We start from the raw sequence: 72,089 nt of genomic DNA, 5'->3' as shown, positions 1-72,089 counted from the left end.
TAAGGTATTCAAGTCAAGGGCCACATCTTTTATTTCTTCATCTAACATTATAGACACTACCTAAATAATAAATATTAATACTTTTTTTTCACTCTCTCATCTTCTTTCATCTTTAGCTTCCCTTTATTTTCTCCCCCTTACCTCTTCCTTCTCTAGTTTTCTTGGCTAGGTACAGACAGTCAAAAAGCCTGAGGCTGAACCAATTCAGTCTTTGTAGGTTAGTCTAAGATGCACATATCAAATTGAAACAAATGTGTACATATGTTCACCTTTGATTCGGGAAATACAGACACATGCCTTCGATGACTCAGGCCAGAAGCTGGGGAATGCTAGAGCCCAGCTTTTTGGCTGTGTGTTCACTTCCCCTTTCTGCTGCCTCTGAGGTCTCTGGAATTCGTAGGCCAGAATGACAGTAGCAGGACTCTGCAGGGTTGCTGATTACTTCCTCTTCATGCTTCCAAGTTCCTCTGGGATTTGTAGTCCACAGTTGCACCCAGCAGTAAGTTCGAACAGGGGAAGTGGTGTTTAACCTTCCTCCCTGGCCCTAGACCCCAGCTGGGTTTTCCTAGGGGGAGGGGGGCAGCAGTCCTCCCCTCCCACATAGACTGGGCTGCATCTCCAGCTGGGCTTGCCACCTCCCACACACACACAGAGGCAGGCCATCCCTGCTCTGTAGCCCAGGGCTGGAAAGAATGCTGGGGGATTGTAATTTATCTTGAACCAGGAAGGGGTTTGGAACAGAAGTTTCATAAATCAGTTTGACCCAAATCAGTTGAGTCTGATACTATATTCAACCAGGTTTATCTTAAACCAGTTTCAGTCATTTTGAAATGAATGGGGCTACTTACACATTAGAAGTTAGCCATATGCTTAAATATTTTGCTGAGACTAAAGACTATTCAGAACATTGCAAAATCTGTCCTTTTTAAGTATCAATCACTGTGATATATACTAATGAGGGGTTCAGCTTCCAGTAAAGTATCTGCTTTTCTTACCTAGGACAATCTTTTTAATAGACTGACTTGCAAGTGTTCATTTTCAAATTAGCACGTAGAAATTGCATCACCTTTCCAACACAGTTTGTGTGATTCATTTTCCCCTGCGCCCAACAAATAAGGATAATTAACAATGTCTGTTTTAGCCTGCTACTGAAATTCATGTAGAGTCATCTGAGCATTTTTATTTTCCCTGACTGGCTTTAAAGGTGACCTTTAATAAAAGGAGAAAGATGCTCAGTTTACATGATTTACAAAGAAATCTTGAAAGCATTTTTAAAGATGAATTTAGGTCTCATTAGGCAACTATACATGTGCTCCAGGGTGGAGGGGGGTCAGTTTAATTAAAGTGGATCTCAGAGTCGCTCCCATAGCATCACATGTATATAGAATCCCATGCTGCAAAATGGCAGCAGGGGCACTTTAACTAAAACTCATGTAATGAGCTTTAGTTAAAGCACCCTCACCACCATTTTGAAATGTGGGGACACTGAATACATGTGATGCAGAGGCTGCTAGAGTGTGCTTATTAGCATGTTCCAGCAGACTTACAGCAAGTTTGATTAATCGAGTCTGCTCTGACGTCTGCTAATTAGCACACTTCAGAGCAGAGCTCCATCACATGTATAGACACACAGGTATTGAGAATATAAACCAGAACAACTGACTGTAAAAGGAAATTTTAGTCATTGAAGGAACTTTGTTTTTTGTCTACAAATACCACATTTATTAGAATATAAAAGACCCCCTTCTCTAATCATTAGATTCTATGCAAGAGAAAATTTATAAATTAGTTATAATTTTCCAGGTATAACATCAAAGTATTGCAGCTTTGCCTTGAATTTGTCCCCTTCCCACCACTACAATGGGTAAAATAAATATAGAGGGATCAGATAGCTCCCTTGTTCTCTTCCCGGCACCCAACTTTTTTCCCATGCAGTCCTTTTCCACTTGCCCTGCTTACTATCAGACCCTGCTTTCCCTGAGCACACAGAATGGAAAAGAAAATTTGAAAACAATAAATTTGTACTATGGGTGCCCATGAACCATGTTCATCTAGAATTGATGCACTTGACCTTTTCTGAAACTGCTGCAAGTTTTAATACAGGTGCTCCACACACACACTTTCAAACAGCACTTTTGTGCCTACTTATGTGTAGCACAATCTATTTTTACCTTTTTTTGCAAAAAAATCTGTTTCTCTCTATCTATATCCATATCTATATATCTATCTAGGTGTATATATATACCTCCTTTACTGTCCTATTCATGACCAGGGCTCCTGGTTTTCTCTGATTAAAAAAATCCCCAATTTTCATATTAAAAAGTAATCCAAAATCCACATATTTCCATGATTAAAATGAAATACCACTAATATCTAATATTATAAAAGTCTTAATCTGTCTGTCTGTCCATAACACTTAATTCACACTCTGACTGACTGAAACAACCAGAGTGTGAATACAGGGTTGGGACAGGAGGTGGTGGTGCAGTGAAGCACCACCATGATGGCGGGGACACAGGGGACAGAGGTGTGATGAGACCTGCTCGCTGGAGGTGACAGCAACAAAGCGGATGGAATGGGGGAGTGAGGCCAGCAGCACTGGTCTCACCCCCCTGCCCTGCTCCCCGCAGGTGGCAATGATGGAGAGGAGGGGGGTACAAGGCCACTGGCACTGGCCTCGATCTGCCCCTCCCCCCTTCCATCATTGCTGCCTGCAGGACCGACGTGGCGGTGGTAGGGGGAGGAGTGGGCCCAATGTGGGGGGGGGCAGAGCAGGTGCACCTCGGTGGCATGGAAGTGGGGAAGAGTGGGCCTAGGCTGAGGGAGGGGAGGAGTGGACCCAGGCCTGATGCGGGGGGGAGAAGCAGGCCTGAGGGGGGAGAAGCTGGCCTGCCATGGCGGTAGGGGGAGGGAGCAATGGGCCCAAGCCAACACAGCAGCATGCCCGGCCCAACGCGGCAACGGTGGGGGAAGGGGAGGAGTGGGTTTCCTCTCCCCCTCAGGCCCGGGCACACTCCTCCCTCCCCCACATTGGCTCTGAGCCCGCTCCTCCTGTCTCCCAGCTGACACTGTATTGGCCCAGGCCAACTGCTCCCCCCCAGAACTGTGACATATATCTGTAGTTAACCATCATCATTTCTGTTACAATTACTGCAATTGGGAACCCACGTACCCGTCACCATCTCCTTTAAACATTAAAAGCACACAAACTCATCTCTGTGTCCAGAAGCAAAAGACTCATAATTTCCCATATAGGTATTGAGCTGGGCTCCAGAAGAGTCAACAATGTTTAAGCCATGGTGACTCCATAGCTCAAATCTGCTCAGTATGTGTTTATACTCCAGATACTGAGTATACCACCTTGAAGGATCCATGTGCTAATTAGATCCCTACTTATGACAATAACCAAGTATTCTTATCACAAGTCCTGGGATCTTCCAAAAAATTTATACAGAAGAGATGCAGGGCTACCTACTCCAGCTCAACCTCATAAGGGGCAAGGCCACACTAATCATATAAGAAAGGCTGAAAGGTGAGGGCAACAGAGGGATTCTGTGTGAACTGTTTGGGGCCATGTTTGATGATGTTTTCTAGACATTTAAGTCTAGTCAAGGAACAAGAATCACTGGAACTAGAAAAGAAAGGGACAGCTCAACTGTGCAAATGAAGAAGTTGAAATGCAGTCCATGTAGTGGGTCACTATGATGTGAAAAGGAGTCAGCACTGAGGAGGACTGAGCACAATGAGCACTACTATACATCTTATTTAGATGGCTTGCACTAAGCTATCTTTGTGGCATGTTCTCATCAGCATTCAAAACCTGATCTATTCCTTAAAGGCAGAAAAAAGGATTAACAAGGCATCCAGGTGTTAGGAGTAGAGGAGAGAGGCCCAAGGCTCCAAACAATAGCAGTGGTGGCAAGTAAGCATGAAATGGAAAAAGTTGAACAGCAGAAATGAAGATCTGGAGACAGATGGGGAATAGACAAAGTTGGAGAAGAAGGAAGAAAGAAGGTGACAACAGGAGCAACAGTGGAGGCAGCAACAATGAGAGTGATGATGCCAGAAGAAAGGCAGAAGCAGGAGAGCAGGTGACAGAGTAGGAGCAGCAGGAGGAGGAATGTTGAGTAACAAGTGTTACCTAACCAGAACCAATTTTAGTAAAGGTGCTAGCTAACACAGGGTTAAGCACAGACATGCGCAAGACAAGCAAGTGGAAAATCCCCAGAGGGCTAGTAAGCATGCCCTGCACATGCCCCACGCTTGACCCCATGCTTGTCAATCAAAATGTTTCTGAACTAACACCATGCACATGCCCAGTCTTGCCTCAGGCATGATGTAAGTTAGCTAAAATCTTCCACAAGGAACACCATGCGATTGGCCACTCAACTCATATTTAAGGCTAGGGAGTCTCCGCCCTCAGCGGAGACCAGTGACCAGAGGAGACTAGACAGATCTGAGCAGAGATCGCTCCAGCGAAGACTGCCTCAGGCCTAGACTCCTGGTTTGTAAGAGCCATTGGTCTCCCCGCCACCGTCGTATCCCGGCGTACCCCTCCCTTAATAACGCTCGTCTCGTCTCGGCTACTCGTTATTGATTATTGTTCCAGTTTGACTACTCATTTACTACATTCTGATTACTCGTTCATCGTTCCGATTATTCGTTCGACTCGACACGTTCCAGTTACCTACGCTCTCTGTTCTCGACTCGTTCATCTCGTTCCGGTTTACTCGTTCAAGTCCGTCTTTGCCACCGTTACCGACCCGGCCTCGTTCATCGTTTCTCGTTCATCGTACCATTTATCGTACTCGTTTGTAACTAAGTCGACCTACCTACATTACATTACCATCTCGTGGCATAAGTAAGAAAAATAAAAGTTATCTTTTAAAACCACACGCTTGTCTGACTCCTCGCCGCTAATCCCACCTGTTCGATTCGTACTCGGCCCCACCGTGACACTGGGGCGCTCGGCTCCGACAACAAGCAGAGAACAGTGGGAGAAGGACAGCAGGCCAGCCCACCGGGAGTGGCATGGCAGGAAAACATGGAAGAGGCACTGAAAGAAGCTAGAGAGGAGCAGAAGCTGTGGATAAGGGCAACTTTAACTGGTGATGGGAGGTAGATGGGATCGACAATGAACAGATAAGATTTCCTGGAAAAGGTACAGCTTGAGATTTTGGAGATGCAGGCAGGGCATCTCACCAGCCTGACTGCTTTCTTGAACCAAAAGACTTGGGAATTGACTTACTGAGATGGAGAAAGGTATAAGAACTTTTGGAAGAAACAACCGGAGAATCGTGGGAGGGAGAAATTAAGAGGGATAAAGTTCATAGCAGGGGAAAAGTCAAGAGAAACAGTGATTATAGTTTGAATATATACAAATTTACTAGAGGGAGAAGACCTAGAAAGATACCTGGAAAAGTACATCCAAAGGGTCATGTCAATAGAGAAAGTAAGGGACAAATATGGTATCTGAATAGGGTCTTGAAAGCCATGAGTAGTGTTACAAGCAGATGAGTGGAGGCCAGGTGGGGTTCTGGCACTTCCCATCAGTGATCCAGATCTGGGCACATCAGGATTTTATAATGTAGATGGATTTGAGTCAATCGGCCACACCGGGATGGGGCAAGTGGGTGCCATACATTCAATGGGTGTTTTATTCCCCTATTTTCATATTTCACCTGCCATGACTCGGTGTGACTATAAAGGATGTCAGTGTAGCAAAACTACGGGTATTTTTTTTTAATTTAAAAATACACTCCCTCCCCTTCCCCTAACCACTTCTGACTTTCTCTCTGCCCTCTCTATCCCTTATAAGTGATTACAAATAATACTAGGTAAGCTAAGTTCTTATACTCCCACATAGTAACAAGCCTCTTTTATATTGTAAATAGTGTTCTATTATGTTTGTATTGATTTTTACTATTTTATATTGAATAGATATCATTTAGGCCTATGTCTGTAAAGTAATGTCAAATAATGTCAAGCCTCCATTTTGTGGTCTCTACCTGGGTGTAACCTATGTTGTAACTGTGACTCATGTCTCACCAGATTCATGTAAATTGGTTCCTGAATGAATGGGAATGAATGAGGATGCTTGTGGTACAATGGTAGCAGGCCTCTACTGAATGATCAACTCAATGACTGGACCATCAACTCAATGACCGAACCATTGCCTTGCATTGACTCACCCAGGAACCATGGACCTCACCCAGGAACAGAACAGCATTTCAAAGAGAAAGACCCTATAAAAACTAGCAATCCCACCATTGTGTCCTACCAGACAATGAGGACACCTGGATCTGCACATAGGCATCTGAGCAGGACTGTCCTTGCCTAGACGCTTCCCTCCCGTAAGAGACACAGGTAGCCCACCCCTGTGAAAGGGGTGGTAGAGTGTGACCTCCTTGAGACACCCTCTCCATCTGGACCAGCACTACTCTATACCACCTATCCACCCAGAGGCCCTGTTGGCAATCCCCTCTGGACAACACCTTACTGGAGAAGACACCAACTGGCCATCAAGGATCAACTTACAGCCCAGGATAGGTAGCTGTTACCCACCATCCTTCCCCAAACATAGGATCTGGACTCTGTCCCTACACACTTTTATTTCAGTCTTTCCACCAAGCCTTTTTCCTCCCCTGCTACAATTGTATAGGTGGATGTGTGAGTGCTTGTGTGTATGTGTGTAGGAACCCAAAACTCCATGAGCTGTACAATACACTGCTTGTTTAATAAAACTGTTAATTTAGAACCCGAATTGGGTTTTGTCTTCCTGACCTTCCAGCCCTACTCCAATTCCTGCTGTCTGCCCCTCTTATCTTCCCCCTGTGTCTCTCTCTTTCTGCCTTTGCCTTCTCCCTAATCCCAGTCTCTTCCACTTTCTCCCGCTGAACTCTCTCTGTGTCTCCCTCTGTTACACTGCTTCCTGCCTCTGCCCTGCTGCCTCCGCAATCTCTCTGTGTCTCCCTCTGTTCCACTGCTCCCCATCTCTGCCCTGCTGCCTCTGCGATCTCTTTTTGTCTCCCTCCGTTCCTAGCTTTCCATTCCTGCACTCTTTCTCTCTCCCATCTCTCTCTGTTCTCCTATTTCTTGCCTCTGCCCTGCTGTCTCTGCTTTCCTTCCTGATCTCCTTGGTATCTCCCTGCTTCTCACCTCTCTCTGCTGTCTCCATCTTCTTTCCCTGACCTTCCACCCAGCCCAATTCCTCCTGGCATGCAGAGTCTGCTGCCACTCCCTGCAGCCTCTCCAACTGCCCCCAGAGCCCCGATCTGGCTCCTAGCCCTGCCACAGCTTTTCCACACTCCCCAGCAGTCCCTGCTGTAGCTCCCAGCTCCTCCCAGCACCTGGAGCCCTTCTCTAGCTCCCCCACAGCCTCCCAGTTCTGTCCCTCTCCCCCAAGTCCCAGTTTCCTTCTCTGGGTATCTTTTGGTTCTCCTGCAGCTCTGGCTCTAGCCCCAGCCTCTGTGCTGGCTTCTCCTTGGCATCCTCCTCTCCTCTGCCAGCTTTGGGCATTTTTCTTTAATCAGTTAACACCAATTAGCCTCAAATAACCCCAGCTCCCCTCCAGTCTATCAGTTCTAATCCCGGCCCTGGCAACTTTCACTCCTGGCACTTTTACTCTCCTATTTTTCCCTCTCTCAACTTTACCCCCATCCATCTCCTTCTTTCACCTCTTTCTGGAAATCTTTGACACTTGACTCCCCTTCCCATAGTCACCAAGCACCCTAGGTATCCCAAGTACCCCAAGCACACAGACACAGATACCACACCACACAAGTTAGGAAATCACCCATGTGTATGTGCTTGAATTAGTGATAGGTGTGCATGTGCTTAGACTGGTAAGCTTGGATGTATACATGCCTGAATTGGTAGTGACTGTGTACATGCCTAATTAATTTGTGTGTTTATATACGTGCAATTGTGTCATACCCTTTAACAGCACAATTTTGAGATCTTGAAAGTTGACCTGGCCCCACAATCAGGAGGTGGTACTTGATTTATAGGCTTTGTTGAGACTGGTGCAGGTCAGATGTCCAAGAATCTTCTCTGGGCTCCATCTCCCCCTACAGCCCACACCTCTCTACTTGGGTGTGATCAGAGCAGGTGCCTGGTCTTCCTAGGCATCTAGCTTCATGTAGGAAGAAAACCAAGTGGCCTGGGGTCAGCGTAAGTTGGCTGAGCCCAGGACGTCTTGTTAAAAGTCAAAGGCATCCAGGCTGTGTGAAAAAATAATGGAAGACAATTTAAATAATAGGGTCCATGTTTACCCCAATGGGAGTGGAGAACTGGAGGGACTTGCAGAAATTAGGCCTTGAAATGACAGAGAGATATCAGAGTGCTAGGGATCCCAATGGATGCTGAAGGAAAAGGTAATATAGCATGGGAAAAGTTTTTGGCAAGGCTATGCCAAATACTTTGACTATGGTCTGGAAGGATACTGTCCTTTGATGGAAAAGTAGCAGTGTTTAAGGCTGTGCTACTGTGATTATTCTATTATATGGCAATTGTATTCCCACCGATGTGGCAAAAGAAAGCAAACGTATAGAGGGAAACGTGTGTTTTTCTGGATTGCCAAAAGAGAAAGTTTGGCTAGACCTGAACTGTACAAAACACAAGAGATGTAGGGATGGGGCTGCCAAACTTGGGTTTCTGTATGAAGAAAACATTTTCTGTTTGGGGTTTGGTTTTGGTGGGAAGTTGATGTGTGTTTTTAAGGGTTTAATATATGTAGTTGTAAGTTTTTGATATGTAATTCTTTTTGTGCTATGAAGGATGTTCAATATGTATAGCTTTGTAAGTGTAGGGTGATAAGTACGTTTTTAATAACATTTGTAAAAAAAGTTTTAAAAAAGGTACATTTGCTCAATATGGGCCATGTGTTTTATAGTTATGCTCAGTGTTGTCTGCATTTAATCAACATCATAGTTGGTTTCCTTTACTGAGCACATGCTGGGGTTTTTGGCAGTATTTTAATGATTGACAATGTATTTAATGAGTTTTTCTTATATGCAAATGTAAGATTAAGAGCTTTTTTGACCCATGTTACTTGGGGGGACCCCATCTTATATATAAGTAAACCCATCTTATTTTCAAGTAAATTTAACCAAATCATCTAGGAGAAAAGAAGAGGAAAGGGAAAATGTTCTCTCTGTGGAAAAGTCACTATGCCTGCCCCTTCAAGTATAAGTAAAAAAGGCCCTCATTACACTTCCTGCTGTTCAGTGGAGCTCAAAAACAGACACACAATGATTTGATATTTCTAAAATAAGAAAAAAAACTGCCATCCAACCAAAAGGTAACTGTGTAGAATATAACTGTACAGAAGGATATTTCTTACTATAAAGTGCTGGGTACTTCATTGTACTGCTCAACATAAAGCATGTACTTAAACACTTTAACTGAGACCTGGATTTATATAATATATCTATCATTTAACTTAGTATTTGAGTTCCTTGTGTCTAGGTTCTGTGTACACAAAACCAAATATATCAACATATCATTTAGGTTTGTGACATGAAATAGAGTTTACCTGTATAGATGTTTAGATGTTGTAACCAGCTGCTGAATTATGAGGTCTAAAGCAGACCTCTTTCTTCTCCTTAGCACATCAGTGCAATAGTACTATTGTGGCAAAGTAGTAGTGCTTGCCTGGCTTTGTTCTTTTAGCTAATTTGTTTAATTTAAAAATACACAACAGTAAAGATACACAGCTGTAGAGAAACCAACTGTGTAGACAGATGAATGTCAAGAGATAAAAAGAATGAAAAATAGTAGGCTGGCAGCTGACATATCGGAGAAGGGGTGGAGAGAAAGTTTCTCTGTGGACACATTTGAACATTGAATCCAAATAGCTCTCAACTCAGAGTACTGTACATATAAAACCAAATTATAAGCCTGCAATTTGGGAGTTTCAAAGCCAGTGTTTCCATTCTGTTTATTACAGAGAGGAGAAAATTTGAAATCAAGCATGAATTGTGAAATAGGATCTGAATTCGGGGCCATATGTTGGCTAGCATTTGTTTGTTCATTGCAAGCATTTAAATAAATAAGCAAATACAAGGAAAATATTTAGAAGGGAAGCACAAATACAGGAGATCCTCACTGAATTTTAGGAGGGCAAAGAACATTAGCAGGTATATAGCCAGATATGCGAAATACAAACACAGACTGGCATTTCACAAAACTCATTAAACCTCTAAAAGGTGGCAATGTCATTACCAGGGTTTGAATTACTGGGACCTCTAGGGGCTGAACCCCGCCATAAGAGACGAGAGCTCCCCCAGCAAGATTTGAAATCATAACCTGGGGGGGTTTCCAATTTTATTAGGGCATTGTGATGGGCAGCCTGATTTTTTTTGCAGCCCCCCGCAAGAGTCAAAGTGTAATTTGAACCATGCATTACATATACATATTGTAAATATTAAACAAACAGATACAGTAAAAGGTAAGTAGTAGCATCTTAGTAATGAAAAATGTCAGTTATAATAAAAATAGTATTTCCAGAAAATTAAGCACTGTATGTCTTAAAGTACATAGTTTATGTGTGCATGCATCCATATACATTATTAGCATGTGATGACTATGAAATTACAAAAATAGAAATATTTCCAAGTAAGCTTAGACAAATCTAGCAAATAAAGCTATTATAAACATGGATTATAAAACTCTTTCAGCACAGGTTTTGATCTAGTGATGAAATTCACTATTGTATTATGATCATATGTTTTCTTTATAAGTCTACAAACAAACTACCTTAAAACGGGGGGAATGACAGTATTTTTATGCCATTATTCAGAGCCATAGCTAAGCATTTTATGTAGCAGGCCTAAGATCTTTTGCTTTTATGATGCTTATTTGATGCTTTTCCTTGATGGTCATTAATTCTACAACATGAACTAGGTTACTAAAATTAAGAATTTTAATTAGACCATAAGAAAAAAAATATCGTTAATTACTCCACGCTGCTGTTTTGTGTATTGTGGCACTAATGATCTTCACATAATGGCTCATTGCAGAAAACTGATTTACAGTAAATACTGTGCGATGTTTTCTGACCAAAATTAAAAGTTAGGGGTTCCTTAACTAAAATAGTTGTGAAGGTTTGTAAGCTTGTTTCTTCTATTTAGTACGTAAAAAGGTGTTATACCTATTTTTCTGAAAACAGAATTGAAAAGACTGCGGGTAAGCATTTTATAAATCACAGAAATGAAAGTCTCATCTGTATCTTACACTTGTCACTCCTGTTTCAAATTTTTTACATATGAATGGACACAAAAAGATGTGGCGACAGAACCATCCAAGATGTACGAGGCATGAACCGTAAAACATTCGTGCTTCCATTATTCAAAGCAAGCACTAGGTCCCAGGAACTGAACCCCAACCAGAATAACTACCACAACTATTTCAAATGTTTTATATAGCTTCAACACAACTAAAAAAGAAATGGTGCATTGCATGAAATGACCATGGTTCCCTTGCTTCATTTGCAGCAGGTTAAGTTGTTAAGTCTGTGTTGTGGCAGGATTGACGGTAGGCTTATGTAGAGTTCAGGTTATGTTTTGTATGGGATGATATGGATAGGACTGATCCTGCCTCAGGCAGGGGTAGACTAGGTGACCTCTGGAGGTACCTCCCAGCCCTACTGCTCTATGATGCTCTAGGAAATAATGAAAGGCATTACAAGAAAACATAACCAGTGTTTAGGACCTGGTTGTCATGAAAGCAAGACAAGAAGCTTCACAGTGCATTAAATTATTGCATCAGTCCTAGAAGGTACTGAGAATGGTGGCAACAAAGCACGTGTGAACAGGACTGCACTGCTCAATGCACAGGATTTCAGGGGCAGCTTTTGAGCTGCCTGGGACCTAGGTAAGGTGGGAATAGGCTTCTTCAATTCTGCAGTGCCCCTGCAGATTTCAGGGGGGTTTCAGCTACCCAACCTGCCCATCTCTAAAGGGGCTGCCCCACCCCCTGTCTTCCTCCCATGCACCAGTTCTCAACCTTTTTACATGGGAGGCACCCCTAGACAGACTCAAGGCCTCCCCGAAAATGCCAGCTTTTAATTCTCCCCTTTTAAATTTTTTTTTTTAACTACAGGAGCTCCTGTATGCGCCAGGGCTATGTCAGAGGCTCCCATGCATGCCAGGCATGGTTACACGCCGAGGGGTCGGCGCCAGAAGCTCCTGCACATGCCAGGCGCGGTGCCCAGGCTCCGGTCCGTCCGTGCCAACCACGTTGCCCCAGCCCGCCCCGCCGGGGGCGGCCTTTGTTTGGGGCGGGGCGGTGACGCGACGCAAAAGCCCCACCCCGCGCGGAGGGGGGAGGGGCGGGGAGCCGCAGCTTCCCGGTCACCTGAGGGAGGAGCGGCCGGAGCTGGCGCCGAGCGGAGCGGGCGGCTCCGGGACCTGCCGCCGCCATGGCCTCGCTCTTCAAGAAGAAGACGGTGGATGGTGAGGCCTCGGCCGGGCGGTCGCGTCCCTCCCCTCACCCCACCCCCGGCAGGGCCCTGCCCCCCCCCCCCGCGTGCGGTGCGGGGCGCCCGAGCCCCTGTGACGCAGCGGGATCCCCCCACCTCCGCGGGGCTCGGCCCGGCCCGGCTGGGAGCGGCCCCGGGGTTTCCTTCCGCTGCTTCTCGCGGGTCAACCAGCCCTGCTGCTGTCATAGGGAAGTGGGGCTGGGAGGGACTGCAGAGGCCATGGAGTCCAAGGCAGGGCCAGCCCTGCCCAAATCATCCCGTACGCTGCAGCAGCTGAAGTCTAGGTAAGCCTGCCATCCACCGTGACACAGCACAGACTAACCCCTTAGCCTGCCAGGGGAAAGCAGCAGAACCACAGCAGCCAGCCCTCCTAGTCATAGAGCAGTAGGGTGGGAAGGGGCCTCCAGAAGTCAGCTAGTTCAACCCCCTGCCAGAGGCAAGGTCAGCCCTATCCAAATCGTCCCATGCAAATCCATCATCAAAGCTCTGCATACCGTCAGCCCTGACCTTAACCCCCTTAACCTGCACAGGTAAAATGAGACCACAGCAGCCAATGCCCCTCTTCTATGAAATGTTGATGTAGGCTCAAGGGATCCTGGATAGAGGCTACGTCCCCCTGCTACGAAAACAAACGATGGGAGACAGCAGCTAGGGGCTCCTTTTGGACATCCCTGGGTTGATGTTGCAAGCAGCATTTGTGTGTAGATGGGTGCTTATACCCCACAGCACCCTTAAGGCACCCCAGAGCACCCTGGCTGAGAGTTACTGGTTGGAAATGTGTCTTCCTTGCCTATCTGTGGAAGGAGAGTTGCTTGTCTCTTATTAGCACAAGGCTTTAAAATGTTCATGCACCAGTTGGATCACCTGGCTCCTCACCCTAAAACAGTTCAACTGAACACAGCCTCAGGGTCTCAGCTGATTGCTTTTCACCAGAAGTTGGCCTTTTTCCCTGTTCTTGTCTAGAAGAAACTCCTGGCACAGATCAGCAGAGGAGGGGGATGCTGCTGCATTGATCAGGGAGGTCAGATCAGCCCCCCTGGGGCCTTTTTGTTAGCCTGGGCTTGCAAGAGTGATCCTGATAGGCCTGTGTAATGCAGACTGGAATGGGCTGGTTGCATAGGGTGATCAGACTAAGCAGGGCTGAATTGGCTTCACACTTTCAGGTCACCTGGGATTCCTAAACACAAAGGGGAATCTAAGGTCAGGTCTGTGTGGACTGCCTCCTAAACTGCAGCAACACAGTGAAGCTGCATATGATTTAGAGGCAGCCTGCCTGGAGCTTGAGAGAACTACTGCTGGGACATGGCCAAAGGCACCTTCCCATTTCAGGTGGGCTGAAGTGAGACCAACAGTCCAGCTTTTGGCTTGTTTCTTTCTGGTTGTTGCTCATCTTGTGGTCACTGCAACTGAAGGCCAATGTACAATTAATAAATACAAACTATATGTACTTATTTTATTGCTCTGTTTATATATTTTTTAGTGATTATAGACTCAAAAATAATATGGGGAAAATACTTCTGCTGATTTTTTTTTTCCCCTTGGCTTCTAACTTATTTAAATTTCTTGTGCATTGCTATCTTTGGGTTTAGTTTGTACTCTGTTGCAAGCTTTCTAAGGGAATACTGTCTTTAGAGAAAAAGCTAGCTCATGTATAGTTTCTACTCTGTGTTTATAAAGCTCAGTTAAATAAAGACTGTGCATTCCCCTTTTAAAAAAGACTTTTGCCACATCCTATGTCTGATGCTTGAAGAAAAGCTAGAATAGCCTCCATTGTAGTTCTGGTTCCAAATACACTCTTTGAAAAGTGTTTCTTGAAAATGCAGTTTTGGTGACCTTTGAATCAATAACATAAAGGTGTAAGCCAGTCCATTTTCAGTATCACTTGACATTCAGAATTTCTTTTCAGAACATATATCTCAGGTTGAAAACAGTTATTGACCATGAGGGTTTTTATATGGTTTTTTAAGATGCCATTAAAAACGTTTCTATCAGAATCCTAGTATGATGGTAATGATTTTGGCCTTAAATAGCTCAAAATACCTCTACAGACTGGAGAAAGAACAGCCTGAATTCCTTCCCTTCTTCTTCAGGAAAGAATAATATAACTTCAGGTGAAGGCTATATCTGTAGTTTCTACTTATGCTTTAGTTATGCCTGACTAAAATTCAGACTCTAGATGGTACTTTACTTGTTACACAACTAAATGAGAAATAACAGCATCCTGTACAAAACTGTGATGTAGTTGTAGTTTGGGAGCATTATTCTTTTCCCAGATTTGTTTCTGTGACATTATTTTTCTGACTTACAATTTTATATCATTTTTTTTTGCTTGAGATTAAGGTTAGATAGGTATACGAGGAGATATTACCTAAAAAACTAGAAATTGCTTTCTAATCACATTAGAAATCAACTGCTGTTTATTTGCTTCATTCCTGTGGTATGGTATGCAGCATTATGGACGCAAACATACTACTTTAATGAATCTAGTACCAATAGACTCGATCAACTATCAACTGTCTCTCAAAACTGTATGAAATCCGAGCAGTGAAGGTGGGACTGTTTTGAGTACATAGTCCATACCTATGTTTGTCCTTGAAAGAAGGGAGTGTGGGTACGTATCTTTTTGTGGACATTAAGTTTTTCTTGATACTTCCTGCATGATTAAAAGACTCGCAATGGCTATAAAAGGTATATTATGGCAAATAGTCCTCTCAGCTACAGTGACCATAAAAGGAGAATTTGGCATATATATTTGAAATTTAAGATAGTACTGGAGACTTGTAAACTTATATTCTGCCAACCCTGCATATATTTTTTCATTCCTGCTCTCAGTAGGCCAGTGTTTTTCTGATAAAAATCAATGTGGGGAAAGGGAACTTTCCAATAAATTGCAGGTTTTCACCACATGCTTTACCCTGGTGTTTTGCTAACGTAGCAGAATTTTCCCAACTCTTAATATTTCCTTTTCAGATATAATAAAGGAACAAAATCGAGAGTTAAGAGGTACACAGAGGGCTATAACAAGAGATCGAGCAGCCTTGGAGAAACAAGAAAAACAATTGGTAAGCAGAGCAGTGACTTTTAGCTCAACTTTTAAAAAACAACATATTTTCAGGGAGAACTTAAATAACAGGCAAAAATGAATTAATCATGTGTTAATTTTCAAAGGCTCATCTTTCCCATTGGTAAGTTTATTAAGCTATAGGACAATGGTGATCACAGTTTTTGGCAGGTGTACCACAAATTGCCTCCCTCTCCTTAAGTGCCATTTTGATCTAGGCTCCCCAGAAACATACCTGATAGAAACTGTACCCTTAGGCAGAGGGTTTTGAGTCTTTGGCCCCATAACTACTGCAGTTTTATATGGTGAGAGGATCTAAAGCCCTTAATTTGGCAGCAGCTGTGGGGCCAGCGAAGTGGCTCTTAGCAGTGAAGCCTCCTCAGAAGCATTCTGCCATTGCTCTGCTCTGAGGCTCACATGCTACACATAGCTGCCTGCCTGTGACACATGTCCTGTGATTGGCCAGAGCACTACTTGGCATCACTTGAGAGATGAGAATTAAAGAGGCAAAAAGGAAAAACATTTTGAAGAGGTTAGGAAAAGCGCTGCTGCACACTAGTTGTGTGTGAGGCATATAGCAAGGGAGTCTCAGGGCCTGGGGGTTTCATGTCCCTTGTCAGCAGCTAATTGCACCAGCTGTAACAGGTGTCTTTCTCCTGTGACAGCCCCCATTGAGGCACCTTGTGAGGCTGTATGCAAAGGTACTTTCATTGATGGTTTTGCCATGTGCCTAATGGTTCCTTCAGGGCCTGTGCTTCCCATGAGACGGAACAAGCAAGGCCCTGTTTCCTGACACTCTGCTGCCTTCAGTACCATATGATCTGCACCAGCTGGTGCTTCCATGCCTGGGGATGCATTCTGCCTCTTTCCCTCCTACCCCCCATCCCTCTTCACTGGGGAGCTGCTTCAGCAGGAACACTCTTAATGGGGTTGCCCCCAGTTATACCCTCAGGGCCCTGTTAGGCAGCACTCTTCTGGTCTGAGCAATTCCATGGGGCACTGGGACAAGGTGTCCCTGAAGGCTGTCTCTGGGGCAGTGCTCTCTGTGGGGCCATGACACTGAAAGTCTGGGTCCAGGTATATTGGGCAGCAACAGGGTGTGAGAGGCTACATGAGGGGCATCCTGCTGTGTTTCTGGGGGCAGCCAGCATTGAGTGCTTGGTGAGGGGCAGCATCAGCTCTCATTCTAGGCTTCCTAGACTTGGAGCTGGCTGCAGGCATTTAGGTTTTAGTCTGGGATTGCCAGGCAAGGTAGACCTGGGTAGAGGCATAACTAACTAGCTTGTACCCTATGCAAAAACCCTTCTGTGGTCTTAAGTATGTGGGGGGTTGCCACATGCTACAGGGTAGTAAAAGGGAAGGAGAGTGGTCAGTTTTAACTCTCTAAGGAAGGCAAAGGTTGCAGCTGCAACTGCTGCTGTGTCATATGCCTGGCTCCTATAACTGGGTAGTGCTGGTCTGATTTCTCTCCCACACACATCTCTTCTCCCTTTTCCCCTGTGCCCTCCACCTCTATCCTTCTCACCAGCTCATTTGCTTAGTTGCATAGGGCAATTCCCAACCAGACCAGGAGGGACTGGCTGGGCCAGGTTTTCTACAGCATAGTCAAACAGTTGAGTAGGATGCAGCAAGCAGGATGGGCTATGTCACCCTGGCCCCTTGCTGGACTCCTGTTGTGACAGTGCAAGCCCAAAGAGCTGCAATGTACTCCTCCAACCCCAGTCCCTGGCCTGCTCTGTCTTCTCCTCCCTGATTCAGACCTACCCCCATCCCTAGCTTGTCTCATCCCTGTCCCTTGCTGTACATGCCACATGTGGCATGCATGCTGCTAGCAGTGGTTACTGCCTAAAATCAAGTTGTCTTCACACCTTCAAATCTCCAGCTTATGGGGAAGTAAAAAGTTGTAGTGGGTAATATTTTTTCTTATCTTGTAGCATGCCAGGAGCTTCAAAGAGTTAATCTGGGCCAGAGCTTAATAGCCTTGCCACTAAAGGAACATCAGTTGCCTTGTTTTTATTTGCAAAACTAATGTTAATTATGAATAAATTATCCATGCGATTCTCTGGCATAGATTGTATTTGTAATAGTTTAATAATGTATGGCATTTATATTGGTGTTTCATTTTGAAAGTGTTCTTTACAGACTAAATGTGGGATAGCAGTACTCCTGATAGGAAAAATTAATATTTCTTAAAGTTTATTATGCTACTGCTTTGAAAAATATCATCACATGCATATCATGGCAAATATGCTTTGCCATGTCATTGCTCCAGCAGCTAAAATAGGTCCTAATTTATGTACAGTATTGGAGACGCAATTAAAGAATATGACCACTTTGGTGACATTTTGGGCATCTAGAGAAAATTGCCCTCTTCACAAGCTCATAAACTGTCTTGATAGGTACAAAGAGGACTCATGTTTTTCATACCACAGTACTTGCCTAATGGTCATGGGTACTTTTCACTTGCATGTTTCTGTTTTCTTTGGTATACTTGCATCTCCTATGAAATCTTACATGAACAGGTGTCATAAATAAATTACTTTTTATACATCCCTTATGTCAGATTAACATACCAATATTAACATAGTTCTCTTTCAGTAATCCAGTATCTAAACTGGGGATTGCCAACCTCTTGCATGAGTAATACAAATGGCATGAGTGGCATGCACCAGATCGGGAGGATACAAGCAACACAGTGGCAGGGCAAGGAGCAGAAAGCAGAGCAGCAGGTCAGGCAGGATAAAGTGAATGGCAACCAGGGAGTGTGCAGGGCTAATCTGTGGCACAACTGCCAAAAAGGTTGGCCCCCACCTACCTAAATAATATTATACTTCTGATTGCAGGATAGTATTTAAAGAGGAATGAGATAATTAACACTGGTTTTGGAGCTTCTTGTCTCTCTCAGTGCTTGTTTTTCTGTGCTTACCTATTGTAACCTGGTGACTGATCTTCACATCAGCCCTTTGGACTTCCACTGCTGGAGGATGAAGCACTTCTCTCCTGTGGCAGGTGCTTTACCACCTGTAGCTGTATTCTCCTAATTAAACATTGCTTACCTGGCAAAGTATTATCATACAGTTGGACATATATGAGCTGTGTATGTTCCTGAAGTCACATTATTTCATATTAAGGGGGAACATTTTTCTTTCTTTATTAGCAAATAATTGCTTGGTATGGGGGTTGTATGATATTATTGAATCCCAAATCAAATTGAGTCGCTTATCCTGTGTTAAAACAAATAAGCAAACCAGTCAAGTTAGTGATATTTGCAAAGCATTTTCTGCTTTTGTTAGGTCACTCTCTATTCCCCAGAATAGTAGTAGAATTTCACAGAAAAGACCTGAGCCAGGTTTCACTATTTAAGATGTGGTATTAGAGAGGGCACTTAGTACATGCATGGTAAGGCTGACCCAAGTAAATGCATGAGGAGGATCCTCAGCTTTAACAGTTCCACATATAACTTTTATATAATTTGCTAGAAATAAAGAAAATGATTAAAACCAGCAATGGTCTAGCAAAACAGCCTGTGCAACTGCAGAAACAGAAACATTCCAAAGAAAAGACAATCCCTAATGATATATAAATATGGGGCAGAATAAAGACTTCCTTGGATCTACAGACTACTCTAGCCCTTCAGTTTTTGTCAGTGTGTCCTTTGTTAGTTGTATTGCCAGTAGGCTATGGCAAATGAACAAAAGGACAGTTTGAAAGACCAAGAAGGAAGTGAGCTAACATTCATGCTGGTTGTGTGTTTAGTTCTGAACAGATACATTTGTCAACTTTCATATTATTTGCAGCCTAAATGATCCCCTGGAAAAATAAACTTTGGCACCATATACAGGATCTGTCTACACGTCATTTTGTATCATGGAAGTACATCTTTCCACAATATAACATGAATCATACTTGGAGTAAAGGAATACTATGTTTACCATATGTTCACTATACTCTTGCTAGAAAGCTGAAGGAAAATGTTCTTGCAACTTTGCTGATGCCTCCATCATCACAGGGATGGTTTTGGTACCTGTAGCTAACTTGTCTGTCCTAGAATTTATTAACTCTTTTTAATAAGATAATTCTCTTTAATAAGATTTGTGCTGTGCAAATATAAATGATTTATTTCTTGAAAACAGGAACTGGAAATAAAGAAAATGGCTAAGACCGGTAATAAAGAAGCCTGTAAAGTTCTAGCAAAACAGCTTGTGCAACTGCGAAAACAGAAAAATCGAACCTATGCTGTTAGTTCAAAAGTTACCTCAATGTCAACTCAAACAAAAGTGATGAACTCACAGATGAAGATGGCAGGAGCTATGTCAACTACAGCAAAAGTAAGGAGTTAAATGGGTATAAATATGTAAACTGTAATTCATCTGTTGACAAGTTTTGACAAATTGAGTTTGTATTTTTTGTTTAAGTTTATTCAGAGATGCAGATGCAACATCTTAATTGCTAGCTGTACTACTGCACAATGCAAGTAACTTGCAAGTAATCAGTCATATTTTCTTGGTCAGTACCTGTTGTGTTAAATAACTAGGTTGCTTCAACACAGTTGATTTTTATAAATATCTTTGACCAGGCCTATAAAAATGTTAAATTCTGGTGCATAATGATTAAAATGAATGAAACAGCACTCTCATGAAAAGGAAAGGCTCCTGTAGTGCAAAAATTAAAATCCTTGCAACCATGTAAATATCTGCCTTCAAAATCTGTCATTTAAACAGTCTCTAGATAAAGCCAAAGTAGGGCAGACTGATTCTAGAAATCAAGGCAATGTGTCATAGATGGCTGGTGTGAAAACTAGGGCATTACTCTCTTGCTGACATTTTTAAAGAGCTTAGGAATTCCTTTCATCCTCACTTCCTGCACATCCAGAAAATTGTTTAATTTTTTTTCTCTCATATGCAGAAATAATATCGCTTCATAAAGGCTACTTACAGAAGTGGGGGGAAAAAAAACCAAACTAGTGCTCTGCTTTAAGTTCAGCGTGCCCCCACGCTGAGTGCAGCTCATGCTCAGAATAGGCATCACACTAGTTTGATCTGGCTTGCCTAGAGTCTGGGCCTGGGACTAGGGTAGGTGCTGCCCAGTTGGGGCAGGATGGGCACAGGGCAGAGCTGCAGCTCGTCCAGGGGGTGCGGAGAAGGGAGGGTGGCTCCCACTGTTGTGCGCCATTCGTCCAAGAGGGCATGGGGGTCCGTGTGCCCCCAGATCTGCATGGAGTGGGGCAGAGCAGGCTACAGCTCGGGCTGAGGGCTGCACTGGTCCATGCTTGGGACAGGCAGCAGCAGCACCTGGAGGGGGGCAATAGGGAGGAGCTCCAGCCACCCCAAATTTTGCTGGAGCTCCCCTGTAGCTCCCTCCCAGCACTACCGCCATTGCTTGCCCTGAGTGCAACAACTGCAGTCCACTTGGCCTACCCCACGCAGATCTGGGGCACATGCCCACTCGCCCCCTGTGCTCTCCCAGATGAGCGGTGCTCAGTGGCGGGAGTACCCCTGACCCCCTTCCCCCAGACGAGCCACGGCTCCATCCCATGCCTGCCTTGCCCCGGCTGTGCAGCACCTGCCCCAGCCCCACTCCCTCCATCACTGCGGGGCCCATTGATCTGCCCCCCATGCCCCTTCCCTCCTTTCCCCCTCCCCTTCCACCACAACAGACTTACCAGCTGCCAAGCTGTGCTCCTTGCTGCCTGGATGCTGCACTGTGGCTGCGTGCACGCATGGGCATTTCTCGGCCAAATTATCGGCCACTTCAGCCTGATTTCCAATATAGTCCATTTTCTTTATATCGGTACCAATCCAGTATCAGACTGACATATTGGTGCACCTCTACTATAAAGTGTAAATGTTCATACAACATTAATTGTCTAGCTTCTTCAACAAACAAAATGAATAAAACATTTCCAATGTCTTCTCTAAAAACTGGCTTGTATTAAAGTAATCTGAAATTTATGTCTGCAAGAAAACTACACTGTATTTTAATAATGGATATGATTTGCGTTCTTTTCTGAAGCTACATGAATTCTGTATCAGGCATAAGATTTTTGTGCCAAGGAAAGTGCCGTATATCACTATAGACATGGATTAGAGAAAGGAATGATTCATAAGACTTGTTTCTCTCCATATATAGTGTGTGGTTTTCCCAGGGGAAAAAATATATATTTACTGATACAGTGCTCTATTTGAATATGGAATACAGGGCTTTAGTTTCCTTATTTTAAACAAGATCAGACAATATAGACAATCCTTCCTTAAAGTCTCTAGTTCTAAGGTTGTCTAACATGTCACTACTTGATGTGTTAATACCTGATAGCATCCTTTAAAACTAATCTATTTTTTACCTCTTCCAGAAGCATCTATTGTGGGTTTTTTCATTTTGCTTCCATCAAAAATGTTTAAGCTGGAAGCTTTTTTTTTTTTTCTGTGGAGGAATACCATAATTTCATATAAAAGGAACTGGAAAAGAAGGTGCTGCTGCATGGATGAATTACTACCATTAATAAGGACAGTACTGTAGAGTTGTGGTATAACAATGAGTAAGGTTCAGTAGAGTGCAGCAGATGTTAGCCAAGTGATAGCAAATGTTCAATAATTTCTAGCTGAACAGTTTGACATTTGCTATTCAGAGAAAAGTCTGCCACTAAATAATAATATGTAAAGAAATGTCAGAGATGTAATACCCTTTTTCCTAGTGGTGAGTGATGACGTTGTCCCTAGCTAACTAGAATCCTGTTGCCATTTGCCTGTTGAACAATTACTTAAGAAATTAAAAAGCTTTTCCTGTCTTCTTCCCAAGCTGGTCCAGCAAGTCAAACAAGCTTCCTAATTTCAGCTCACTTTGGTAGTGATACGGCAGCACTCATTACGCTAGTAACCTGTAACATAAATGACTAGATGTGGATTGCACAATTGCTCCCTACCACAGCTTCCACAAAACTGGGAGCTCTCAGTGCCTAGAATAAGGATTGGCAACCTAGGGCCCATGGTCGGGGGGCTTTTGGTAGTAGAGGTCTTTTCTCAGGTGGTCAGAAGATGTGGTGGGAAGTGAGGGGGGTGGGTGCAGTAATGACCTGAGCCAGGTTGGAAGTGGCCTGTGCTTGGAGCTAAGCTCTGTTAAAGTTCCCCCTCACTCTAAAACATCGTGAACTTCTGGTCTTAAAAACACAGAATCTGGTCCCAGATTTGGTAGGTTACAAATTGCCTTAGTCCTGAATCATATATTAGTGTCCTGCATATATTTGTATGGCATTATGTTGTATGGCTAATTATTAATATTTCCCAATATTATTAGACAATGCAGGCAGTTAACAAGAAGATGGACCCACAAAAGACATTGCAAACTATGCAGAATTTCCAGAAGGAAAATATGAAGATGGAAATGACTGAAGAAATGAGTAAGTTGTGTATTCTAGTAAATTATTTGCTTCAGCAAGCATGCATAATGCCAGGCCACGTAGAGGTACAGCTAATTTAATATCCAGAAGTGGGATTTTTTTACAAGTACTAATTAACACACGAGATTACTGTCAACAAACGATGGAAAAAAGGGAACAAAGGCAACAATATTTAACTTTCTTAGTCTGGTGATTTTATGCATTTGACAAGTATTGATTATACTCCATTTCATCTACAACATTTAAGATCTCCAATAAAATTGGAGGTAAAACTTAGTTGAGAGAGGGGAAACAACTACTATAGCAAGAATTGAGTAGACTGAATGTCAACAACCAGAAGTTCAAGTAATGCGGAATAACTGAAAAAGTATTGTTTTGGTTTTTTCCCCCAGGTATAGTAGAAACTTGTTAAGTGGTATGAGGAAAGGAGAGTAGGTACTGTATTGCAAAAAGAGAACAGTAGGAGTAACACACAATGTGCTTCTTGTGTGGAAGGATCTGACTTCAAGATTTGGATATGTCTGCAAATGAGAACAGCCTTGATAGGCTTTTTGACTTGCAACTATCACAGTTATATGGAATGTGCAAGGAGTTGAGAGGGCAGGAGCTCTGAGAATTACCTTTTGCTGCAGTTGCTACACTTTATATGGAAAGTGAAATGAAAGGGAGCTGGGGGATAATAATAGACCAAACTATGAATATGAACCAGCAGTGCAATGCTGTAGTCAGTAGAGCAAATAATATCTGGCATGCATTAATTGAAGCATCTCCAGCAAAACCAAGAAGGTGATTGTTCTGCTCTACTCAGCACTGGTGAGACTGCAGCTTTAACAAAGTTAAAGGCACCACACTTTAACAAAGATGTGGACAAGCTTGAGAGAGTCCAAGAAGAACCACACACATGATCAGTCTTAAAAGGCAAGCCATACGAGGAAAGGCTGAGGCATCTGGGACTCTTCAGCCTGAGGAAAAGAAGGCTGAGAGGGGATTTGGTAGGCAGCTTACCACTACACTAGGGGAGTACATCAAAGGCTCGGTGAGCAACTGTTCACCAGGGGATGCGAGGGGAAAACCAGGAGTAATGGCCACAGACTCTTGGAAGATAGATTCGGGCTCAACATTAGGAAAAACTCTCTCACTGTTGGGCTGTCCAAATTGTGGAATAAGCTCCCTCCAGAGGTAGTGCAATCACCTACCCTGGAAATCTTCAAAAGGATACTAGACAGTCTCCTTGCTGGGGGTCACCTGACCCCCTCAGTTGTTTTTCCTGCTTGATGCAGGGGGCTGGACCCAATGATCTTCCAAGGTCCCTTCCAGCCTTACAATTTATGAGTCTAAAACAGATCAGATAATATAATAAAAAACAGTGAAATCATACCCTTGATGTCAGTGGTGGGGGACGTGTATCAAACGGTTTGAGAATAAAAAGCCATCCTTTACATTGAAGTGTTACCATTATTTTGTTAGCTGGGTTATTAAAGGGCTGACTTTCTTGCTTTTCATGTTTACCTTTCTAGGTACTAGATTTTTTTTTCAAGTTTGGGGGTTTAAATTGGAGCATCATTTAGGGACTGCTGAGTTTTTCAGCTGGTTGTTTTTCTTAAATGTCTTAAGCTATGATAGTTACCTCCTTGATAATTGCAGCCCTCCACTTCCCTGAGACTAAACTGAACTTCCTAATGTTAACATAACCTTATCCTAACCCCTACCACTGCATCAGTTGTACTGGATGAGAATTAATACTGTTGGACAGTATTGCACCAGCACCGCAAAGCTGGATTTTTGTAGTTTGGGTAGGTAGGGGGCAAAGAGTATACAGAACAACTTTGTTGGTTTTGGTGGAACGAATGAGATATTCAAGGCATGCATAAGTTTAAGTGGCTTGCTCTTTAAATCTAAATGATAATATTCACAACTTAAATCTCATGTACAAAATGGTGAAACCAAATCTCTATTACATAAAGTACTGGTGCCTTACTTGTGCAGAATGCTATTGGATGGCACTCCTGGAGAGGCTAGTTTAAAAACAAGAACTTCATACCATTTATACCTTACTTAGTGGTACTGTGGCTGCATGCTAAAATCAGGTATCATGTGTCTTCTAGTTTCTTTTGCTTTCATTTCGTTTAATCTTGCTTTACAAACTGACTTTATTTCATTTTCCTTCCAAGTTAATAACACTCTAGATGACATTTTTGATGCTTCTGATGATGAAGAAGAAAGCCAGGATATTGTGAATCAGGTGCTAGATGAAATTGGAATTGAGATCTCTGGCAAGGTATGGAAGAAATTGTTCTTTGGGATAAGGTCAGAAACCCTTCTGCCTCCACCTCCCCCCACCCTTTAAAATATTTCAGATAAATAATTCCGTTAAATGGCTTTCAGCTGATCGCACTATGTGTTGTTTGAACTAAGTGTGTTGTCTTTGTCTTCTGCAGATGGCCAAAGCTCCATCAGCTGCCAGAGGCTTACCATCTGCATCAACATCTAAAGCTACCACCATTTCTGATGAAGAGATTGAACGGCAGCTCAAAGCCTTAGGAGTAGATTAGCTTTATGATAATGTGCAGTCTCCTTATAATAATTATTCAGCTGCAGATTTGTGAAATGTGCACACTTTCTTTCAGCACAACTGATTATTTTTCCCAAGAAAATTGAAGGCTTCAGAAATGACAACTTGAGTTGCACCAAGAAATGCTTTAAATCTTTTTGCCAGAGAAGCATTATCAGTTCAGTGAATTCCTCAAGTTGTTGGAAAAGCTGCTTTAAATGACTTGACGTTGATAGGTACATACAATTTTTGTGTTTGTTGAATGCAAGATTTTTAAGTACTGGACCGAACTGAGATCTAATTGTAACAGAGGCATTTATTTACTCCAGACCTGAATTAAGCTTATGTTACATAGAGATCTGTTTTTTGTTTTGTTTTGTTTTTTTTATCCCAAACATTTTTCCTTGTGCAGCCCTTAGTTTTTCCAGCTTGCAGGATATCAGGTAGCAAGGAGACTTGGAAAAATAACAGTACTGCTAATAGTCCATTATCTGTTTCCTTTGAACCTTTTTGAACCTGGTCCCATCCTATGACTGTTGGCAGTGTCTCTTTGTCTCTTACAGCATGGATCCCTTTAAAGCCGTCACCACTGGAAGGGTCTTAATCTATTATCCTCTCACAAATGAAACTTCACATTGCCTTTTTGTTTGGAAGACAGATTCAGTCCTTTTTAGTGAGAAATAACCTTAGCATTCTAGTAAGTTTAAGTAGTAGTAGCTTTTCTATATATTTCTTTAAAGTGTACGTACGAGTGAATTCAATCATAATCAGTTGGATTCTTACTGAAGGTTATGGGGGAATCTGGCTCCCTTTGGCTTCAGTGGAAGAAGAATGGACTCTATATGGGTTTTTAATGAAATGTTTGCATGAAAGGCACTGACTAAACTTTATTGTACTGTAACATAGCTAACTTCAATAGAAGTTTTGTGCCTTTATGTATATAGCCTTGTCATACTCTGATTTTGCAAAATTTATCTGCAAGGGGTGAAGTAACTACTGTTAAGTCAGTTACCACCAATTACAAAGCACTATTAAAATTCCAGGTACACTTGATAGCAGCCAGTGTTGAAGTTTGTACATATACTACTTTAGCACTTGCAAAATGGGATCCGTCCTGAAATCTCATTTGTAAATATTTTACAGTATTTCTTAATAGGGGATGATGGTGTTCAAAAATGTTATTTACTAAGGCTTATTCAATTGCATACTGAGAGGATAAATCTAAAGCTTACAGTTATCAGGATGAAATTGTTTTCCCTATGTTTAGAGGACTTACCAAGAAAATAGTCTAAATAATAGGAAAACGCTCAGATTCTGTGGAGACTTCCTGGGGTCTCTGGACTGAATGATTTTGATCTTATATGATACTAACTTTCAGGGGAATAATATGTTAGTGAAAGAAATGTAATCTATTTAGATTCTAAATAGAAAGTAAAGAAAGGAGGAGGCCTGAGTCAGTAAAACTACCATTGTCTCATCATCTACTAATGCAAAATTGAACAGGGAAATAAAGACTTCTAATCAAAGTTTGTGAGCCCAGATCTTTGGTTTCTATGTCAGAATGCAGAACTGTTGCTTTCACTGGAAAATGTGGATTACACTGAGAGTTTATAACCTAGTGGGTGGGACATAATTTGGAGTGTTTTTGTTTAAACAACTTATTTTGTAAAAATCTAATAAAAGCTTTTATTCCCATGGAAGCTCTGTTCTTCATGGTAAGTCATCTTTTAATGGACTTGCTTGAAACTTCCTATTGTTAAGGCCACTTGGGCATGGATTCTGCAAGTGTTTTAGTGTGACTGGTGCTGTTGGTCATGCATGTGTTTGTTGCATACACTTACTACCTGTACAAACTTAGACTAAGAAAAGGTTCTTTGGGCTCTAAAAATATGTGGGAGCTAAGAACTCCAGGCATGCTTTCCTCTTCAGTGTTTCTCAGGACATCTGACTCCAAGATGTAATACCCTGGATGAATGGAAACCTGGTCCTACATTATCAGTACAAGTTGTGAATAATTATTTAGTAGTTCAGATCTATACAATGAAGTCATGCTACTGTAAACCAATTTTGTAGTTTTGGTTAATAGGGCATTTCTAATGTATCTTTCACCTGAGAATACAAAATGCATAAATTAGCATCAAGCATAATGCCATCTATGATAGAAAGCTAACACATCTTTTTCCTTGCTATAGCAAGCTGCTCCCTCTCCCCTGCCATAATTTAAACCTTGGCAGTGAAGTGGAGCTGCAGGGACAGTGAAGGCCAAGAGAAATTACAGAAGTTAGGATGTTGAATGTGCTTTGAAGGGGGTGATGTTTAACTTTTTTCTTTTTAATCAACATGAGTGCAGCATAATACTGTTTTGATAAGTTCTGTTGAATCACTATACCGTAACTATCAAAAATGCAAGAGAACACTGTCCTATAGACGGTTCTAATGTCTATTTAGTAATTCAGATACTATTTTCTGTAACCTCAAATTTTGCTTTAAGTCTTTGCAGCTCAGTCCAGTTTTTAAAATCTTTTGGTTGCAAGGCAAAAGGTAGTATGGCTTACCCATTATGCCCTTACTCTTCTCACTAGTTTTCTAAGTACATTTGTCAGAACAATATTTTAAAATAACACTGTATATTGACAGTCCTGTATCCCAAATGAAATACACCAGGAGTTTTCAACCGGGGGTACTTTGCAAGGCCCCATGGGGTACACGGCAGCAGCACAGAGAAGCCGGTGACACTTTTGGTTTCAGCACTGCACAGGGTACCCTCCCCCTGCTTATTGACCAGCCACTGGGGGACCCCCCCTCCACTCATTGACTGGCTGCTGGGGGTACCCCAACAAAAAAAGGTTGAAAAGCCCTGAAATACACCATTAAGAACGACAGGTTTACTTAATAGTTCTTCCTAAAATAGTCATCTGAGTGAACTCACAGAGCTCGTTAGCCCTTATTCTCAGTGAAAACACCTACTGCAGAACTTTTTATTTCTTTCACTACCTAGTTTCACAGATTCATAAATTGTAAGGCTGGAAGGGACCTCAGAAGATCATCAGGTCTAGCCTCCTGCACCAGGCAGGAAAAACAGCTGGGATCAGGTGACTCTAGCAAGGTGACTGTCTAGTCTTCTTTAGAAGATTTCCAGGGTAGGTGATTGCACCACCTCTGAAGAGAGCTTCTTCCACAGTCTGGACACTAACTGTGAAGTAGTTTTTCCTAATTTTGAGCCTGAAACAGTCTTCCAGGCATTTGTGGTCATTACTCCTGGTTTTCCCTAAGGGTGCCCTGATGAGCAGTTGTTCACCGAGTCCTTGATGTACATCTCTGATATAGGGGTAAGCTGCTACCAAGTCCCCTCCTAGCCTTCTCTTTCTCAGGCTGAAGGGTCCCAGCTCCCTCAGCCTTTCCTCATCTGGCTGGCCATGCAAGTCTCTGATCATATGGGTGGCCCTTCTCTGGACATTCAAGTTTTACCATGTCCTTGTTAAAGTGCGATGCCCAGAACTGGACACACTACTCCAGCAGAGTGGAGTGGAAGAATCACTTTCCTGGTTTTGCTGGAAATGCATCAATTGATGCATGCCAGAGTAGTAGTTGCCCTGCTGGCAACAGTGTTGCACTGCTGGCTCATATTCATATTGTGGTCTATTATTACCCCCAGGTCCCTTTTGTTCGTGGTGCTGATCAGTTTTTGGTGGCACCAAGCCTGTAGGTGTGTAAGGGGTTGTTCATCCCCAGGTGGAGTATCTGTAGCCTATCTTCAAGCGTGACCATGCTTCCTCATAACTTGGTGTCATCTGCAAACTTGGCTGGGGTGAAGTGAGCTCTTCATCCCAGCATCCAAATCATTGATAAAGATGTTTAATAGCACCTGTTAAGCACCACTTCAGGATTACTTCAAGAAAAGTTTTCCTGGGGAGAGGAATAGAGGTACAAATGCAATTCACCACCTAATGAGCTCAGCTGCTTACAACTTTGAGAAGAGCATGCAGGAAAAAATTAAGCCAGACAGGATGATCAGTAGCAACCACCAAATCATAAGTTGTTCTTAGAGAAGGGATTGACAGGGCCAGAGATCTGGGTGTATAGTTCAGAGCTGCAGAATGGTGTTCTGAAATAAATGCCTGCCTTTGTTAGTATTTCTGTAACAAGTATCTAGATGTTTTTGGACACAAGCTGCTTCATTTAATTAAGCATTTGTTTTCCATTGCATGAACATGGCATTGTGTCTTGTTTCTTTTTATATTGTTATGCCTCTGATGTTAACCTCCAGCCATAAAAACTTTCTTGAACAATGGGATTCTCAGTTTGGTGCTGGCAGCTGAGACTTAACTCTTGCCGCGTATTGAGAAAATGACAAGCTACCAAAATATAAGCTTTTTACCTTTAGTACCAAATATGTATAAATTATACTTTATTTTGTGGCAAAAAAGGCTAAGGTTACAATTTCTTGTATAAAGCCTCTTTTCTTCTGGCAAAATAATTTTATATACCACAGTGTAAGTTTTTCCATGTATGCATAATGCAATATATTACACAACACTTCTACATTAAATAGCAAAATCATCAAAGGTTACAATTCTAAGACATTGCATTCCATTTGTCTCTTAATGTTCCCATTTTCTTAGGAAAGTGCATTTCTGTCAGTAGGCCACATGTAGGTAAAGGCTGAGGTTTAATCTTAGAAAACTGGTATTATTCTACTGTGGGAGGCTTGTTCAAATAACCTGTAGATTGGAACAATTAAAAGTCCCATGCATAACATGTTCCAGTGAGCAGGGGGATGGAATCCCTGCCCCCCCCCCGCCCCAACTTTAACAATCCACAGTCTTTTATATTGAAATACATAACACCACAACAATTCCTTCATGAAAATACTTTGGCTTAATTCAGAAGACTGAGCACATCTACACATGCATATTAATATGACATAATAAACTCTGATGCATATCATGCTGGATTTTATTGCTCCTGGGCACCAGGTTTACATGTACACCTGGAACTGCAGCACCTTGAGCTGGGTTGGAGCAGCCTCAGCTGGCAGGGGTCTCATGGGGGTGGGAGGGAAGGAGTGGGGTGTCAGCCTGCTAGTCTGAGGCTGCTCTTATCTGGCTCAGCATGCTGCGGAGGGGCTGGCTGAGGTAACAAGGGAGCTTCAGTGTGGAGCTAGCCGGCAGGCAGCCCATTCACTGAAACACCCTCGTGCCCAGCCTGCAAGGCATCAGCATCTACACATGTGCTGCAGCATAAAAAACTGCATCAGGGTAGTATTTGTATTTACAAGTACTACCCTGCTGTGGAGTTTATTAGTTTCTTGTGATGCCGAGACATTTATTGCAGAGCTAATTAGTCAGCTCTGCAGTAAACATACAGTCGTGCCCTATATTCCTTGATTTAATGTGCCTAGGATGACTCCCATAACTGCTAAAGTACTCAGGGGGCATTAGGGTGAATACTTTCTCTTTGGTATGGACACTTATAGTGGCCTTGAACATCCTAACCTTTTCTTTCTGGATCCATTATCTAATTTTTTTTTTTTTTTTAAACTCGTCAAGTTCATTTCATAAAAAATGAATTTTATCTTACCTTGTATGTTTGTTCTTTTAATTTGAGTCTTGGGAAAAGACTAAGCTTGAAATGTACAAACATTACTTCTTGTAATGCTAATTAATGAGAGCCGTGTTAAAGAGATTGCATGACTATCTGTTACTGTTAAGTGCTGTTGTCATTGTTTCAGTTTCCTACACTCCCTTGCCTCCAAGGAGATGGAGTTATGACACCACTTTGGCCGTAGACCAGAAGATGGCTATACAGGCTTGTCTTCACCTGAAAACTAATATGGATTAATAGAGAGTATGAATCAAAGTACAAAAGCTGTTCCTGAATATCTCCACGTGTGGACAATTTTATTCTAGAGTAAGCATGCCACCTTCCTATTTAACTTATTCCACACACAGAGTTGATCAGGAACAGATGTATGCATAGAGAAGCCTGACACGGCCATCTCCCTAGGTTTCTTTTCTAAGGCACATTCTCAACAGAGTAAAGGCAAAGCACCATATTCCCAGTTTGAGTATACCATAAATTAAAGTTTTGATGTACCTAGATTTAAGGCATTTATAAAGCAGCAAGATGCTTCTTAGTATTTGGGACTAATTTTCACTCAGAACCAGTCCAAGTGGATTAGACTGTGGATTGGGATATATCACGCGCTAGAATGTCAGTAATTGAGATGTCTTAAAATACATTCTGCTACAGTTAAGGTTGTAGTCAGCATGCTTCTGTAATGTCTCCATCCTAGTAATATTCACAGCTGTTTCCTGTGTTCTTTGATTCAGCAACTACAGTTCATCCTCACTCTGAAAAGCCTGTTCTTAGAAGATCTCTTTAAGTACAATCCCTCAACATTCAATATTGCCAGCTAGATTCCCAAAAATGGAATATGCAGGGGCCACTTTGAAGACAACAGACTAGTGTAACTAGTTCTGCAGTAATGTTGCCTCTATTATCTAATCTAAACTACCTGTTCACTCATTATGTTCTTCAGAGTTCTAACCCCAGGGCAATGTTGCAGTTTTTTAGTGGGGAGGAAACAACTTGGCTCTCAATGTCTTGTTCTGCAAAGCAGCTCTTTTTGTGGTCCCAATAGTTTTGGCTTTCCTGGAAGGTCCTCGAAGATGACTACCATCAGAGGTGGCAAATTACACAGATGTGAATAGTCAGAGTCAACATTTTGTCAAAAGCTACAGTAAGTAACCTTTTCTTGTATTTAATACAAAGGTTTTGGTTCCAGACCTTCAAATTTAAAATAAATATTAACCAGTCAGTAGTAATACAGAAAGACACAGTACATGAAAAGTACTATGGTGCAGTTTGTCAGGCATTTATAACCAAGTTATTACCTATTAAATTACTTTTGACTAACCAATGGCTTCCCATCCACAAATACATACAGTGCCTTAAAAATATTTTCATCCTTTTTAACCCACTAAAAGCAACAACTCTATTTTATAGCTGAAATTTACTAATTTTTAAAGGGATCAAATGGTTTGCCACTCCATTTTTCAGCTAACAAAGTATTTCTTTAAAAAATAATAATTTAAAAATCCTAGAGACCCTTCCCCCCCACAATCAGTAACTATGCACAAGGAAGCTTTACCGGCACTCATGATGTTCCTTGATAATAGCGTTAAAGGTGTTCTGGTGTAAGCTTGTCTTTACTCTTTTTTCCCTCTGTCGTCGATTGCAAAACCAAACTCTGACAACTTCCTTCTCAAGATTGAGCCGTTCAGCCATCCTCATGATCTCTTGAGAAGAAGGTTTACTTTGTTCTCCAAAGTGTCTCTCTAGAGCTTCTTTTGCAGCAATGCTGGATGAAAGAATCACGTTTATTGTCAATAAACTCTCATTTATCAAGGCAGCTATTTTAGGATAAAGTTGAACATTGAAAATACAGCACAAAAATAAGAATGAGAAAATGCACCAAATGCATTTGAGGTATTTGTTGATATGGGCTTCAAAAATCAAATAGACTTTTCAGTGTGGATTATTTTAAAGGAAGAGATACTAAGGTGGTTTCTCTAACTGTACAGGAAAACCACTAAACATCCATCCTTTACATCCTGTGCAGGCTGTACCTGGCTACTAGAAAGAAATATAATTATGTGTACATTTAGAAGTGTGACTAGCCATTCCGTCTAGTAATAGGCAGCATCTTGGCTATCCAGAAGACACAAACATATATGGAGATACGTGTACATGATACAATTAGTCTCACTCAAGGAAAGAGTTGCAACAGTGAATGTCATTTTCTTATCAAGTTCTGTATCCCCTTACATAGGTAGACCCTTAACATTTTAAGAATTGTAAATTATATGGATCAGTATAATTTGTTCCAACCAACACGTGTCTCAAAAAGTCTAGTTTAACCCTTTTGTTTGATTAGTAGTCACCAAAGGTATGTTTTGGCTGAGCAGGTCAATAAATATGCTAAGTTAATGACAGCATTTTTCCCATATTTCTGGAAAACTAAGATGGATATTGAAAGAATGTCACCTTTCTTGGTACTTCTTTTGTTCTTGTTGCTCTAAAAATAATCTTGGATTCACTCGTATAAAAAAATGAACACGTTACTGTTTTGTGTTTCCTTTTTAGAACCAGTTTTACCAGTACCTTATATTATTTTGGCCACAAGGGGGTACTCTGTGATTTACTCTTAATATGAAGTGGGACTAGTTCTCCTAAAAAGGCGGAAGAAACTTCAGCCAAAATTCTAGTTCCTGAAAACTTTTTCAGTTGTACCTTTAAAATGAACATTGAAGTTCTGTTTTAATTATCCTCACTTCTTGAAATGAACTAATCAAAAATCATAATGTTCTATGAATGCATGGCTGTGAAATCATCAATATTTAAACAGCTTTTAAAGGATAGAACAACATAGAAGATTTCCCAGACCCACATTATATTGGTCCTGGACAACTGTTCACTAGGAAACCCCTAGAGAAAACCAGGACCAATGGTACCAACTCCTGGAAGGCTGCTTCAGGCTTAGTACCAGGAAAAACTCCTTACCAGTCACTGTCCAGACTGTGGAATAAACTCCCTCCAGAGGTGGTGCAGCACCTACTCTGGAGGTTTTCAAGAGCAGACTGGACAGTCGCCTTGCTAGGGTCACCTGACCCCAGGTTTCTTCCTGCCTGGAGTGGCAGGGCTGGACCCGATGATCTGCAAGGTGCCTTCCAGCCCCTGACAATCTATGAATTACAGATAATTTGATCTGGGTGTCCAAAGATCCAGCATGAGAACTACACTAATGTGGTCCTTTTCTTTTCCAGTTTCTATTATGTCTTCAGAAACATATTTATGGACAATTCCCACTAACTTGGATGGACTGTAGATAAAGATTAATTTTCTGATTGTGTTTGATATGGTTCCCAAACAAGGGTCCAACATTCCCAGAGTTATCTGCACAGATTCCTATTAAGTGCCTGGATTTTCCTGCACTGTGTGTGTAATTGTACAAAGCTGTGTTTATTTATAGTATAAGGAGAAGCACTTAATTTGCCTGGTGTACAGATCAAGTGTTTGATGATTGCCAGCATGGTGCTCCAAACAAGTAATACAGGAACAGAGATACAGGTGTCAGATGAGTGGTAGCCTGCCATAGAGCAGTGCAGCTACACGAGACACTTAACTTCGCATTAGCATAGTTTACTGCAAAATAAGCATGTGCATCTACATGTGTTCATGCTTACTTCACAGTAAACCTCCCTAATCCCAAATAAATTCACTACCTGCAAATGCAAGTAGCAAATTTACTTGAGATTAATAATAGTGTCGTAGTACTTGCGTAGACACCTGACTGGGAGCAAAATCTGCTCCTGGTCAGCTGGCCACCAGCAGTGGGAGATTGCTCCCTGCCCCCAGGAGCTGCCTGCTGCTAGGGCAGGCTCTGCCACAGAAGCTTGAGCAGCGAATATGTCCCCCCATCCTAGCAGCAGCCAGCTCCATGCCTCCTGCTCCAAGCTCATGATCAGGGAGCAGGCACTGGGAAATGCTCATCTCCCAGCCCCCGCTCTGTGGTCCCAGGGTCAGTGCTGAAAGACCCTTATCTCCCAGCCTGAGCTCCATGATGCAAGGCTCAGGTTGGGAGACCCTTATCTCCTAGCACTGGGTCCACAACTGGGGTTTGGAAAGCGCTCCAGGAGTACAGTAGATCCCAGCCCCCTGCCCAGATCTGCTGGTGGGGCAGCTACTAGCAAGCCACTTCAGCAATTATAGAAAGGGTCTTGGGTAAAAAAACACCTTTGAGAACCCTGCCGATTGAAAATCACATGAACAGGCATTCTTATCAACAGAAACCAACCTGGAGAAAAGTTACTCTTAAAACATAATTTCTATGCATCCTACACTCCCAAGAATAGCAAGCAGAGCTGTGAAGGCTGTCTTTACACCTTAGGACCATGACTTGCTAGGGAATGGGCTGGCATGGAAATCAGCCCTCCTTAGCCTCCCAACACTAGTTGGTCATAGAGGGTGCTTATACATGTAACAAAGTTGCCCTTTTTAGCAGTTTAATTACCCTTTTTTAGCAATTTAATCGTGTCACACTTTACACGTGGTGGTGTCACACTATACACATACTGTGAATTAAATTACTTTGTTATGTAGCAAACTAAAACACTTCCTGATGTATTTTAGTTTGCCATGTAACAAATTGCAGCAATACATCCATCCCCAGGACCTCCTACAGATCAGAAGCCACTTGGCCCACCAGCAGCACTCTCCCCAGCCACAGGCAGGCTCTGTCGGGGGGGGGAAAAAAATGGTAAGATGCCTGGCGGGCTTCCAGCACCCAGTGCACTGTCCCCGCCACCTTCCCACCACCTGGGACCAAGCTGGCTTGCCCCTGGGGCAGTGCAGGAAGGCAGCAGGAATGCAGCTGGGTGTGCTGATGGCTGGAAGTGGCGGCAGGGATGGTGCATGGGATGCCAGAATCCCAGGAAAGCTCAAGATAGCTTGGGATTGGGATTCCAGCACTCTGTGCACCATCCTTGGCACCTTTCTCCAGCTGCTGGCACATCCAGCTGCTCTTCTGCTGCCTTCCCACGCTGTCCCAAGGGCAAGCCAGCCCATTCCCAGGTGGTCTCAGGAGACAGGAAGGTGGCAGGGACAGTGCACGGGGGGTTGCTGAAAGCCTACCAAGCCTTAGCGTACCCAAACATGCCCATGCTTCCTAAGTCCTATGCACCATTGGATTGGGCTGGGTGCTGCCTTCAAGCTGGGGTAGCATCCGAGCAGCTAGCACTGCCACTGTGAAGGGAAGCACCAGGCCCCCCTGCAGCTCAGGGGCTGTGTGACCTGGTGGCAACTCACGTAGGCAGGCTCCGCCAAGAAAAAAAAAAAAAAAAAAGCAGCAAGGGGCCCCCACTTTATTTTTTCTGATGGAGCCTGCCCACCTCTCCTGCAGCCAGGGGGTGAGTTGCCAGCAGTGTCTGAGCTGTAGGGGGCCCTGTCCTTCCCTCTGTTGTGGCGGTGCCCACCTCCCCCCACACGGGCCAGCTGGGCAGGATGCTAGTGGGCCAGGGGAAAGCTCTGCCTGGGAACAAAAAGAAAATTGAGTGGAAAGGGGTCTGATCCCCTGATCCTTTTTTTTTCTGATGGAGCATGCCTGCAACTGGTGGCATCTGAGCTGTTGGGAGCTCCGTTCCTTCCCTCTGTGGCAGCATCCCCTAGGGCCACCGCGGCTGGGTGCTAGGGGCCAGGTGCTGGCTCTACGCAGCTCTGGGCTTGCTGGCAGCTTTTACTTAAAAGTCCACCAGTTAAAAATTCACTGTTTCAATTTAGGGAGAACTAAACCCCAGTCTTGTGTACAAGCGGCCAGAACTAGAAAGCAATCCCACTCTTACTATCAGCCCTATTTGGAAGAGCTGCTGGGAAGGACACGTACCGCCACTGCAGGCCCTCCATGTATTGAGAGTCTGAGCTCAGCACTAGTTCAGGTTTTCTGTGAACCTGTACTGCCTGTCAGCATCAGCTACTACCCAAAGGCATCTTAGTGTCGGTCGGCCTGAAGGCCTGAGGCGGAAGAGACTCTAGCCAACATTGGCTTCCTTTTAGTATCTTGGATTTCTCACCTCCTAATGACTGACTACACACAACAAAGACAGTGGACACCCCCCCCCCATTTATGCAGTTAGAGGCATTTGTGTTTTTGAATGATTCCTGGGTGAATTTGCTTTCCTAATGGAAGAGAGCAGAACATCTTAGTGGAGAGGGAAGTCCCCACTGCAATTCTCAACATGTTTAGTTAACAGGATTCAACCTATCCCCATTTCATATTGCTTTGTTTATTTATGTATATTTATGTGCAATCACTTTAGTGATGTGACATTTAAACAACAATGGGATTCCAGCCTGGTCTGCTTCCATATGCAAAGGGGGCTGAACTTAAGTTAAGAGAAAGATGAAAAACACCCCCAAAAAGCCAGCTCCAAGCATGCTCCCTTCTTTCTCTTTGCCCAAAAACCCTACTGCAGAAGCTCTGCTGGTCTAGAGGAGGATGGAAAATTAGGAGAAAAAAAATGCATCATTTCTTTAGGTGGTTCCTAAATGGGATCTTTTTTCATTTAATTAAAAATTGTACTTTTCATTGACAACTTTCAGTTGTTTTTTCTTCTACTAATCCTAGATAAGGCATTTACAGGAAAATATAACTTACGTTTTTAATCCAATGGAGGCATCTCTAAGTAAAAAGGACTTCCAGTACAAAGTTTCCTAAAGTATTTATTACCTTATGGTAGTTCTGCGCTTCCTTTTTCGCTCATTCACTCCAACCTTTTCATTGTACAAAGCTATAGCAAATAACAAAACAAAAAAGATCTTCAATAAAAAATGAAAGCCAAGCACAATCTTTGACAGAAATAATTGTTACTGATATTTTAATAGTAGGGAATGCCAGACACTGGAGATGCATGCAGAATACAGTTGACACTTTGAAATCCTCTCTCTCTGGGCCATCTGGTGGCTGAGTGGCATAACTTCAGGCTTCAGAAACAAGTGATGGTTTATAATGTAAAAAAGCTGAGGGGATCTTTTCATGTTTGGTTTAAAGCAGATTCATGATTTCCACCCCCTACCTTTTTAAGAGTTCGTGCTTAAAATACGTTTGACACTCAACTCTGGATAATGTTCCTCTCAGTGGACTCTTAGCGCAACCTGGGCCTGGCAGGCCACTGGAACTAGTCTTTGGCATTTTCAGGAAGCCAACTGTCAAAAGGCATTTATAAGAGCATCCGTCCCAGCTCCTGCTGTGTACACATACAACCACAGGTCACCCAATAAAAAATAACCTACTGTGTGCCACAGGAGAAGCAAGGGGGTGGCATCAATGCAGAATTTATTACGTTGAATGAGCTCACGTGATCCTAGGAAAAAGACTATGCTCACAACACATAGGAAAGCAACAGTCCTTTCTGATCTAATGTTAAAGGACTCTTCTTTCCTGACCCCAAATCTGATGCTTTCTTTCCCTCTGAGTGTGTGAACAAGAGTCACCACCCAGGAGAGTGAGCCAGTACAATTTAAAATCACAGCCCACCCAAGCAAAACCTACCTGCAGCAAATACTTCAAACAGAAGGGAAAAGGAAAACCAGCAAAATAATGCATTCAAGGGGAAAAGTTTCTTTCTGGCTCCAGCAGGAGACCAGCAGAGCCCCAAAGCATAAAATTATTCCCATATCCTTTTATTTGGAATATCATTCCCAAATTTCACTCCTCTAATGGTTAGAAACCTTGTTCCAATTTCCAGAGTAAATTTGTTCATAACTAGACTGTGGTCATTTGTGTAATTATTGCTTTTCTGCTTTCCTAATATTCATGTACTTATACATATATATATTCATGGTCTCTTCCCTCACTGTTACCTAGCTCAATAGATCAAGCTCTTTTAATCTCCTCTTATGAAATAGGTTCTCCATTCCCCTAATCACTCTAGTAGTCCTCCTCTGCACCTGTTCCAGCTTAATATTCATTTTTTAATATAGACAAGAACTGTATGACTAGAAATGTACACAGTATTCTAAACAGAGTCTTACACATGATTTTTACTGTACCACTAATCCTTCCTTGTGCCTGCTACAAATAACCAACTTAATATGCCTTGAATTACATTAGTCTTTTTTTCCTGGCTGCATTTAAAAAAAAAGGCTAATGCATCATGGTGTACTTCAATTCATGGTATGCATCAACAGCATGTAGCCATCTTGTAATCAATACAACCAGGTCCCTCTCTTCCCTCATTACCAGAAAGCTGTTGACTCCTATTTTACAGCAGTAGTTCTGGGTACCATGCACATGACTTAGCACTTTGTACTATTGATAGGCAATCATCAGTCTTCTGGATCATGGTGTACACATAAGAGGTCTAGTCAGATATCTGATGAATAGTACAACATAGTTATTTGTACCTTATGAATAGTACTGTACAACACAGGTATTTGTACTATTAGATTCTTGCTATTTTTATTATTCCCCTGTATATGGTGACCTAGTTAGTCCTATAATTGCTTCCCAACTTTGTACCATCTTCAAATTCCATTTGATTCAACTGTGCTATTCTGTACCTTCATGTGGGTCTAACAGGTTTCTTTTCCATTACCAAAAAAAGTCATTTGACCTTACTGAATTTAATATAAATACTACATGTTCAAACACTAAACAGGTAAACAAAAAGCTTGACCAAGGGAAGTCATCTAGTAGGTATTCTACACATTAAAGGGATTCTTGTTTGGGTACGAAAATAGGTGTTACAAATACCTACCTCCTACTTGTTCTGCTTCCTCCAGCCACTTGGACAATATTGATTTCAGTTTGCAGGCATTCTTGAAGCTCAGCTGCAAATTTTCAAATCGGCAGATAGTAGTTTGACTGAATTCAGAGCCATGCACAGCAGCCAGGGCTTCTCCAACATTTGTCTGTGTATAGCCTATCATAAAGTAATAAAGAAAAAATAAGTTTTCTACTATGACCAATTTGTATTAAGTCATATGGCCATTTGGTAATACCCTGAAAACCCTTTTTTTTTTTGGGGGGGGGGAGGGGGATGACATATCTATGCTCTTCTCTCTGCTCAACTTATTTTCCAGGGAGACTGCAATTTTTACTGGTGTGCTGGTTTCAGGAATACAAAATGCAAACTCAAGCCATATACAGGTGTTTATTTCTAGCAATAAGAATTTTTCTGAAATGCAAGCTCTCTGGCGGGAGAACTACAGAGGCAAGCTCACCAGCCACTGAGAACTGTACTCCGTAGGCCACCCCCACCCTTAGGGGAGCCCATTATTTGACAGCCTGTCCTCTCCCCTGCCTGGGAACGACATAGGCTGTCAATAGACACCCCCTCCATTTTAATGCACCCCAGAATGGTTGCACATGGGCCAATTAAAAACAGGAAAGCAGGGCCAGGGATACCTTCCATGAACCTTAGTCCTGGCTGTCTAGCTTTTAAATCACTGTGTGCGCCACCAGCCGAGCAGCACACATAACATTTAATGTCTGTGGGGCCAGTTCCTGGCTTGAGGGACTTTGCAAGTCTTACCCTGAGCACAATTCCTGATTCCTGGGCTTTGCAATCCATGCCCCCACTCCCCAGCTGTGTGACAGGGACAGCATTTAAAGCCTGGGGGCTGAAAACTCAGCTTGGAAACAGCCTTCCTGAGCCCAATTCCCAATCCCTGAGCTTTGTAATACTGCCCAGGATCAAGAGGCAGCAATGGGAAGCAAGAGGGAGACAGCAAAGCCCCACAGCCTCTTTCCCAAACAGCAGACGTGGGGGGAAGAGGCAGGGACCAGTAGCTGCTGCTCCCCTCCACTCCCAATGTTTGTCTCCCACTGCCTGGGAGAAGTGACAGCTGCTGCCCTTATGCCTTCTCAAGCCCGGGGTGACCCTGCAAAGCATAGGAACCTTTCCCTGCAAATCTGCTCCACCTGGTCCCTGGGAGGACTTAAGCCTTGGGGAAGTGTACAAGTGTTCATTCTCCTGGGAAAAACTCTCCTGGGATCCACTTCTACCTGCTTGGAACTGGGCTTTTTTTCTCTTGGAACTGTTATTTTTAGTCCAGGAGAAACAGCATAAATGCTTGTATACTAGTGGTTTCTACTGGGAGGGTGATGATTATCAGTTACGGACAAAATATCTTTGTAGGTGGTGCCCTTCAATCTGAGGTGTTTGATGATGCTCACCAGCCCATTTTTGATCTCATATCACTTTCATGCTTGTGAAACTCCCTTGGTTTCAGTTGAGTTATACAAGTTACAGATCTGAGCGGGGATAAGAATCAAACCCCAGTGCCTTAGTTATTAAAAGCAAAAGCAAGGGGTTGTGATATCTTTTCTTGGACCAACTGTATAGTTGGGACAGAATCCTGGGTAAGCTTTCAGTTACAAACTTTCCCTCTGCTTGTTATTAAATAGTGGTATTTGACCACTACAGGGTCACCGCCAGCTGCATAGTTACTGCAAATTTCATCAAGTGAGGCTCTGTAGAATTCCTCACAGAGAATTATGATTTTACTTTTAATGTCAGGGGTCTGTTTAAGCCCATAAAAGAACAAATGAGCAAACAAAAAGAAATAACAAAAACCCAACCTTGTGCTTTATGCTTAATTCTCAATATTCACATTCATTCTCAAAATTAATTACTGTAATAACTTATTACAGGAATCATTTTCAAACCAAGTTTGATTGTTGTGTCCAGCTGCAGTTTCTTATTACATACCTGGGCTGTTAATTCTTTCGGGAAGGAGCTTTCTATTACTGGATATATTTGCACAGTGCCTGGCTCAATGGCACCCTGATCCCTGAGTGAGCCTCTAGACAGTACCATTATGCACAAAAGAATGTAAAACTTATCATTTCCATTGCTGTTTCCAGGAATGAACTTAATCATCAGTTGAGAGTTTTACTGTGTAATTCAGATTTCTCGGACTTCATAGATTTTGGTCAAGCTTAAAAGTTACAGCTGTGATTCAACCCGAGTGCTGCGAGACCCTTGTGGGGCACTGGACTACAGTAGCACAATTAGCTTTGCAATCATCTGCATATCATTCACAAGATAAACCCAAAGGTTTCAAATAGGAATTTCTACTGTCAAAAACATTCTGACTTGTTGTGACCCTGAATTCTTTGCAACTAAATAATTCCTCTTTAATTTTCCTGTAGTCAAAAAAGCAGTTAAGGCTGAGAACTGGCATTTTCTGAGGTGTACCTTTAAATCTAATGAGGGTGTTTTGTGTCTATAAAGACTGAGAATGACTGACTTACACAAAGATTTTCAGAAGACACAAAAAAATTCTTAAAGAAAAACCTCAGATTTTACCCAAAGAACCTTGTCTGCTTAAAGAAAACCCATCACTTTTGTCTTGATATTACTCATCTTGTTGATTATCTAACATTTGTTTTCTTAACCTCTTCTTAACATGATCTTACTTCTGGAATGGATTTCAGACTGATTCATGGGTGCAGATTCATGCCTACTTGCATAGTACCTGAGAGTTGATTTAACCAGACACTGGAAAAACACATCAATACACATAGGGCTCCTATTATGATGAGGAAAGGTGACTCTACCACCTTGACCAGCTACTAGGATATCAGGAAAAAGCAGGAATAGTCCGAATGCTCATGTACTGAGGCAATGTATGGCTGCAATTTTGGCCCTGTGTGGGATTTTGGGGAGGCTAGTGAAGCCCCTGGATATACAGGTACACAACAAATTCAGGGTCAGGGTAGGCTCTCCAAACTCCATTGAGTATACTTGGCCATACTCCAGACATGACCCTGCATTTGTTTCCCTCCTCCTCCACCTGGGCCAGTCTTACATCATCTCCTGAGAGGTGCCAAGAGCATGCTTACTGATTTCAGCAAATATTGTCAGTACTAAGCATTGCATGATGTCAAATTCTGCCTAGCAGGTTGTTATCCACTTATTAGGTTTCTTGTGTACATCACATGTCTATCAGAAATGGCACTAAACCCAGTGCTGGGGTCCTATTTCATTTAGTAGGAATTTTGTTCTTATGTGTATTTAGAAGTAGACGACTGTGAATAATTACCACTGAAACAGTCTTGGGTTCTGAAAATCTTGCCCATTCTCTGACTGACACAACTAAATAGTCATAATATACACCAACTGCAAATAATTTTCCAAACAGATTCCCACTCTTGTCCTCATTTCTCTACTGTAACTGGAAGATAATATCTCTCTAGGCATTGAAGTAATACACAGATGCTTCTAAGTCTCATAAATTACTTGATTTTATAACGTTTGAATTTACAGTAAAATGGAATTCTCTGTAATGATATATTGTTATAGAAGATAAAGCCAAGAATATGACTCTTAATCCATAAAGATTTTGTATTTTTTAAGATTCTGTATTTGTAGTGCTCAACACACAAATGTCGTTTTTCAATATGGCACAGAAAGTACAGGATAAGCTTCCTCACACTGCCTTCTGGTGTCCTTCAACCTTGTTCCGGGGGAAGAAATCTCTAGAGGACAAGGGATAATCCAGCAATCAGCGTTTGTACTTTCCTGAGGCTACCAGCAGACATGATGTGGGTATCTATTAACCGGGAACCAACATGATATTATTCATTCATTTTACATATTTCCCAGTACCCACCAGATGGTAACAAAGTAAGGTCACCACCATGCACACCAATGGTTAGGTATATCATGTCTATGAAGTCTGGTGCATGTGAGTTGGCAGTACTGTTATCCCACAGTGAGGTGATATGGCATCACCTTGTATAATAGAGCATGTCATGGGAAAGAGAACTGGAACAAGGGAATACATCATTTACTGTAGGAAGCTGCAAAAAAGCTTTAGCTTATGATGTGCCATACATCTCCCCACCAGAATAAAGCTAATCTAACAATTAGCTCTCTCTGGGTAGGAAAACTGGGAGTACTAGGTACAGCAAAAGCTCTTAAAATCTTGACTGCAGTAATCTGCAAAAAAAAAAAAAAAAAAGAGCTTATTAATTCTATAAAAATCTTCCAGACTTGGGAAAACCTTGACAAAGGTGGCCTAACATATTATAAGGTATATTAGATTAGAAGACAAAACATGCAAAACTTGGGCTTTCATTTTTTTTTTCTAGCTGTCATCATCTGTCAGAAAATACATACCCAGTTTAATTCTCCTGAGCTTGAACTCATTAGCAAATTTCTCCAGTTCCCTGATTTCAGGGGAATCCATATCTATTGGCTCTTCAACAGACTTGGGTTTTCTACGGAATTCCTGCTTGAAGTCAGTAGCGGTTGGATCGTCTCCAAGAATAGTCTGGTGCATGGGTGTGAAGCCATGGCTCAGAGCACAGGAACTGGCACTCAGGGCATGTTCAGGGAATTTATAAAGGCATGGAGTCAGGCTACCTGCATGAAGCCGAAAAGAAAACCCAAATACAATTATACTCCAACAGCGCACTGAAAATGTGTTCAGCTTTGTAATCTTACAGAACAGAGAAGAAGGGTGGCCTAGAATTTAGGACATCAGCCTGGAACCTGCTGTCACTCTTTACATCAGTTTTCCAGGTGTAGAAAAGAAATTATAGCACTAATCTTTTCCACAGGCATGGAGGCTGCACTCAGATGCATAAGTAGGGCATTTTAAACACCTTAGGCACATGGATATTTGACTTGGTCCTTAACTGCTGCAAAAAATCATAACTTCATTGAAGTGAAAGGATTTATCAACCCACACCTATTTAGGATTTGGCCCAAAGTCTTTTTGGTTTGGAATACTCTAACAGATTACTATATTTAATGTTCAGATTGGATTTTATATGGGTTTGAGTCAATGGGAGATTTATTTGAGGAAAGTCAGGATGTTGCCTAGAATGTTATAAAATATTCACAATTATTTCAACTTTAGGACAAAAAAAATGTACTGATTTTTGTTCACTCCTATTAGAACAAAATGTGTCATTTAATCAGGATTAATGTTCTTTCTTACTAGGCACCATGTGCATGAACAAGCGCGCACACACACACACTGTTTAGGTCACAGACAAGGCAGATAAAGCACAGGGGAAAAAACCACCAAGAGATATGCAATGCTTTTTACAGATAGGAAACAAGGAGAGTAAGATACTTCTTAAAATACTAGGTACTTCACCCCCCACTGAAATCACAGAGGCATAAGCTTTCATTGGCTATAGCCCACGTTGTCAGATGCTATGAATGGACTTGCAGAGAGCAGGGGTATTAAAGGAATAAAGTAATTTCATTACAAAGGATAGGAAAAGGAGGAAAGTCTAGGGGGAGGAAGCACTACAGAGAGAGAAGGTAGGTTGATGAGATCAAAAGGGGCACACAAACCAGTGAAGTATGGTGTCAACAAAGACTCTGGATTCTTATTTCATTACCTGGACTAACCTTTATAACCCTCTATGTGTTCCTCTATGCTTTTTAATCCCTTTTGATCGCTTCAACACACCTCCTCCTCTTAGCACTGACCCATCCCCCTATCCTTTCCTCCTTTTGTCCTGTCCTTTGCATTTAAATTACTTAATTCCTTTTTATTTAGTACTCTTCCTCTCTGCAAGTTCATCCATAGCATCTGGTGCAGTACACTATTGCTTACAAAAGCCTTTCTGAACAAATTAGTCTTTAAGGTGCCACCCTGCCATACCTTTTGCCTGACTAAGATGGCTAACCATCTCTCTGTACTGAAAACAAAGGGATCCTCAGAGGTGCATAAGTAACTTTTGGATTTAGGCCTAGGTGATTGCCCAGAAATCACATAGACAGCTTGTGACAGACTGAGGATTTGAACTCAGAATTCCTGAATCCCATCCCAATATCCAAACAATATCAGGTTCCCTCCCCCAACGTTTTTCATTCTTTTTCTGGTGCTTTTCTTGTGCTGTTCATTGTTTAAAAGTAAATCTTCCAGAGAGTCAGAAGTTTAATAGAGGTTCTAACATTAATACATTTGTTAGGTCCCTTATAGTATGGCTGCAAAAAGATTTGCCAGAAGTGAAAGGGCAAAAAAAAAGACTGAAGTAAAAGGACTTGCTTTGTAGAGTGCCAACTCCATTTACCACATTGGGATGGGGCATGCTGCATGTCTGTAAAATTCGACTCTGGGAGAGACTTGCTGATAACATCTCTGGAGTTGCAGGCTTGATGCCTAAAAGGAAGTGGGAAAATAAAGCAGAGAATTCCAAAACGTTGACTTCTTTTGCAAAATAAATACATTCATATTTCAAACTGGAACCCCTTTTTGCCACATAATTTTTCAAAGGACTTCCCAAAGAACTCTAAGGGACACCAAGAAGGTTTGCAAGAGACACAAGAGAAAAGTATGAAATAGAAGTATTTGACTGTGAGCAGAGTAAAAGTCGTCTTTTCTGTCCCAAAAAAACACTTACCTTTCCCATTTCCTCCATTCTTATGTAATATATTGTTCTACCTACAGTTGACCCTGTAAAAGTTGACCCCTTTCCCCCTTTTTAAGATTCAATTTTAAGAAAAATAGCTTGTTCCCACCCAGATACATACTGATAAGTGCAGATACCCAGATACATACTGATAAGTGCAGATAAAGTCCTTGAACCTCTATTATCTTTTCAAAATCCCATAGGCAAATCAAACAACACACTAGTGTTAAGCGCAGTGGTCAGCTCAGATCTGACTGTCTCTAAAAGTGTGAAAAGAGTACATCTAGCTAATCTGTGTTTTAGAACAATTAAACTTATTAGTATCTTTTAAATAGTTTAAATTCCACCTCAGACATTAGGGTTTACATTTTCAGGATCCCAAGTATGTCCCAAATAATAAATGGCCACTTCAAAAACTAGAATAGGTTTTAAATATTGAATATCCACTCTGCTAAAATATGTACTTCTGAGGCACTGCTGTATGTTTCCTGCCAGCTCACTGTGTATGGTGTTTCCCGTCTCAGTGGCTCAAGTAGTAACTTGCCACATGGACTGCCCTGATCTGGAGAATTAAGGCATCCCAGCTCCCTGCTTCCTACAGTGAAGCCAGTAGTCTGAAAGCCTCAAGCCTCAGATGTAATAGGTACCAGGTGCTTAGTATGTCAGAACTCCTAGCTTAATGGGACAAGTGGTGGAGCAGACCAAGGAAATCTCCAGAAATTGCAGAGTGGTGGTGACCTTGGTCACCCATTTTTTGTAACATCCTTTCACCACTATGTTGGCACCCTATGTTACACCCTGAACAACCACAGTGGCAGGCCCTTAAGAGTGTTGTGCAATATCTTCTGCTCTGTTATCATGGCAGCGAAGCAGATGATCTTGCATGGGTCAAAATACCTGGCTCTGAAAGGTATTATTTAGGGTTATTGACTGCATAAAATAGAACCATATCATTCTGATTATAGTTGGACCCCATGGATGTCTGCTATATTTATGGTTCTTCTTGAGGTAGGGATAAGATCAATTTATAACCTGAGCAATATGCTAAAATGAAATGCTTTGTTTGAATCTGGATTAGCTTTGAGAGATGGTTCTCTTATCCTGCTCTATTCTGCTAGTTTCTACTTAACTTCATTGGGTGTGTCTACATGAGATGCTTTATTGTGTAGTAGTGTAGTTTACTACACAGTAAGCATGTGCATCTATATGTGCACACGCTAACTGTGCAGGAAACCTTGCTAATCACAAGTAAATTTGCTAGCTGGAAAAGCAAGTAGCAAATTTACTTGTGATTGCTTACTGCAAGGTAGCACTCATGTAGATGCCAGACTGGAAGCAAATCTGCTGCTTGTCAGCTGGCTGCCAGGGGACAGGAGATTGCTCCCTGCCCTTGGGAGCTGCCTGTTACCAGGCCAGACTTTGCCCTGGTGTGTCCCCCAGGGAACTCCAAGCCCCCCTTTCCAAGATCGCAATTTTGGAGCAGGGTCCTGGGAAATCCTTATCTCCCAGCTCCAGCTGCATGACAGCAGGGCTGTCACAGGAGATCCTTATCTCCCAGCCCAAGGTCCATTGTCACAAGGCCTGCACTGGAAGATAAGGATCCTTATGCCTTAATTCTCCAGATCAGAGCAGTCCATGTGGCAACTCACTACATGAGCCAGTGAGACAGGAAACAACACACACAGTGAGCTGACAAGAATCTCTCAGCACTGGCCCTATGACCATGGGGCTGGCACTGGGAGCTCTCTGCTGGCAGGGGCTGGGGAGCCCCCACGCAACTCCTTGATTGTGGAGTGGAGCGGGAGCTGGTAACTGTCGGGGTCAGGAGCAGGTCCCAACCCTGTGCCCCAATCAGGTGATTGAGACCTGGGGCTTGGAAAGAGCTGCAAGGGTAGGGTTGGTCCCAGCCACCTGCCTCTATCTGCCAGTGGGGCAGCTAGCAGTGAACTAGCTGCTCCACTAGCATATTGGGTCAGAAGGCTGGGACCTGCCCCTCCCTTGCAGTTCTGTCTAAGTCCCATGCCCCTGACTGGGGATCCGGGGCTAGGAGTTTCCTGCTGCTGGGGCAGGGGGACATTGGCCCTGCCCTGGGCAGCAGGCAGACCTCTAGGGGCAGGATGCAATGTCCCAGCCCTGGCCAGGAGACAGCTGGTCCTAGTGCTCTCTGCCAGCTCTTCGGCTAGCACTCCAGCCCCTGAGCCAGCCCCAGACTAGCACCCCTGGGCTTGCAGGACCCCAGGAAGTGGGAGTAGTTTTCTGCCATTAGCAGCAAATCTGCTCCCACTTCTCTGCACATGTAGATGTCTGCCCAGGAGCATTTACTTGCAAGTAATTTACTCATGAGTTAACTGCTTCTGAATCAAATGCATGTATAGACACACCCATTTTGAATAACAATTTATCTATGGCTTAATGGGCCACAAACTGCTAACACATGCTCAGAAGTAATATTGAAGTCTATAACGATCTGTATGGAAGTAGGTTCGCATTGCTGCATGAAATTTGAAAAAAATATCAATTTTATTAAACTCTTTGCCCTGCATACAGTTTCTTTCCCTCTGAAGGACTGGCTTTATCTCCTTTCAGCAACAGGACCTCTTCAACTAGGCCTGTTGAATGTAATCTAGTAGAAAGTAAAGGACTATTATAAATAAAAAATGTATTTAAAATTTTAAAATATTTTTAATCATAAAGCCTGCAACAATTGCTATGTCTCTGTAAGAATAATGCTTCTTATTCATTAAGAAACTAAATCACTAAATCATGCCAAGTATGGCATTTCCTTTGATGTTTTATAACTACTGTATAGTTGTAAGCCCCCTTTATCACAACACAGTGGATGGCAGGGCAATTCTAATAGGCGACATCTATTAGATGTTCATCTCTAACCTCAAACTACTCTGTTTTGCATCAGGAAAGGCCAGAAAGAAAGAGCAGCAAAAATACATATTTTTAATGCATTATCCCTCCCTTCTCCAAGATAAGGAAAACAGGTGAGGACTCCTTGCTGGCCAATAGAACATTCAGAAAACAAAGCCCAAAAACAAGGAACTGAACAGTCCCTATTTTGTCTTAAGTTTCATGAGTCCTCAAATTATGCTATTTATAAGGAACTTGTTTTTTTCTAACGTACTGCACCATAGAGTTATGGTCATGAACCAATACTGTCATATATGAAACAGGGTGAGCTAAATTCACCAAATGTAAGTAATTATTTTTTTATTTCATAGTACTTGGATGCCCCAGCTGAAGTTAGGGGCCTATTGTGCTAGGTACTGTACAGTTGTATCATGAGAAACGGTCCTTGTCCCACAGAGATTACCAACCAGAGGATAACAGAAAGGAAGTGTTATCCCTGCTTCATAGACAGAGAAATGAGTTATGTAGATGTACCCCACGGTCACACAGGAAGTCCATGGCATCACTCAAAACAGAAAGGGCCTTACTTTGATGCTTTAACCACAAACTGGTGCTTCCTCTCAGTGTCCTCTAACTCTTCAGTCCCTCTGCAGGAAAATCGGTCAATCTATCAAGCCAATAATTCATGTGTTAAGAGTTATTATCTCTTACCTGCCATCACTCCATAGGTAGTCTGTTGGTTTCCATAATGACAAGAAGGGACTGAATAATGAAGACCTGCTGGTGTGTTTCCCAAAGTCGTCATGGAGAAGCATAAATGGGAAGATTTAGGAGTTTGGATCAAAGACAAAATAGATGGGACTGGTAAGAAAATATATAAGGATTCGAAACACATCTGTTCAGTCCAGAGATTTAAGTATATGCATTATATTTTATTTCCCTCTGCATAATAACAATTTATAGTGATTCTTAACTATCAAGATACAGTATAACTTCATAAATCTGAATATCAAATATCCAGAATTATCAAAAAACTGGCACTTTTTAAAACTACACTAGATTGGGGAGTAGCAGTGGCCAGTCCGGGAGCAGTGGATTGGGGAACTTACACTTGACGGCTGCTGTTGCCATCCACCACCCTGTGCTGCCACTCTGCGTATGGTCACTGGTCCAAGACTGACCACTGCTCTGGAACTGGCTGTCGCTCTGCTTTAAAAAATTAAGACTTTTCAAATTTCCGGCAGGTGCTCGGTCCTGAGCATGATGGATTCATAAGGTTATACTGTAATTCTGTTGGAAACCTAAGGTAACTCATGAAATGTCTCAGCAGATTAGACAGCCAGATAGAAAACTGGAATGGCCACTTTTTTGCCCAAGAACAATGATTTATCATGCCAAATTGTTAACATACTGACAGATGAAGACCCACACCAATTGAAGGACAAAAATGAACGCTACTGTATGTTTAAAGAGATCAGGTCCCCAATACCTATATTTGCAAGAGGAGCAATTTGAGATGCTCAACCTGAGACACCTTAAAAGGCCCTGTTTTCAGAAGCCTGGGGCACTTTGCAGGGATACTCTAAAACCAGCCCCACAAATGCATTTCATGATAGACAGGAAAGAGAAAGCAAGATACTCCAAATCATTACCAACTATGAACATTAGGCCTAAAGAAACATTTGCAATTGCAGCAGCACCTCTACATACAATGCACTGAATAATCAGAGTCCCCACAAGGGGCAGAAATGTATTTTAGGTACTCTACAGCAAGCTTGTCCAACATGCGGCCCTCCAAGCTGTTTTCTGAGGCCTAAGGTGCTGTGATGGGAAATAAAAGTAAACCCTGTACTTTTGTTTCAGGGGGGTGATGTGATACCGCTTCCTGTGAGATCTTTGAATATGGTTCACCGGCCCCCTGGGTGATTAAAAGTTCATGATCTGGCTGCACATTCAAAAAGGGTGGACAGCCTTGCTCTACAGGCACCCTGCAGCACCTGATATGACTTGATGGGAGCATCTATGTGATGCTGAACAAGGCTAAAGTTGAACAGGTTTTTCTATGCTTATACGGCTACAGAATTAAGCAAGTGTAATAGGTATATCATAATAGCTTTTAACAGTATCCATTGATAGCCAGGGAATTGTTACCTCTGTCTATACCCTTTGAGAGCTGAAAAGGAAAAAGAAGCAGGAGCTACATTTTGCTATTACTAGGAAGGACCGTGCCTCTCCAGTAACAACCATATTGGTCTCTTGGGGCAATATTTTCACTGATAAGATATTCTTCAAACATTTCGGTATTCCTAGCTATTGTGGGGTTTTGGCCAACTTCTGAAAGGAAAATATCAATAGCCTGGGCTGGCTCTAATCTCTGCTTTCAGTGCCATCCATCCCCAAAATCTCCTATTCTGCTTGAAAAAGCTGGTTGTTATTGCTTCTTTTGTGTATTAAAGTTATACACATAGATGGAAAACTGCACCAAGGAATATGAAAATATTGTCTACTTTTTAGTTACCCTAGAGAATAAACAGAAGTTATAAATTAAATGGAGCTGTCTTTTCTGTGCCTGAAGGTTTCTCTGTGTAACGAAGACCCTTGTCTACTCTATCAGGGAATCAGAACGCATTAGGGGGAAGAAGTACATTGCTCTCTGAAGAAATGTTCAGAGGGCCAGATCTTCAGCTAATGATCTGGTCCGTAAAATTTTAGATCATGTAAATTTGTTCTTATTTAAAGAAAGAACCACAATTTGATGCATACATTTCTGGCCATGGGCCCTACTAATAGAAATAAAGACTAATAATTATCAAAATTCTGGTTCTTAGAACTACATATTAGTGATGTATATCTACATTGCATACTGACATAATTATGTGTTAGGGATTTAATTATTTCAACCAATGTACTTATAATGTTACACCCATCAGTATTAATGAAATCTGATTAATAAAAATATACCAATAAAAGGAGTATAAAGTTATAGCACTATAGATGTAGTTACACTATACTTCTTGTATATACTACTACTATATATCACGTTATAGTATATATACTTCTCAAACAATACAGGGAGAGAGAGTTAGAGCTGTAGCGTTAAAGTGGTAGTTAGCACAGGTTTTAAAATTATTTGTATGTTATGAAACCATTCCAGTTATCAGTTTGCTAATTCACACACTTCATCATTTTCTGCCATAAAAAACTGGCCTTTCTAGCTTCGTAAAGAACATATAAGAATTGGTGCTGGAAAAGTATTCCATCATTAGAACTTTATATTTAAATTAAATACAGTATAGAACACTTATCTGTGTGCTATGAATATTACTGTAACTGAAGTATACTTACCTACATTTTAGGATTCTTTTTGTGCATTAAATGAGACAATTATAGAATATTAACACATTTTCAAAATTCAATACTATGCAATAGATATATGGAGGCTATAAACATTGTGAAAGCTTTGACAGTTAAAAAATAACACAAAATTATGTGTAAATATATTCATACATTTCATTATTTGTACAAGTTCTTTACATGTTCTCACTATAGTAGCACTGTTGGCATTGTCTATTATAAGTCTTGCAACCTATATTTAAAATTGAGAACATTTTCACCGTCACAGGTAAATGTTTTCTATTACTGCTCAGTTTGTTATAAGGCTATATTCTGGCTTTTTTATTGAATTAGTCTTCATAGCAAAAAAAATGCAGCAACTCCTGATCCTGCAGTTCAGACAAAATTCCCATTGGCTATTTGGGTTTGTATAATGACTGAGATTCGGCCTATGACTATTAAAAGCACAAACACAAACCTAAATCATGTAAATACACGTAAATATACACAAAACTATTAGTAACATTTTCTGCCAACATGTGTTTAATTTCTTACCATGAAGCATATGAAAAAAAATCAATTTAGAAAACGCTGCCTTGGAATTATTACCAAACTTTAGCTTCTTGTTCATATTTTAAAAATAATTTTTCCCCTAACACTTTGCTATATTATTCTCTTATTAAGACTTGCAATTTTTAGTCTACAGTGCTTAATGTGGTGGTTCATTTTTATTCTTATTGAAGGGTTTTTGTTTGAAGCATGTTTAATGAGAAATCATTTTATTGAATGCTCAAAGTAGAACTCTTACCTCAGTACAACATTAATTGAATCAATAATATAATTAAGATTAATATTCAATTCTTTATTTCTGGAGAACATTAATATTCCAGTGATAAAAATTCAGGTTCTGTACATCTTGAGATTACAAGTAATTTTCCTGTCTATTAAGTAAGATTAGATTCTTGAGTAGTTTTCATTTATAAACTTTTATTACTCACAGTCAAATTTGTAGTCAAATAGATGTACAACATCCTAAGATAAGGAACGGAACTTGTGCTCTAAGTTACTTAGGCATTTCCGAAAATCCTTTCAATATTTAGATTTAGATCAGACCAAAAAGAGTTTAAAAAGGAACATTAAAGAGAGTATTGTTCTGATTATAGTAAATGAATAAATAAATAAATAAATAAGTACCTGTAGACACGACATTAGTGGCATGGCTGGAAACTGGCAAGCACTCTGCAGCACTATGATGCATCATCAGTGGCAGAGCAGCAGAAGAGTCCGAATTCAAGGGTACAAAGGTGTCAGATGAAGAAAATGCTTGACAACTCATTCCCACAGAAGGAGGAAACACAAAGAAACCCCTTCTCCTATTTTCTAACACAATATATCGTGAGTGATTAAGAGCTGCTCAAACTCTATTTCAGTTCTTTTTACTTGCATATATACATAAACAAGGGCTCCAGAGCACAGGGAGGTCGTGTGCAGGTATTTATACCACTAGGAAATCCCTTTATCCATTTTAATATTCTTTCCCCAGCAGTATTGCTATATCAGCATAGAGCCTCCTTCCTTCCCACCCAAATACAATAGATGCCCAATTAATGGTGGGAGAAAAGGGAAACCGGAGATGTGATTTGACAGATACTTTAAATGAAGGCTTTTGTGAAAGAACAATAAATCAGAAAAAAATAGTGTCTCCCAAGTTTGTAGGAGTGAGACAGGTACAGTTAATGCTGAGGAGCTTTCCAGAGCTAACACCTGCCCCAAAAAATCTCATACTGGCTATTGTTTTGAAGGCAATTTGGCTGAGAACTCAAATAGGAGTCTATGAAAGTCCAGAATTTATAAGGAAGTAATTGACACTTATCTAATGTCAGTTGCAAAACCTCTTGTCTTTTGACTTGTGATTGAATAAATCAGAATCACACATCACAAAGTAAGCATTTCTGGAGCAGAGAGCTTTATATAAGCATTAACTGCTAAATGTTTGTGTAATATACATTATACTCATTAACCCCCCCTACATATATCATATATATTTTAAAGTCCTGAAAGAAAACAACATACACACACTATATATGTAAGCAAAATATAATTTGGTTTATTTCAGTTCAAATTTGTTACTGAAGAGTACTGGGTCTTTACAAAAATTTGAGGGTATTTCAATTATAAAAATATTGTATATAAAAATAGTGCGCACATGCGTGTATGTAAATTATTACCATAGCGTCTAGGAGCCCTAGCCAAACACCAGAACTTGACAGTGCTAAATGTCTGTTACAAGGCAGAGCAAAATGCAAGTCCCTGCTCCAGAGAGTTTAAAATATAGGTGTTTTATTGGCTGCATTACTTAGGAATAAGAAAACACCCAGACAGGTATGGAGGTGTTCCCAAAAAGGGTGGAAAAAATCCTTGTAACACACCATACAATTATGCATTCTGTATATGCCACATATTTGAAGGCAAAGTATTTAAATAACGCAGCCATGCCAATTTAAAATAGCTGAGTATCTGGTCTCATATCCAACTATACAAGGTTCCAAGAGGTATCAAAACTCCTCAGGAAATATATTTATTTATTTATTTATTTAAGATATATCTATCTTAAAATGTGTTCTTGAAACATCCTCCAAGGCAGGACTAAGCAAGTATTGGGCTCCATTAAGAAGCTAGTAAGCTCTTTTGCTTGACATCATAAAAATTCTGTTTTCAGTTCTGTATTCCCAATAACTGATTCTTTCTTAAAGTAAATTTTGTTAAAAATTTTAAGAAAAAAATTCTTAACATTTTCTTAAATTTTCTTAAAATCACACATATAATTTATATTTATTTACAGCAGTTTAATAAGTAGATATGGTTGTCTAAGATTCTTCATCTTGTTTTTCATCAAATTCAATATATTTTCTATGCAGCTTTCTGCAAGAATCATATCTGAGATCTTTGTGAAATGTGGATGATTGCATATTATTTAATATTCACAGTTAACTCAGAGGTCAAAATTAAGAGTTTATATCCTTGATTCAAGATGTGCCATATCCCTGTGATCCAGATGTGATACCATCACAGGGATCTATTTGAAAGAGTTATATTTAGTAAATTAACTAATCTGAAAAATCTTTGAATTGCCTCTTCGAGGGGCTCCATTAAGGATTTACAGCAGGTACCAATTTTATGTTTGTATGTACTAAATGTCTCATCATCGTTTTAGTGTTAAGACATTTCCAAAGAATTACAATAAGTGGACAAGTATGAATGGGATTGAAATGAGGTAGACCATCATATCCATAATTACCTCTTGACCATAAGTTCACATGTTGCAATATATGCTGAAACTTTAGGAATAAACATTACCCTACTGTGGAAAATACTTAAAATGAATGTATTGCCATCATTTAGGTTTTGACGACATTAAAGTCAGTGGAAATTTTACCTTTGACTAATTAAAGATGTATCAGGAATGTATGCATTCAAAAAAATTCTGTGAATTTCAAATTTCCTTGATCTACACAGATTCAGGATCAGATGCAGAGATATAAATTAATTCTGTTTATAAGGCCTTAAAACCTATCAGGGTCTTAACAGCCTGCAGATGGAATGCCTGTTAGATGACACAAGGCAGATTATTTAGCTTTTCACAGGGCACATCTACATGTGCACATGCTGCTGAATGGGTTTACCCTGAAGTCATTTACTCTGGAGTAAACTCATCCTGGACAGATGTCTACGTGAGTTGGCAATTGGGAGCAGATTTGCTGTTCCCGGCTGCAGTCTGCTCCCAGCCTTTCTGGCCCCGCACTGGCCCCTTGAAGCAGCCAGGGGAAGCTGGAGGTTCCACTCACAGCTGCCTGTGGCCATCTTTAAAAGCCAGCCCTGCTCTCTGCTCACCTGCCTTCCTGTCCCAGAGCAGCCTGAAGAGACCTGTGCCAGCATGCTGCAGCTCTATCACCAGAGCCTGTGCCCACCATATGATGGCGGCTTCACCCCCATGCCCTGAGAGTAATGTCCAGTGCCCAGGCTCCTGCTTGAGACCCTGGCTGTTGCCCTGCTTTACCACTGCACCAACTGCTGCCTGGCCAAGATCAGTCTTGACCCTGCGTGCTCCCCTGCATAGCACAGCTGCATGGCTAGGTTCATCATGGCATGCAAGGCTCCCTGTCACCACACTGCTGCCACTTAGGCCTCATGCTGTTACCCGGACCCTACCAGGGATGCCAATGAGGTGCAGAATGAGATGGTGGCAGAGTTCCACACTATGGACTTCCCCCAGTGGACTTAGTTTCTGCGGTGCCATATGTTGTTCAGTGGTCCTACAGGTTTCTCCTCAGACATCAGCACCACTGTTGTCAGGTGGCAATGAACCCATTACTTCTGTTTGTGCTGTGTCCTGGGGCCCACTGTGGTTGTTGACTTTCTGAAACCTCAAGCAAGATGGGTGCTCATCTCCTCTTTTAACAACTGTGTTGCTACCTCTTGCATTGCACAGCAGTTTGCAACTAGTATTTCTCATCACAGTCTTTTTCATGAAACAATAGCAGTCCTGGAACCCAACTAATATTGATTATTTTTCTTTCTCTGTTTCTTTGCATGTCTGCAAATCCTCTCCAAATGCACATTAGATTGTGCAAAGAAAGCATTCTTGTTTTCAGGTTTCTATTGAACAAAATTTTACCTAGTGGCAAATCATGCTGCATCAATGTTTTGCTGTAATTGCACAGTGCTAAAGATAGATTACACTCCAATTCCATCATCCTTTTAAAAAGATGCTTAACTCTATGCACCACTTTTCAACAACCTGTACTAAACCTGTTCCTCACTAACCTGTACCAGCACAAGCTATCTAAACTCATGCACAAGAGCTGTCGCCTATCATCAGGCATTAATATGTAAGATGCATACACCACGTCAAAGAATGGATTTAATACACATGATTGTGTGTAGAGGTGTAGTATCTTTTAGTAGGTATCTCAGGGAAGTAAGAATAGCAGTCTGAAGTAAGAACATACTTTTTTTGTCCAGCAAACAGAAATAAAATGATGCTGATGTAGTGAGGGGCAATTTTCTTCTGCCACTAACATGGGGTCTTTAGCAAAACCTGGACTGTATTTTTGTCACATACAACCAATGTGAAAAACATCCTCAGCATGCTTGTTCATTTAAGGCCAACATGAAATATCTTTAAACTTTCTCTAGAATTTTTCAACCCCGAAAGGGATACTGGTGGCTTTAAAATATATTCCATCTAGTAGAGAAAGCTTCCCATAAATTGATAATAAGGGCTCTATATATGCCACCCTGGGAACCCTGTAATTATCAGCCTTAACCACATTCCATACACTTTTACCATCAGGAGTAGCTCTGGCAATCACAGTTTTTATTTCATCTGAGATTGTGTAAATAGGCATCTGCTCTGTCTCACTATTAACATGTTCCATTGCATTTTTGTCAAATGCCCTAGGGAGCATGTCTTTAGCCCCCAAATCTCTCCTGCATTTGTACTATTTGTATATCTGCTATTTGCAAATTAGACCTTTGTAGCTAGAAATTTCTGTTTTCTTTGGAAGGTTGATTGCAAGTCTTATTTTGGCGATACCAGTAAACGGTTTGTAAGTTGGTTTCAGCTAACCCTGGCTTCACATAAGAAACCCCCATGGACTAAGAATAAAGTTTCTCTTTTTGAGCATATTCTCACTCAGAATATGAGGAGATGTAAACTACATTGAGCTCAGTAATGGACAGATATGCACTATTTTGGGATATCCCATGAATAATACAATAATTATAGTGCCATTCTGATAGGCAGCAGAAGAACAGTTTATGCCTTTAGCAGAATGCACAAACACAGGAAAAAATACCATAACTAATGTAACTTATGCCAGTATACTTTTATCTTTCATTCTCTGGACTGGAATAGAATGGATTGATTTCAAGCACATGCATGTAAATCATGTTTTATATTATCCATTGGAATCTCAATATAAATAATTGATTTTAATCAACATTTTCCTTTGAACTTCAGTTATTTTCTAAACAAAGAAATATTCTCACTGGTTGGTAAAATCCATTAAAAGAAGCAGATTTACAAGTAAATAGGGCCTTTACACTAGAGTTGATAGATCTTTTTACTACCTATGATGGTGCACTATAAATGCTTCTGCAGTTATATAGCCCAATATTTTCAGAGTCTTATTAATTATACATATTTGTATGCCATGAAAAGGTGAATGATAGATTCCTTATTTACTAAATAATTAATTTTTGCTCACAATTTGTGTCAAGCAACTACATTAAGATGATAATTGGAATTTAATAAAACACATAAAACAGTTTATAAAATGTACTTACATTAAACAAAACCTACATACATTTCAACACATACATTTCTCTTATCAAAGCACATTTCACATTTACAATGACATGATTTATTTAATAGATGGAGTAGCATTATTCAGTGAAAACTGATTAATTTGAGTTAGACTTGAAAAAAATTCAAATAGGCCAAGTGTAGGTGATTGGAAATTTAATTTCTACTTACCTAAGTTTCTTGAAAATTAGTTAATCTCTTTAGCTATTTAGGCCACCCTTTAAACTTTTAAAACTAATAGATCTTTTCCTATTTTTACTCATTTTTATTCATTATGAATTTAAAGAAAGCTTTAATTCAGCATATTTATTTCTTTTTAATGCTTTAAAAATTATAATAATTTAGGTCCCAATAACATTTTGGAATAAATTTAAATTTCATTTTAAATTTATTTAAAAAGGATAAAATACAGCTTAAAACAAAAAAAATGTAAGTCCAGTTAAATAAAATATCTGGTTTAAATAAAAAGTATACATTTTGGAAAACAAACGATAACTTTTTATTAATCCTGGATTGGGCAAAATAACTGTTTTAGAAGTTTGTATTCTCTGTTCATTACTTTTTTAAAAAAACTGCAGGGTAATAACAAACACAATGGTATAAACTTTTTGTCTATCTCTGGCTCTACAGTTTTTGTTAGAGTTCATAATGCCTAAAGCAACTGATGCCCCTTGTAAAAACTGTACCAACAACCACCTGAAACACATCCATGGACTGCTTAGTTTTGTATTTACTGTGATAGTCCCTCATGACTTAGTACTTCTAACTTTCAGTTTCTCAATCCTTTATTAAGATTCACTATTCATGTCCATTAGCCATATCTTCTCAGTTATGATCTCTAAATGCTTTGTCCCTACTCCTCAGACACAATTCAGGTAATGCCTAGCTTTCCACAACCTCAAACGGCAAAACCTTTGACCATTTATTAGTTCTTCTCTGTTTTCTTTGCTTTTGTACTTCCTATTTAAAAATACCTAGTACTTGTTTTTAATGCGGAATACATTACTCACTATATGGTCCCATGGTCTGTTCTACCTAAGTACAAACTCAAAAAATTATCACTTGGGATATTACTCAGGATATTTTCTTGACTTGTTTTACTCCTGAGACCATGTGTTCAGAAATTACATGGAGCCAAGCAGTCTCATATAAATTTGCTTCATTCCAAGTCTGAGCTATAACCAATGAGGACCATTTAATATGAGCCTATGCTGGGCACAACAACCAGATCCAACTGCTTCTTCAAGACCCTCTTAAGGACAGCCAGAGGAGGGAGATTGCTCCGTGTCTCTGGGAGATGCCTGCCGCTGGAGTGCGTTCTGCCACACAAGCCTGGGTGGGGACAATGTCTCCCTGGCCTGGCAGCAGCGAGGTCTCAGCTCCTGCTTCGCAATCATGGGGCTGAGGCTGGGAGATGGTTATATCCCAGCACCAGCTCTGTGGTCATGGGATACAGGCCTGGAGATAAGGATCCTCCAGCTGTGGCTCTGTGAACATGGAGCAGGGGCTGGGAGCTCCCAGGGGCAGGGAACAATGTTTCAACCCCTCCTAGGAGACAGCTGTCTCCGGGCCCCTGAGCTAACACCCAGGGAGAACCTAGCGCTCCCCCTTGCTGCTGCAGGGTCCACTTGTAGGGCTGCACGTAGTGGAAGCTGTCTGCTGCTAGGAGCAGCATATCTGCTCCTGCATCCCTGCACATGTAGACTCATGCCTGGGAGTATTTACTCCTGAGAGTAAACTGCTCTCAGATCTTTTGCACATGTAGATGTGCCCTGGGTGCAGTGAATGTTCTCATGTATCCAAAAGTATTACACCGCATACCAATAGCTGCAACTTCTACTTACAGGATCTAACAATAACTGCAATTTTAAAATGTCATTTTTACCTGGTATATAAATCCCTGGCTCTTCATCTAGTTTATGCCAACACTAACCCATAGAGGTCATTGACCCAATTTACCCTGCATATACAAGGCTTGATACCCACTCTGAGAAGCCCAGGGGATACACAGGGAATCCTGCATGACTAATCACCCAACCAATCCCAAATACTTACTATATACTGGGTTGGCCATCTGCACTGTAAGTGAGTATTTCTTTCTTATGTTCAGAAATACTGAGCAACTGCATATGCAGCTGATGTCAATGGTGACTGCAAGTGTTCAGCACCATTGAAGAGCTTGTGCAGATTTCACTGCATCTTGATCAAAGATGCCATGATAATTACTCAGAGCTCATGATCTTGGCTTAAATAAACCATAAACAGATTCTATAAAGGGGTTTCTACAAAATTTCAAAAATTAGCAGATGTTTTTAAATTTTCTTGCATTTAAAAACCTTCCATTTTCCTTGTTATCCAATGAGTTCTTTAAAACCAAGTTGAAATCATTATCTCTATAGTTATATCAACATTTCTATTTACAGTAACGGAATGAAACCAAAAGATCTATGATATCACCTTCATCTTTAACTAGAAAAGTCTTTGTAGTATATTAGATTTGTGTATGAGATACAAGTATGCTTACTAGAATGAGGCATACAGATGGACTACCTGACAATATATGTTGCAGATGACTAATATACAGTGTAACACAGACAAATGGTGAGGGAGAGGATTAAGAGATTTTTAAAGGAAGACACTTTCCCATGGACCAGCATATGCAGTTGGCTTTTTAAAACATATAGAAGGCTTATTAGGTCTTGCTGCCAAAGTCTGGTTCACTGAGCTTTGAATAAAAACAAACATAATTGCATTATAGCAGACAATAGACTAAACCCCAATTCAGAAAAAGTGGATCTACCTGATAAAAGCTAAAAAAAAGTGTAAGATTATTTTTTTCCTGGACCACCTGTCCTTGCATTAGACTGTCTGCAGGAGAAAAAAAACCCTTCTAAGTGTACATCACAGACAAGATCTGTCATTGAAACAGAAAGATGCTGTTCCCACGGTTCTCAGAAAACAACATAGTTGATATGTATATGAGGCCTAAGTAGTTATTCCTAATTCTAGTTCAAATTTTGAAATTTGGATGCAGTAAATATTATAAAATCTGTTTAAGATGGTGAGCAGAGCTTTAAAAAAATGTCTAAATGATTTAGGAGTACAAATTTCAGTGTTTTTTTTTTTTAAAAGGAAAATAACCTGAAAAGAGGCTCATACATGACATATCTCCGCAGAGGTCTTCAAAGCTGGGGGAACAGCACTAGTGCAAAAATTTCACCAACTTCTCATCAAAATATGGGTTAAGGAAGAAGTTCCACCTGACTTAAAGAATGCCAACATTGTGACCATTTTCAAGAAAGGGAACAAGTCAGTGTGCGGGAACTATTGAGGCACTGCCCTCCCTTCCATTGCTGGGAAGATTCTTACTTGCATACTTCTGAATCACCACCTCCCCCTTCTCAAAGATGTCCTAATTACTATTGTTGGAGAATTCCTGGAAAACGTTGAGCATTTACCATACCTTGGCAGCCACCTCTCCCAGTCAGTCTTGATGTAGAAAAAGAACATGGGATTCACTGTGCCAATGTATCCTTTGTAAAGCTGATTCTCTGTGTCTTTGCTGACCAAGATCTGCAGATGGAAACTAAGATCCTGGTCTACAATGCAGTGGTTATTCCCATACTCCTTTACAGGTATGAGACATGCATGACATATTGAAGCCATCTTAAGCACTTGGAATGGTTCCATCAGCATTGCCTCAGGCAGATTCTCCACATTAGATGGGAAGATCACTGCACCAATGCTAGCATCCTCTCTGCAGCTAACATAACCAACACTGAGGCAAAGATCATGAAACATCAACTCTACTGGGTTGGCCACTATATGCAGCTGGTTGACAGTTATCTCCTGAAGCAAGTCCTCTTCTCTCAACTTAGTCATGATAAAAGGAGCTGTGGAGGACAGAGGATGTACTACAAAGACACCTTGAAAGCATAACTTAAGAAGGGTGGCATCAACCCTACAAACTGGGAAGTGCTGGTTAGTAACAGGTCTCAACGGTGCTACACCATATATCAAGCTACAGCTCTTATACAATTTATCAGTCGCTCAAATGACAAGTGAGACTTTGAGGGGGATAAGGCAAGATGCCGCATCTATTGATTAAAATATTCAAAAGAGTCTCATATGTTCAAACACACACTCACTCCCAATTACTCTGCAGAAGTTATAGTTACCAAAGTCTGTTGCTCAGTATTGCACTAGGTGACCAGCCTAGGAGTACGAAATGAGGAGCAAAGCCTTGTCAGACACATGCCTGTGCTCCAGAGGAGTATGCAGTGTTACCCAACCTCTTGCTGCTAAGTCTCTTCCCTTTATAGGGGGCATCAACTTGGTGTTGGATGACCAGTTTCATCTTTCCTGACTCCTTGCCTTCTTTGTTTGAATCTCAGTACTTTTCCATCAGTGGTCAGACTCACACATCACTGTCACAGGTGTTTATCCTCAAACACTCTATTTACCACATTCCTTCATTATAACTGGTGCAGGCCATGTCAGGTGCAGACGGGGCCTTCAGCCTTGAAGGGTTGCAGACAGCATCTTCAGTTTTGTTTCTTCTAATTATCACATTCCTTGTCTGGTACAGACTGGATTTGGAATTGCATCTTCAGCCTTTTCTTAGTATAGCCTACTATTTAGTAACCTATTTATTAACACAGAGCCTACTATACTTTTCCAGCCGCTCCACACTCTTTCATCCATACATTTAAAATATCACAAAGAAATCTTCATCTTGCTATACATAAGAACAAGCCTAATTCATAATAGGAAACTTATAATAGCTACACAGCCCACTTTGAAGAGAACGGTCTTACTCAGGAAACTGAGAAATGGCAGAGGAGGAAGGCAAGCACCCAGCATCCTGTCCCACAGTTTTGCCCCTGCCACCCCAAGGCACCACTTGTCATATCTGTGGAAAAACTTGCAGAGCATGGACTGGACCCTTTAACCACCTTAAAACTTACCAGTAATTCTCTGCCCCGCTCCCCCAGAAGATATCATCCGTGTATCAAGGGATAGCTGATGCATACTAAATGAATGCACATTAAGCTGCTGTAATATGCATTAGCGAAGCACACACTTTTTTAGGTGATGCTTAATTCACAGTAGTCTTTTCTACAGTGCATTTGATTAGTAACACATTTTATATACACTGCTTTAATACACAGTAGAATAGGCTACTGTGCATTAAAGCACATGTATAGATGCACCTGCACCCAACAGGGCAAAACCAACACCTTGAATTGCTCACAGAAAGCTTTTGGGAACCAGATCAGGCTATGGAGCACTGAAGTTTCTTTCTTAAATCAGGGAGCTGAATAACTCTATCTAGTCAAATAGCAACATGATGTCTATGTAATGTAATGATAGGCCCGTTTCTTGGCTTGGTTGGCAGCAACATGAAACATGAAAAAACACTCATGTTTAAAGAAGGCCTCAAAATGAAAGTAATTTATAACTGTTTAAGGCCTCTTTATACTGCCAAAATGATGTTAAATGTGTAAATGAGAACTAGACCTTGTGGTTCTTGCTTTTCAAGCATCACAAGCTTCACAGAACCAGTCAGGAATTTTGATAATTATCATCCTCCACTAAAACTTGAACAGCAATGAACATTTTCGTGTTTATCATCCCCCCAAATTTGGGGGACATCCATTATAAAACTGAGAAAACTCCTCTCCATTGTGTCCACCCAGATTTTTGTATGTTTTATGTTTTAAGGGGTTTTTTTTCCCTTTTAAAATTAATTTTCTTTTACTTTGTTCTTTTTGGGGGGGGTTGAGTTTGTTTGGTTTTTTTGTTTTTTGTTTGTTTGGTTGGGATTTTTTTTTTACAACTATGGTAAACTGTTTCTGATGGTTTCTATTTAAGCAAAAAGCAGTTTTTTTGTCTAAAAAGTTTTGACTAGGTCCAGGGCTGAAGCCATACAGAAATGTTCCTTTCAATTTCTGGAGTGAAATGAAACAATGCAAACCAGAATTTTGAAAGTCTTATAAGCAGCAGTCAGGATACATACAACATCTATGAGGGTCATGAGATAAGGAGATTAGAGTAAACAGAAAAACATCCTAGAATTGAGCAGTAATCAAAATCCTTGGTATAGTGAAAGTCAACCCAGAAAATGCCTCAGAACTTAATCTATTCCTTAGTCCTTATCAAAAATGCATACTAGTTTTGCAGCAAAACATCACTAATATTATTTATAAGCTGATGAAATGAAATGTAGCCTCTGCAGTTAGGCTACAGATCAATCTATTTGCTGTTAAAGGTTACACAACACAACATCAGAATCATATAAAGACCTGTCAGGATGGTTAGAAGGGCTGTCTAACTTCTGAGCAGGGGCTGCAAATCACATGCGTCACCCATGCCACACAGGCCGTGTAGACTCCCCACCCTTTCCTGCCACATGCATTCTCCTGTCCCTGCTATGGTGCATTGGCTACATGCCCCATCTCCCCCTCCAATGCATGGGCTATAGAGGCCATATGGGCTCCATGGGAAAAATGCCCTCCCCCCGCTAAATCTACAGGCTGCAAGGGCCTCTATGGGCCACCCTACTCTGTTCCCACAGGTTGGGGCAGGAAGTAGAGATCCTGGCAGTTGTGGGGGGCACAGTGGCTAGGTAGAGGGGCAGCTAGGCAAGATCCCATGGGCTGCAGATTAACCCCTCATAAACCATGAATAGGACAGCCCTGGTTAGGAATATGAACATGCAATATTGATTTTCACCTCTGCCAAAGCAAATAAAGCTAATGACTATACATACTTTCATAAACTGGGCTCACACTGTCTCCGTACTGTTTATCATTAGAAATGAGTAAGCAATTAAATACTTTCCTGAATAGCTCCCTTTCAACTCCTCAGCCTCCAAAAAGAAAAATATTTAAATCCCAAACTGGGAATTAAAATGACTTAAAAGATGATGTCCCATTGACTTTCAAAAGCACTTTTCAAAATCCCAGCTGGGAGGGGAAATGTCCTTATTTGATCAGAGTATACTTTTTTTACATACAAATTTCCCTTAAGAATAGGGAAAGCTGCAAAACAACTGAATTTTATTTTAAAATGCACATTTTATTTTTATGGGATGGCTATTTCATGAGTTTGGTTCAAACCCAACTCTAGTTTAGTGAATAATACGATATTTGTGCTGCTATGGTTATGTACAAGCATTGCCAAGGGTAAGCTGATGTAAATGCCCTGGTGTGTAACCAATGCCCTGGTGTGTAACCAATGCCCTGGTGTGTAACAGAGCTTAGGCTGCCCTAAAAATGGTGCTCCTGATATGAACTTAGTTCACCTCAGAGGTGAATTAACTTTATAAGGAGAAACAGTTAATTAAATCTAGTAAGGGTTAACCTAGCCAAGCAAGTGCTTACACTTATTCACAGCACAGCCCCAGGGCTGGGAAAGCCCAGGCACTCACCATTAGGCCCCAGACAGTGCTCTTTTAACATGCATCTCAAGCAGGCTATTTCCTTCCTTTCCCTTCCCTTTCATCCCCCTGCCCCACCCCCCATAACTATATCTACCTCTCTGCATCAGGCAAGGCCCCTGAAGACCCACCAGCTCCTGCCCTGAAACCACCAACTTCCTCTCCAGATGTACTATTTCCCCCCACCCCACAGACCTACCAGCCTCCTCCCCACACAAACCTGATCCAGCCAGCCCCTCTCCCTCACCTTACCTCTCATTGCCCACACTTCCTCCAGGCAAGTGGTGAATGCTTCTACACTTGGGATCCTGACTCATGTTTAGACAGCATCCCACAATGGCTTGTTCACATCCTATGAGACATCCTCATAATGCACCATTGTGATAACTCTCAGATCCTACTTTACATACTGACTATGCTATATAATAACATATCTGCTTTAAACTACCTCATATCTGACTGTTTATACTGATAATTAACATATTTAGAATAAATACCAAAAGCATTAAAATATCCTTGACATGTATTACAAAGTGCTACCAACTTGACAGGATTTACAGCCATGCTATTCACAAGTAATTGAGTGCCTCATAGTAGGCCTGTGCAAGTAGGCAGCTATTCGATCCAGCTTTGGATCCGGCCACTTTGGATGCCAGGGATCCAATCTGGAGCTCCAGACCTGGCTTCTGCCTCAATCCAGCCAAAGCATCTATGAAGCTTTGGAGTCACCTAGGAGATCTGTCCATAGGGCATAATGGGGAATCAATGAAATGTCTATAACTTTGTTGTTTTTTGTCCAATTTGGATGAAACTTGCTGTGGTGGTAGCCTCTGCTGACAGCATGAAACCTACCACAATTCAAGAAGATTGGTGCAGGGGTTCAGGGGGAACTGAACTCCAAATTCTTGAAAGCAAAACTCATGTCACATGTATGTGTATCGCCACGGGGGGCGGTGAAAACTGCAGGGGTGGTGGCCTGAGCAGGGGCCACCACCCCTGCAGTTTTCAGCCTGCTGCGCCTTAACACACACAGGGTCACGTCAAGAATTTTGCCTGTCGGCAGCTTGAGGTACAGTTCCCCCCAATTCCCCACACTGATCTTCTTGAAACTTGGCAGGCCTACCAATGCCTACCACCCCTGCAGTTTTCACCCCACTGTGGTGGTACACATGCACGTGACATGAGTTTTGTTTTCAAGAATGTGGGGTGCAGTTCCCCCCAAACCCCTGTACCGATCTTCTTAAAGCTTGGCAGACTTCATGCTCTTAGCAGAGGTTACCACTCCAGCAAGTTTCATCCAAATTGGACAAAGGACAACAAAGTTATAGATATTTCATTGATTCCCCATTATACCCTATGGCAGGATCTCTAAAGTGGCTCTGAAGCTTTTCCGAAGCCTAAAGAAGCCAGCGCTTCAATCCAGACGTGCTGCTTCAGACGCCAAAGCATCCAAAGCTTCTCCAAATCTGAAGCACAGTCCAAAGCCTCACACAGCCCTACCTCGTATATTCAGACCCTGTAGGGAAGTTTGAGATGGGTGTAATGAGCAACAGTGGAAATTACATTGTAAAATACCAATTATTTTCGCCTTCCCATTGCTCTATTTTATTAAAAATGCAAGGCATGTATACTTTTAAGAAGTGATGGAAAAACACTGAATAATAAAGATTTTTATTTGAAGGTAACTTAATTTGTCTCTGGCAGAATGATTTGAAGGTCAGACATTGTCTCCTTACCTAGTCCTCCTTTCTGCCTCTACCCTCAGTCCCATTCTTCTATGTAGCCGGATATATGTTGATACAGTCCCCATTACTTCTTACATTTAAATGATTGACCAGTAGAAAATGAGAGTAAAATCTTGGAGCCCACTGAATGGCAAAGCTCACACTGATTCCACTGAGCCAAGAATTCTATCCGAATATTTAATATTTCTAAGCTCATCAGGCCCCAACTTCAACATAAAGACACTCAAATAGATATTGCTTCCCTAATCACATTTAGTAGTGTTTTTCTCTCTGTGAATCTTCATTGGAAACAGTAAGATTTCTTCTGCATTAATGTAGCACTCAGTGTGACTAATAATTCTGTCAGCTTTCTTTTTTTTAATTGAAAAGCCTCTGTACAAATCAACTAAGACAGAGATAAATTTATTTTTATGCTGATTGTAGAACTGGAAAATGATGCACTCCAAAAATAAAATGTTTTGCTTTACATTTCTTTTCTTTTTTTTTTTTTTACAATAAGTTTGTTCTAATTATTTTTCAAAAACAATATTTTGTCAAAATTGATACACTCACATAGAAAATCGAAATTTCAATGTAAGCACATTTGGATTTTCACAAACTGTCACAACAGAGTTTCAAACAAAGATGCTTTGGGCCAAATGATGATCTTTGACCAAATGGTATAAATACACTAAACAGACTATAACATTTCCCCAGAATAATACAGGTCAATTTTCCCAAAGGGCTGTAATTTGTAGCCTTGCTAATGTTGTTTAAACTATAAGTAGGTTTTAAACAACCAATATGCAAATAAACTCTTTACTATCAACTGGAACCAAATAAATGTCCTTTGGAATGACTCCGAAGTGATAATATTTTATAGGATTATATTGCCCAGTTTACTTAGTTTTAATAAGATTTACCATAGCAAATGATACAAGATCAAAATTTTAAAAAATGAGGATTGTGAGATCTTTTACTGAGTGTGAACCTTTTTTGAATGCTTCTGTTTTTATAACCCAAACTTCACATAACAGCCTTTAAAAGTAAATTCTCATCTTCAGAAAAAAAAAAAAATCACAGAAATTATAAGTTACATACTGCTACCAAAGAAAATGGTGCATAGGTTCATTCAGGATAAAGATCATTAAAATGACAATAGCACATCTACATGTGCAATTAATGCAAAGCAATAAATTCTGGAGCTTATTGCTCCTGGGCATATCATTTCAACACGTACCTGGGACAACAGCAAATTGAGCCAGGTTTGAACAGTCCTGGCTGGTAGGGGACCTGGGGGTCTGCTCCCCTCAGCTCAGTACTGCAGAGGGGTTGGCTGATGTACAAGGGTGCTTCAGCACAGGACTAGCCTACAAAGAGTCCCCACACTGAATCATCCTCATGTCCAGGCAGCCGAGGTAGTATCTTCACATGCATTGCTTCAGAGTGAAAAACTCTGTAGTAGATTAGTACTTGTATTTACAAGTATTACCCTGCAATGGATTTCATTAATTTATTCCAGCCTAATAGAGGCACCCATTTAGACACACAACATTTACTGAGTAGCTAATTAGTCTACTCCGCAGTAAACATACAAAGTAGATGAGCCCAATGGCAAGAAAATTTGTGAAGCAAAACCAGTTTTTAAATTTGTCCATCACATAAGCTCAAAATATTAAGGGCCAACTTTTGAAACACTTATGTACACTGAGTGGTATGGTATGCTGTGAATAGTTCTGTTGATTTTGATGGTTTTACTCACAGGAAAATACTGCTTAGTGTAAGTGCAGCTGTCAAAATTTGGCCTTAAATGAGAAATAAACAATAGCATTGCTAGTGATTGGAAGCTAATTACTTTAGCACTGATAGAACTGAATGATAAAATATTACTTTTTCCTTCCAAAAGTATAAACTAAAGGTCACCATGTTGCTAAAAAGATCAAGACCTAAGGGAGATTATCTGATGGGCTCCTGGAATATCCTAGTTATCTATATTCATACTTGAACTTTGCTTGAACATATTGCATTGATGAATATTAGTGTATTGGACAGAAAAACATCATCTGTTCACCATGGTAGGTAGTTTTGAGTTTCATTACTGAACAAAAACATCTCTCAAGCAAAGTGATTTCATCAGCATATTCAAAATAAAGACTGACACAGTCTGAAGGTTATATACAAATCTGTGAAATATGAGACAAAGTTTAAAAGTTTTAATCTCGGGTAACATTTAACATCTATTATTCTTTAGGAAAGTCTTTCATAACTCATGCTAAAAATAAAATCCATGAAGCTCTATTAATCATCTCCAAGTGATATTATATGTGAAAAAAAGTGTACAGCAGGGATAAGAAGAAAAATAATTATGATATAATTCTCGGCCTTTGAATATCTCCCTTCATGAGAAGATCTTATATGGTTTATTCCCCAAAAGGTATTATCTTAGGTTTAGAAATGGGAAAGGTGAAAACCAGAGCAGTCAGTTGGTTAACTCAAGATAACACAAGGTCAGTGGCAGAGTTGGGTAAAGGTACTCAAGTTTGCTTAGATAAGCTTCTAGACCTATGGTCCAAGTACTAAAACATTCAACCCTTAGTCTCTATCCTCATATCATAGGAGAAGGGTGATACTAAAATATGGGGTAGCCACGAGTAATCACACTCCTATTTTCACACACTGGTGTTCCCCAAAAGTCAGAAGAATGCACTGGGCAGTTGCCCAAGTCAGAAATATCTGACTAAAAGCAGGACAAAACTGATGCAGCACTGGTGCATTTGGTAGGGAAAAAAAAACATTCTTCTTCCCATCTAAAATGTGGAGGAGATGCTTTGAAAAAAGAAGCAGGAAAAAACTGATATTCTCAGTATGTACACAGCACTTTTTAACTATCATAAGGAAAATGCCAAGGAAGTAGTAGCTACAGGGTGTATCTACACATGTCATTAAGGTGATGTGATAAAATCTGGCACAATTTGCAATGGAGAAAACTGCTCCCAGGTGCGGCCTTTTCACATATGCCGAGAACTGCAACACTTGGAGCTGGGGTGGAGCAGCCCCATGTTGGCAAGGGGCCTTGGGTTTTAGTCCTGGGTTCCGGGTGGTGGCAGTGATCAGCAGAGAGGCTGGCTGGGACACAAAGATGCTGAAGGGTGGAGCTAGTCGGCACTTTAGCACCCTCATGCCCCAGCCCCTTTCACTATCTACATGTGTATTTCAGAGCACATAATTACTCTGCCACAAAACAGTACTGCCCCAACACTACTATCCTACAGTAGAGTTAACTGATTTACTGCATCCTAATACTGGTGCACTTGTAGACTGTGATGCTTTACTGCAGAACTAATTAGTCAACTCCACAGTAAAGTGCATTTGTAGACGCATCTATTGACACTCAAAACATACATGACCCATTCAAAATGGTGGAGGCTGGGGTGCTGCAGGTACTAAGGTGCATGGTTGATAGCTGAGAAGGCACAGGTGTAAGGCCATAGCAGAAATGCTCATGGCATGACCTGTCAGATTCCAATGAATCTGTGAATTCTGCTAAATACCTTGTCACAAACCATAAAAAAGGAAAGATTCAAAATGGTCACTGACTAAGATTTTTCACAAGCAGTTGGTGTGAACATGTGGAGATTTTCCATCTGTTAAAAATGTTCATATGTGCTTTTATTCTTCAACCAGACATTATAGCAACTTTGATTGGAGCTGCTACAATTGCTCTTTCCTAAAATCTCTATTTTTGACACTGTGATGCTGCTGCTCTTTCAGTACATACCATCATGTGTTTTTGAAAGAGAAACTAAGCATCAGACACAATAGAGAATTGTTTTTTCTTTAAAACCACAGTGGTAAATTTCAGCCTAGGGACAGACATGAGAAACGCATAGAAAGAAGGATTCCCACAGCACCAGATGTTCTGGCCTGTGGAAATGGGA

At 41.2% G+C, this 72,089-nt stretch overlaps 2 protein-coding genes across 5 annotated transcripts; one reads left to right on the top strand and one right to left on the bottom strand.

Moving 5' to 3' along the window:
• Positions 1-12,300: 12,300 nt before the first annotated feature.
• CHMP2B (charged multivesicular body protein 2B) lies at positions 12,301-27,186 on the top strand. Its single transcript, XM_090059609.1, has 6 exons — positions 12,301-12,455; positions 15,452-15,543; positions 19,676-19,870; positions 22,833-22,935; positions 25,107-25,213; positions 25,374-27,186. Exons 1-6 carry the CDS (start codon positions 12,422-12,424, stop codon positions 25,485-25,487), a joined length of 645 nt encoding a protein of 214 aa, XP_089915735.1. The 5' UTR covers positions 12,301-12,421; the 3' UTR covers positions 25,488-27,186.
• Positions 27,187-32,635: 5,449 nt separating this feature from the next.
• POU1F1 (POU class 1 homeobox 1) lies at positions 32,636-53,955 on the bottom strand. Of its 4 annotated transcripts, none has more exons than XM_090031626.1 (7): positions 53,814-53,955; positions 50,482-50,484; positions 49,998-50,066; positions 44,173-44,418; positions 39,802-39,966; positions 37,773-37,833; positions 32,636-32,849 (listed from the first exon to the last, which is right to left on the bottom strand). In XM_090031626.1, the coding sequence occupies exons 1-7, from the start codon at positions 53,953-53,955 to the stop codon at positions 32,636-32,638; spliced, it is 900 nt and encodes a 299-aa protein (XP_089887752.1). The 4 variants fall into 4 exon arrangements, with proteins under 4 accessions (XP_089887752.1, XP_089887748.1, XP_089887749.1 ...); XM_090031622.1 differs by lacking the exon at positions 50,482-50,484 and adding an exon at positions 46,060-46,177 and having other exon boundaries at positions 44,173-44,414; positions 49,998-50,147; XM_090031623.1 differs by lacking the exon at positions 50,482-50,484 and adding an exon at positions 46,060-46,177 and having other exon boundaries at positions 44,173-44,414; positions 49,998-50,063.
• Between the last annotated feature and the right edge of the window lie 18,134 nt (positions 53,956-72,089).

Source organism: Crocodylus siamensis, chromosome 1, assembly GCF_052110815.1.
Source record: "Crocodylus siamensis isolate JL-2025a chromosome 1, ASM5211081v1, whole genome shotgun sequence".
NCBI classification, from domain to species: domain Eukaryota; kingdom Metazoa; phylum Chordata; order Crocodylia; family Crocodylidae; genus Crocodylus; species Crocodylus siamensis.
Note: the sequence above shows the minus strand (reverse complement) of the source record. Positions and strands in the feature narration are given on the sequence as shown.

Bases quoted from the DNA above. Each gene is read 5' to 3' on its own strand.
- POU1F1 (XM_090031622.1), bottom strand. From the start codon at position 53,955: ATGAGTTGTCAAGCATTTTCTTCATCTGACACCTTTGTACCCTTGAAT. The intron at 39,967-44,172 runs GTATGTATTTTC...ACTTTATGATAG, and splicing joins GCTCAGGAGAATTAAACTGG to GCTATACACAGACAAATGTT. The intron at 37,834-39,801 runs GTAGGTATTTGT...TATTTGCTATAG, and splicing joins GGAAGCAGAACAAGTAGGAG to CTTTGTACAATGAAAAGGTT.
- CHMP2B (XM_090059609.1), top strand. From the start codon at position 12,422: ATGGCCTCGCTCTTCAAGAAGAAGACGGTGGATG. The intron at 19,871-22,832 runs GTAAGGAGTTAA...CAATATTATTAG, and splicing joins CTATGTCAACTACAGCAAAA to ACAATGCAGGCAGTTAACAA. The intron at 22,936-25,106 runs GTAAGTTGTGTA...TTTCCTTCCAAG, and splicing joins GGAAATGACTGAAGAAATGA to TTAATAACACTCTAGATGAC.